Here is a 72,089-nt window from a genome sequence, read left to right as displayed (position 1 = left end):
AGGGAAGTGTTTCTGTTTTATAAATATGCATATATGAGAAAATATGTTGATTACAACGACATGATAAAAAAAATTCAGCATAAGTGTTTCTTGGTGAATGCTATATAGATGATGAGTGTAAGGTGTCAAAATATCCAATAAACAATTTCAAATAATCTTGTGATAAGGTTAATGAATGAATCTCAGCAAACTGCAACCGTGCATATCACAATGTGTGGTTATGCATTTTTTGTCTTCATTACGGTACCAGTTCAGATCGTTGTTTTACGAGCATCGCCAAACGGCACGAGATGATGGCGTCATAGGTAACACGTGACATGAAATAAACAAACTCACGTGGAATCGTGTTGTGGAAGTGATTCACACCATATCGGGAAGACCCAATCTCGGACGGTGTAACAAATTGAAGCCTGATGGTGACATGAACAATGGTCGTTACGTCATCGGTGACCACATGTTGAGGAAGACGTCGAGTTTGTGTTTGTCCCTCGGGACAGAGAGGAAGTGATAAATATGAAACATACAGCGTGATGTTAAAAATAAATAACCGAAAATCTCCAGAGGAAGGCTTGAATTTAGAATGGAAGGTTTGAATTTAGAAGGCAAGCGGTGTTTAATGACACAGCCCACAGGACCGGAAGCGTGGGTAGTGGGTGACCATTATGTTACTCATATATGTATGTATTGGGTAACGAGAAAAGAAAGTCGTATGTGAAGTTTCGCATGATAAATCTGTTTTAATTCAGAGTAGGAGAATTAATTCAGTGAAGTGTCATTTCTAGCCAGGTTTCACCAGAATGTCAGAATGTCAGTAATCATGAAATAAGCAATGCGAGTTCATTCATCGATGACATCAGATGACAAGCGCATCGTGCGTCATCACAACAGCGCTTCTTCTTTGGGTAGTACATATGTATAGTACTTATGATGTGAAACCACTTTATTTGTTTAATTAACGGGACATATACACAAAATGAACAAAGGCGAAACATTTTCAACGACATATTAGAAACAGCGCAACAGGTAGAGCTAATGATTAAACTGTGATTCTTTTAGAGGTGACACATGCATATTGAGAGGGAATATATTCCAGTCAAACTCATGTAAATTCACCTTAGTTCTTACTTTGATTTGTTAATGCGCGAAAGAGAATCTGATCAGCTAAAGATGCACTTGATTTTTTTTCGGGGATATAAAAGCAGAAACTATGTATATTGCCTTCTGTGTTTTATGCTTTTCTCATGTTCATGCATGTTTAATTTTATACATTCAAAAAATGCAAAATACACTTTTATACATTATATTTCTTATATGTTAAATATCTACGACCCTGTACGAGAGTATTACTACATAACACTGTTATATACAAATACCCTGACCACACTGCAACGATTTAAAAAAAAAAAAACTTCATTGACAAACTATATAATGTAATATAACCTGGGTTATTTAGGAAAGGGGTGAAACAGACCTAAAGTGTCAAATTTTACATCAACTTCTAATAAAGAATTCTTGTACGAGGCCATGGAACGGGCCATGTTAGAGCAACTGGAAACATGATGTCGCGTGACTCTTCTCCACGAACAAGGGTCCGGGTGATGACAGCGTAAACAGACGCGTCCTCGGGTTATAAAACTTGCGCCTGATTGGACAAAACTGAAAACACAACATTGTATTCGATTTTCTCAATGTGCGTGATTTTGTTTAGCCTAATTTCATCTGCGATATCTGGGTTTTGCAACATCATAGAAATAAAAAGTTCTGCTTTTTAAACTTCCTGTGGCATACTTTATCTGTGCATATATACATCTAGCGTTTCTACAAGGATTTCTACAAGGCTTGACGCAATATATTTTATGGTGGGCTGTAGTGTTTGTATATACAGGAACCTTGAAGTCATCTTTTTTCTCAGTAATTAGCCTGAACGAATTACTGGCTGTAAGAAAGTTGAAAATTATTGAGGTAGATAAAACAAGGGACGTCAGCTGGTTGGCAGTGAGAATGAAGACAAATGAGTGGAATCTGTTAGGGCTGTGTAACGATGTATATCTTTGTCGACCTAATTGCGAAATCAATCTGGGCGGCGGAGATAACTGAGATATGGTTACGAGCCAAGTCTCACCTTATCTCGCGGAGACACGTAAGGGGCGGGATTTCTGTATCTGCAATGCGCTATCCACTTAGACCCGCTTATCTCCTCAATTCGTCTTCCGTTGAAGAAAACATGTGTGGCCGTCAGAGAGAAACATATTTCTACGACTGTGGGTTTTTTCTCTTTCTTTTTTTCATCTTTGTTTGCCGCAATTTTCTTTTCACTCCTCGCCTTGTCTAGCTCAAATTCACAAGAAAGGCTACGACAACTCAGGGCACAAGGGGTAATTTGGCTTCTTGAACAGTGACAATATTTTAAGTTGTACGTCATCGGTTTGAAGATGGAAGGAGATTGTACAAATTTATATCGCCATTAGCGAAGGCTTCGGAGTTGCTGGAGCACGTCCAAACGTTTAGAGAAAACAATTTCATACCAACGACAGCCGAGCAGACATGAAACTAGGAGCATTTACTAAGGCTTTATCAGCCCACAGAATCGTAAAGCAAACAAAAGTAATTTCTTTGCGGTCACACACTAAAAATAATTTAAATGGCCATGTAAATCACCCATACCTACGATGGAAATCGTAACCCCTCCTTTTATGGTGTATGGGGAATTTCCAGTAACAATGATCTTCCACAGTAAATCTGGCTCCATGCAGTCCTCTCAGTCAACAACCATGCAGCTCATGGAGGCTGATGCTTGCACATACATGCATCAACAGCTTCATCCGTCACCAGGCGATTGCCTCTTCAAACCAATGTGATTTATTCGTTAATAAATTTAAGTCTTTCGGTGCTGATGTTTCTTTGCAGAAAGATAATTATCTTACCAAGGCAAGGTAATTAACTACATAAGCTGTAAATCATCCCGCTATACTGTATACGTGTGTCGATGTATAACTGAGCATGGTACATTACCTGGACAGAAATGATATACTTAAGCGCTGTGTATTTCATTTAGTCCTGTTCCTTCCTTTGGGGTGCAGTGGGAATTGTTTTAAGAGGAAAGATACAGACCTACATACTGATTGGCAACACCCAGAAGTTATGCGGTTACCTTTACATAAATTGGTAAATTGATGATCCTAAAGGCATGCGGAAAACCCGGCTTCGATTTCCAGTTGTGTTATGTTGTACAAAGACACTAATAATGGCTATAAGAAGAAAGTGCCGGTCTGCCTTAAGAGGGCATTACTCAGTACTTGCCATACAGAGACACAACGGCTGTAGTCACAATTATTCTCAAAACAATCAACAAGTAAGCATGCATGATGGAAAACGAGATTGTTCATCAACTCATAGTCTCATGGAACGTTAGGTGTTCCCAACGGATTAATTTGACATTCAAAAGATCCAATATCCTGGCTTTGTCCGGTATGTCAATTTTACTCCTTACGTATTTGTGGTTCCTCTGGGCTTTTTCCAGTTTGTAAAGTTTCTTCCTGACGCTCATTTTTGTGTGTTCCTGTGGATTTTATCCAAGTTGTCCACTTCCCTCCTGGCATGTTATACTTTCCTCCATTCTTGTCCAGGTTGTCCAGTTTCCTCAGGATCGCTCTTATACAAAATATTCATGAGTAAAATAAATAAAAACTGAAATTTTCCTAAAATTTACTTTGTAAAATAACGGAATGAGAAACAATACACCAGTATATACACGGAAAGTCATCTGTTTCATGCCAAAGATTAATAGCATTCTGACACTGTACATTCAAAAATTTTATATATTCCGCCACAAATGTGTCGGCAAAACACCATTTTCCTTCCCTTCAAGAATGTAGGCTGCAAACGTGGAAAATAATATTATTAGGCACATGCTTTCAACACCATCACATTCTCAACCGTGTGAGCCGCGTGCGTCAACGTTCCTCCAGTGCATTTATGACCTCGGGTGATGACACGTCATAAATGACGTCAGACGTTTGTTTTAAACGTCATCATCACCTTCAAAAATGGGAAATTTTACGTACTCTGTAGCTGAATCCAGGCGACAAAAAATTCTCTGCAACTTTTTAAATCAACATGCCGTTACTCAGTGAGTATGTATTTCACATTGAAAGATGTAGGCCTATTTCGTACTGTTTTCTTGAAACAGTTTGTCTAGGAATGCAATTAGTTCCTAAATAGTTCTATAAGTGAACACGGAGGTGAAGAAAGACAATCAAATTTTAAAATGGAGTGTACACTTTATGAGTAACTTACTTTTATGTAACAAATATAAGTTATGTGACAGTTAGTTTACCATGCAATCATTGTCAGTTAAACAACTACTTCCTAATGTTACACTAGTTGAATATGAGCTCTAGGCCTATAAGTTTCAACTTCTTCTCTTGCAGAACATGATGATTATATTTGACAATAGTGATGCTCCGTGTGAGCCCATCTACCGTACGATGTGGCGTTCAATTGAAATTCATTCCTGGTTCCCTGGAACCTTCATCACCGATCCTACAAGAAAGTGGAAAACTGGAAAAGAAACTCTACTTCCCTGATACCGAAGAACGACAGATAAAGAAGCGAGCATTTGATGTCATCTTGCGTGGTTTAGCCCAGTAGCAAGAATCAATTGCCAGAAAATGCCTGTCACACAACGGCCAATCACAGCTGGCCTTCCTGAATACATCACAGAATGCCACAACAGAGCTTCCGGTTTATACGAATGACAAAGACATTGCCCGTTATGCGGATATTCCGACAAAACAAGGGAAAAGATTCCACACTAGTGTCAAGGGGAAACTGACTGCCTCCTGGGAGAAGATTAGCAAATGCTTTATGAGACGTGTACATATCTAACTGTACTGACTTTAACCATTTCCACAATCTGTGATATCCATGAACAGAAAATTTCCATCATTAAGTTGAAAACCAGCTATATATAGTATGATTTGTAATAAGTGTGACATTTTCAATCATCGGCTTTATAAATATAACAGACTGACTGAAGAAAATCTTTTTTGTATTCATAGGTTTGTTACTAAGTTTGATGGTTATGTCTTAGCAAATAGAAACTTTACCAATTTTATGCGTAAGCACTTTGTTTTGTGGCATCACTGGGACGAGATGGCGGCTGCACTATCTAAATGTGTAATTTTATTTATTCATTTACTCATTCATTCATTTATTTATTTGAGTGTTGTTAATAACGACCCTCAAGAATATTTCACTTACACGATGGCAGTCAGTATTATGGATAGAGAAACCCCGGCGTAAACACCCAACCTTTGGCAAGTTATTGATGATCTTTCCCACCTGTGATACAGAGATATGCGGACCTTAGTGGTGGAAGAGAAGTGGTCATCAACGAACGTTAGACATTGTAAATTGTCACACAAAACAGCCCATTGCCACCAATAAAAAGTGAGAGTGTACAAGTTCCCTGTACAAAGTGGGGACTAAACCCGACTCCATACCTCGTGCGTCTATACAAATGAAACACAAGCACCTTTAAAAACGGGGGCAGCATTTTGGTGCTTATATATTACCAACAGCTACAATAGCTTTAGCCCTGTTGGTATAGATTGCTGGGTTTCGAATCAGGGATTCAAATCAAGATGTCGCCCGTGAAATTGCCGTGTTATACACGTGATTAAAAATTAGCAACATACACATATAAGCTTGTGTAACCTGTATATACCTGCAATAAGAAACTATGCTCTTTGCGAATGTAACACAAAATATCTCCCACAATCAAGCTGAACCAGCAGCCTCTAACTTATTCACACACGTAATCAATTCGTCACCCAGTTCATGTTCAAACTGATTGCATCTCGCTGACAGAATCCAGACGCCGATTTTGTTTTACACTGAGCTTGAAGATTATTTCACAGTCGGTGACATATATAATATTGAATAAAACGATACTTTATAGACGAAGAAACGGCTGCCATTTAAATTCTCTGTAGAATAAAACGGCAGCAATTATACATACAATGTGATTGCATGTTAACTGTGATGACAACACAGCATTCTGAGTAATTCTAGACCAGTGACATCTAATAAATTGCAAACAACATCACTGCATTTTATGTTTTACCTACTTCTGCTTAAGCCATGGTGCTAGGGGCGTGTAAATGGCTACTTTTTATGTATATAGTTAGAGTAAATCCCTGACTGAGGTAAGATTTCACCAGTTATGTGTGAAAATTTGTCAGCTATTTCACTGTTGTCGCTGCTTTGGTTTTATACCCTCTATGCTGCGTCTTTAATAATACTGAATTCATCACACTAAAAATGTGAGTCTTCAATTATAAACACGTTAAATTGTTCTCTTTTTAATGTAAACTCTTTTTTCACACGTTAATGTGTGAATAAAGCGTAGCTAGGGCTTTAACATATTATTGTGTTTTTACTTTTAACGCATTAACATGTAACAAATGTGTTAAAATGTCAATGTGCGTGTAAAATAATGAACCCATATACATGTTTAAGACGTAACTTTCACATTAGTAATGTTAATACCGGTGTTAAATATCAACATGTACTATGTTGAAATATTAACACCTATGTTAATGTTAGTGTTTTAATGGGTGTTAATGAGTTAACGTGGGTATCTCCATATTAATGCTTTAGGTTTAAGTTTATACTATTAACAGTGCATATACAGGCGGCATTTCGAAATAATGCAGTCAATATCTTGTGCCACAGACATGGTTGTATCGCTTCGATCGGAATCACGTATTCCAACGTTTGAGAGAGACACTAATTTCACCATGACGATTGTCGTACCTACATGGTAGGCCTACTTTTGGTGGAGACGGCGTGAATGGAAGCTCATCGTGGTAGTACAAGGGAGACAACCATCTCTGAATATGTTCAATGGGTTGAGTTACTAACCTTGAACACCCTTATCTTTCATCAATACAATGACAGCAACTCACATATGAAACAGTCTTTAAACAGACCTAAAGTTTCGTATTCTTGAAAAATATGTCAGACTAAATGGAAAGAATTGTACAATAAACAAGGGAGATGTTCATTATGAGCATTATTATTATACTTGATCAGCAATTTTGCGTAGGGAAACATACCACATTGCAAAAAAAAAAAAAAAACACGACTGCACAGAATAGAATATACACGGCTGTCGTTTTTGATCATTCGAGTACCGGTATATAACTATAGTGTTTTAACATTACAAATCGTCATTTTTGGTCATTAATGTCTAGGCACTATACCGTATACACCCAAACATTTACACACTTCATCTAAAAATATATCATCGAAAGCGTACAGTTAGAAGTAAAGCTTTCAACAGGTTATGGTCACCCTTCCACAACAAATAATAATATGCTTTCAACAGTTTATGGTCACCCTTCCACAACAAATAATAATATGCTTTCAACAGTTTATGGTTACCCTTCCACAACAAATAATAATATGCTTTAAACAGTATATGGTCATCCTTCCACAACAAATAATAATATGCTTTCAACAGTTTATGGTCACCCTTCCACAACAAATAATAATATACTTTCAACAGTTTATGGTCATCCTTCCACAACAAATAATAATATGCTTTCAACAGTTTATGGTCATCCTGCCACAACAAATAATAATGTGCTTTCAACAGTTCATGGTCATCCTTCCACAACAAATAATAATATGCTTTAAACAGTTCATGGTCATCCTTCCACAACAAATAATAATATGCTTTCAACAGTTTATGGTCATCCTTCCACAACAAATAATAATATGCTTTAAACAGTTTATGGTCATCCTTCCACAACAAATAATAATATGCTTTCAACAGTTTATGGTCATCCTTCCACAACAAATAATAATATGCTTTCAACAGTTTATGGTCATCCTTCCACAACAAATAATAATATGCTTTAAACAGTTCATGGTCATCCTTCCACAACAAATAATAATATGCTTTAAACAGTTCATGGTCATCCTTCCACAACAAATAATAATATGCTTTAAACAGTATATGGTCATCCTTCCACAACAAATAATAATATGCTTTCAACAGTTTATGGTCATCCTTCCACAACAAATAATAATATGCTTTCAACAGGTCATGGTCATCCTTCCACAACAAATAATAATGGGCTTTCAACAGTTTATGGTCATCCTTCCACAACAAATAATAATGTGCTTTCAACAGTTTATGGTTACCCTTCCACAACAAATAATAATATACTTTAAACAGTTCATGGTCATCCTTCCACAACAAATAATAATATGCTTTCACCAGTATATGGTCATCCTTCCACAACAAATAATAATATGCTTTAAACAGTTTATGGTCATCCTTCCACAACAAATAATAATATGCTTTCAACAGGTCATGGTCATCCTTCCACAACAAATAATAATGTGCTTTCAACAGTTTATGGTCATCCTTCCACAACAAATAATAATGTGCTTTCAACAGTTTATGGTTACCCTTCCACAACAAATAATAATATGCTTTCAACAGTTTATGGTTACCCTTCCACAACAAATAATAATATGCTTTCAACAGTTTATGGTTACCCTTCCACAACAAATAATAATATACTTTCAACAGTTTATGGTTACCCTTCCACAACAAAAAATAATATGCTTTCAACTGGTGCCAGATGTTCATAAGTGTGTTAAAGTTCATCCAGACTTAAATCTTAATACCAATCTCAACCCAATACAAAGTAAATGGTACTTTAGTTTGGACTAAACACTTTTGAATAAGTCAGTAGCTCAGTTGTTCAAAAATAAGCAGTTAAGCCCTGTATTAACTTTAGCCTGGACTAAAGTGCCATTAACTTTGTATTATGCCTAGACTAGTATTAAGATTTAAGCCTGGCTTAACTTTGAATACACTTTTGAACAACCAGGCTGGGCCAGGGGACTGTTTCTCAAAAGGGTCGTAACGTTATGCAGGTCGTAAATACCAAGGCGGCATATGCCGTCAGTATGCGGCGTCATGGTGGTTAGGCCGGCGTAACGACCTCTTTGAAAAACAGCCCCCTGAATCACAACGTCCGAACATAACTCTGAGGTCTTCGTGGATTTCCGTGTTTGTTGACCTTTCTTCATTGCATTTATGACGCCGAGTTATGACACGTCACGAATGACGTTAAACTATTGTTCAGACGCGTCATAATCATCCACACGGAGAAGAGATTCTACATAGCTGAATATAATTCAGGCGACAACCAATTTTCTGCAATTTGTTCTCAAAAGACAGTCAACAAGTGAGTTTATGGACGTGTATGCATTTCAAATTATAATACTATACGTAGATATAGTACTCTTTTTCCTCAAACTGTTTATTGACTACGCAATGCAATTAGTTCGTGACAAGTTTCACAAATGCCTAAATACACGGGGAGAAGAAAGAGGACAAGTTTAAAATGGACTGAGTATTTTATGAGTAGTTTACTTTCGCGTATAAAATATAAATGGTGTGACAGTTTCTTATGCAATCATTGTCAGTTAAACAACTATTTCCTAATGTTACACTTGTCGAATATGAGCTGTAGGCCTATAAGTTTTAACTTTTTCTCTTGCAGAACATGGTGATTATATCTGACAATAGTGATGCTCCGTGTGAGCCCATCTACCGTAGGATGCGGTGTCCGGTTGAAATTCAGTCCTGTTTTCCAGGAACCTTCATCACCGAGCCTTCAAGAAAGGTGCATTTTGGTGCAAAACCGGAGAAGCAACTCTACTTCCTCGATAGGGAAGAACGACAGATGAAGAAGCGAGCATTTGATGCCACTTTGCAGGGTGCAGTACACAGTCAAGAAATAATGGCAAAGAAAAGGCTTTCACACACTGGCCAGTCTCAACTGGCGTCCCTCAGTACGTCTCAGAATACCACAGCAGAGCTTCCGGTTTATACGAATGACAAAGACATTGCCCGTTATGCGGATGTCAATGGAAGCCAAGAGATTTCACACGGGAGTGATCGGGAAGCTGACTGCCTCCTGGAAGAAGATTGGCAAATGTTTTATGGGACGAGTACATGTCTGACTGTATTGACTTTAACCATTTCCACAATCTGTGATATGTACAGAGCATCAATTCGAACCCAGGCATATTGATTTTATAGTTACTGTGATATGATCAGTTATCATCTTTATAAATATATCTAAAAATTAACTGTAACGATCTTTTGTGTTCATTCAGTTATTGATTCAGAAATTCCATTGATGTGTTGTGGAGCAGGAGTTCAAATCCCGACATTGCCCACTGAGTAAAGTTACGTCTCAGTTAAGGTCGGTTCGCTGACGTAATAATGAGGACTTGGCTAATCGCTCTGTTACACCGTGTTATGCAATAGTACACAAAGTAATATAACACCCACTGTGTAATGTAATGCGAAACCATGACCTTGAACCCTTATATCTGCATTAATGTTGGCTCGTTACCATCATATAAGACCATATTTCTAATTGCTCCATCGATTCATGAAGAAAATACTACCAGAACAGAAACACAGCTCATCTATATTTACGAATATCAAAACGGTGGGTACATTCATGGAATCGAATCTGCTGAAACGAAATTTCAACTACAAGTTTACATTTCCCCAACAAAAATATTCGCGTGATTTTGTTCCAGTTCCAGCTTTTCTCTAAAGGGAAATTTAGAGCATTATATGAATGATTTTAGACATAACAGATTGTCTTGAATGCACGCCCCGTCACTTGTATACCCTTGTATAAAGGTTTATGGGTGGACAAAGTATCGCAAATGTATCGCAAAATATCGCCTGTGGTGTATTTTCCAAACGTCTGGCTTACGACACCACATGGAAATATGGTATTTTAAAAGACCTCTCGGATATGGGCCTTAAAGGCCGATTACCAATATTTACATCAGAATTTTTATCTGATCGTCAATTTAAGGTACGGGTGGGGTCCACTCTTTAGGACTCTCATGAGCAAGAAATGGGTGTACCCAAGGGCAGTATACTTTCACCAACTCCATTCAGTATCAAAAAATATGACTGTGTTTTCAATCCATTACATGTGGACAAATGTAGTAAATCACCTAATAAGATCCCTTTGTCCGATCTCCGTGTTCGGGACCATGTTGTTGCAGCTGACATCAAGCGAGAGGGTATATAGCTCCGGTGTCTTTTCCGGAGTCTCCTCCCTGGCTTCTTCCACGACCTAAACTAATATTTGAGGTACGTAAATATAAAACATCACATACAAATCCTCTTATAATACAGCAAAGTTTCGCTGAAATTAAGGCTAATTATGCGAATTATAAATATTTGTACTGATGGGTCAAAGACTGGCGACCGAGTTGCGTCTGCAGCTGTCCTAAAACAGCAAGTCACTTGTCTGCGTCTTTCATGTATACATCGTCAATCTTTCCGGCCGAGGCCAGAGCTATTCCCTGACCTGATCATATGTTTCTTCTGGGCGTATCCGGAAAGCTGTGATACGTACTGACTCTCTTTCCTGCCTTTTGGCACTAGCGAATAAAAAAACTTAAAAATCCATTACTTCTTGATATTTCAGCCTTGCATAGCATATTAATGAAAACAGGTAAAGATACTGTATTCTGTTGGATACCAATTCATATTCGCAGTTGCAGACAGGGAGGTAAAGACTGTCCTATATATACTAGTATGCAAAATCAAAATACCGTAGACGGATTTTCGATCCAACATTTTTATATTCGTCGCCTTTTGCAGGGTGATTGGGATTTACATGTGCATAATACTGCACGCTATTCACCCTGACATTGGCTATAACCTCTTATACGCATGGTATGTCTCGAAGAGACCAAGTAGTTTTAACAAGATGCTGTGTTGGGCATTCTCGTTTAACACATCACAATTATGTTCTCGATTGGAGCTGTGATCCTGAGTGTGTTGGATGTGAGGGTCAATACGGCATTAAACAAATCCTCTTTGACTATGTAGACTTTGCTCATATTCTCCACAGTCAAATCATACACAGTCAACACTATATTTGATTTATTCGATAGCATTGGTGACGATGCTATCGTTCAGTATTTTTTAGGCCATTGGCCTATATCATAAAATATAGTTGTAAATATATATTAACAATACAATATATATATATATATATATACACACACATAAATGTACACACACCATTTGCTACTTTGTTATAAGTATATTGTGGCTTTCGAGTTTTAACTAAGGTTTGGTTCTTATGTGTTTTTAAACATATTTGTATTTTTTTGATCCATTTTTGGTGTTATAATCCTATCGAAAACCGTACACTAGCTCCTGAACTCCTGAAGATTGCCGATGCGGTGTTAAGCCATCATCATTCATTCATTCAAAATATCGTCCATGATCAAACCGAATCAACGATGCCAAACCGATTCACCCACGTAATCAACCAATTTATCAACATTATTTATTCATGGTCCCAGTTTGTGGTGGAAATGTTCGCATCAGGGTGTCTATAAGACAGCGTACAGGCGGTCCACATCAGAGTGTATAGAAGACAGCGTGCAGGCGGTTTGCATCAGGGTGTCTATAAGACCGCGTGCAGGCTGTCAGCATCAGAGTGTATAGAAGACAGCGTGCAGGCGGTCCTCATCAGGGTGTCTATAAGACAGCGTACAGGCGGTCCGCAACAGAGTGTATAGAAGACAGCGTGCAGGCGGTTTGCATCAGGGTGTCTATAAGACAGCGTGCAGGCTGTCAGCATCAGAGTGTATAGAAGACAGCGTGCAGGCGGCCGGCATTAGGGTGTCTATAAGACAGCGTGCAGGCGGTCCACATCAGAGTGTTTATAAGACAGCGTACAGGCGACGGGCATCAGGGTGTATAGAAGACAGCGTACAGGCGGTCCGCATCAAGGTGTCTATAAGACAGCGTACAGGCGGTCCGGTTTTTCGAAAGTGTATCAGCTAATACGGGCATTAAACTATAAGAGTATATAAGTATAACAGTAGGAAATTCATTTCACGTTTAATATAATGCTATACCGGGTTTTTAGGTCTACTTACAAAACTTGAAGACTTGGCTTAAAGCTAAATCTGGTATTAAGCCTTTGGACAGTTTTGAAAACCGGGACCAGGACATTGAGCCAAGGGGGATTGTGTTATACGAGGAGCTGAAACTTGTTTTCACTATCAGTAATCTATGAATCTACACGATGTACACGAAAAAGGGGAGAAATTCAAAGGAGAAGAAAACATAAAAATGATGCCAATATCAGATGAAAGAACACCAAAACTTATCTGCAAATATATCTTTTTTTCTACTTTTTTTTTTCTTCAGAAGAAAAGGATATTTGATAATATTTGTATGGTGGGTATTTGGGAACACCCTTTGGTATTTATCGCCATTGCATAATAACGTTCCAAATATGATCATGCTTGTCTTATCAATTTATTTGAATGTAAATTTGTTGATTATATCCAAACATATGCATTTAATTTGAATTGTGATAATATTTATGAATGCAGTAAATATATATATATGAACAAAATCCATGTTGAACACATTTGTCAGCTGAAAAGACCAAATTCTAGTGCAAATATATTTATTAATCATGTGTTACATCCCAATTTATAACATTATTAAACACTGATTATATACCGGTATGCAAAGTGGTGGTCACAAATCGCCATATAAACAATTTTTTCAAGTGCATTTTTCTCGTAAAAAAGACCACATCTATGAATAACTCTTTGCACTCTTTAATTTGAACCTTGTGTAATTTTTTGTTTTCTCCACCTTTAAAATCGCTGGAATCAAACGGCCATGGCCTTCGTCTTATACTAGCGACATTCCAAAATAATCCAGCCAATCAGAATAGGGCGCCATAGACAGAGCCGTATCGCTTGTATTTCAATCGTGCGTTATAAACCAACTATGATGGCCACATGATTTGGGAGAGATTGTACAAATTTACCACAAGGTTAAGCATCCTCGATACATTTCCTGGTGGTGGAGACGTCGTGATCGGAAGCTGACAATGATAGTACAAGGGAGATAACCACCTCCCTTATTTCCAAAGGGATGAATATTTCCAAAGGGATGGATTATTGGCCCTGAACTCCAGTACCCGACAATAAAAAAGTGAAAGCTTCTTACGATTGAAATAGTCTCTTAAAGGATGGGAATTTTCGTATGATAAATATGCCACAAGTATTCATTAACAAAGCTCTTACATTCCAGAGGACAACAAGAACATGTGATCAAAAGAATCACTAACTAGTCTATACTATTCCTCCAACAGGAGAATTGCATCCTTGGACCTTCGTGGCATTTAACCATGCCTTCTGGACCTTCGTGGCGTTTACCCATGCCTTCTGGACCTTCGTGGCGTTTATCCATGCCTTCTGGACCTTTGTGGCGTTTATCCATGCCTTCTGGACCTTCGTGGTGTTTATCCATGCCTTCAGATTCCTCGGTGATGTTTTCCATGGACCTCTTCCCGCTTCCCTCCACCGGAAAAGCGGGATACCGTCATATCAATCAAATATTCCCCAAATAAATTAATATTGAACTTTCGCCCTTAAGCTCTAGCTTATGTGTAATTTGAAACAATACACTACATGCATAAAGGTCGTCGTTTGAGATAATTCATGTATATAATTACAGTGTTTTAACATTACAAATTGTCATATTTGGTCATTAATATCTATACCGTATAGGCCTACATCCAAACATTTGAACATTTCCTCTAAATTATATCATCGAAAACATATAGTCAGAAATATAGCTTTCAACGCTTTATGGTCACCTTTCCACAGCTAATCTGAGATACATATTTTGTGGTCGACAATTGATATTTCCGCATGGTACACGATTTAAATACTGATTTCACTCAATTTCTTAGAACATATATACCGGGCGTCGTCTCAACATAATTTGAAACCGCTGACTGCTTCTCTTTGCATGATTCCAGCCTGTTTTCGTACTTTATATACTTTCTTAGTTCTTCGGTGGTTTGTGTTATACGTCGTTTTGGGAATTGGCCTTGCGATTATTGACCTGGAACATCTTTATTGGTTGACGGCTGGTATATATACGAATGTATGTTTCCACGCATGGATTCAACAGAATCTCAACGTTAACGTCACTCGGAACTCTTCGGGGATTTCCGCGTGCGTTGGGTTTTTTTTCATTGTATTTATGACGCCGAGTGATAACACGTCACGAATGACGTCAGCCTATTGTTCCGACATGTCATAATCACCTTTCAGGAGAAGAAATTCTACATAGCTGAATATCATTCAGGCGACAACCAATTTTCTGCAATTTGTTCTCAAAAGACAGTCAACAAGTGAGTTTATGGACGTGTATGCATTTCAAATTATAATACTATACGTAGATATAGTACTCTTTTCCTCAAACTGTTTATTGACTACGCGATGCAATTAATTCGTGACAAATGCCTAAATACACGGGGAGAAGAAAGACGACAAGTTTAAAATGGACTGAGTATTTTATGAGTAGTTTACTTTCGCGTATAAAATATAAATGGTGTGACAGTTTCTTATGCAATCATTGTCAGTTAAACAGCTATTTCCTAATGTTACACTTGTCGAATATGAGCTGTAGGCCTATAAGTTTTAACTTTTTCTCTTGCAGAACATGATTATTATATCTGACAATAGTGATGCTCCGTGTGAGCCCATCTACCGTAGGAGGCGGTGTCCGGTTGAAATTCAGTCCTGTTTTCCAGGAACCTTCATCACCGAGCCTTCAAGAGAGCTGCATTTTGGTGCAAAATCGGAGAAGCAACTCTACTTCCTCGATAGGGAAGAACGACAGATGAAGAAGCGAGCATTTGAGGCCATCCTACGAGGTGTAGCACATCGACAAGAAACAATGACAAGAAAAGGGGCTTTACACATTGGCCAATCTCAGCTTGCAGCCCTCAATATGTCTCAGAATGCCACAGCAGAGATTCCTGTTTGTGTGAATGGCAAAGACATTGCCCGTTATGCGGATGTCCCGACAAAACAAGCCAAGAGATACCACACTGGTGTCAAGGGGAAGCTCACTGCCTCCTTGAAGAAGATTGGCAAATGTTTTATGGGACGAGTACATGTCTGACTGTATTGACTTTAATCATTTCCACAATTTGTGATATGAACAGAGCATTTGCATCATTTCAAACCCATGTATATTTATTTATAGCCACTATGAAACTGTCAGTCATCCTCATTATAAATATAACGACATCTACAGAAAAGTGCTTTGTGTGGGTGTTTTATTTTTTATTTTATTTTTTTGCTTTTTTGTTTTTTTTTAAAATTTATTTATTTATTTATTTACTGATAGGCCTACAAAGACTGGATGAGTGTTATCGTGATAAAAAAATATTAATAGACTTGAAGCAAAATTGAATATACGTCTCTTTTAAAAGATTCAAATGATATCATGTTGTTCTATTCCCAATAATTCTCTAAACGAAAGTTAGACGTTGATTGCTTTTAATAGCTGTAAAGACACGGAAAGAAAAAAATTAATTTTCAAAATTCCCACGGTTCATGTAGCATAAATATATAAAGATTCTGGTGATATGCATGGTTCTGCTCTGGAAGAATATCACGATACATCGCAACCCGAGTGAGATTGATTTTCAAATGAAATCCAGTTAAACATTGCTTTCGAATGTTGTTTGAGACGCGACGGACTGGATTAATACTAGAGGCTTCTGTCCCCTACATTTATAATGCTACTGCGCCCTATACATATGCCAATGACATCACTGCGTGTGACACAGATATCACACATTTGACAAAGTCACACGTTCTATTCATCTATTTTTAACGCCATACTAAAAAGATTATCCACTTATACGATGGCGATGGAGGAAACAGAATGCCCCGTTAAACCGTCGACATTCGGGAAGTTACTCACCAACTTGTTCACGTGTGACATACAGATTTGCACACCATGGGCCGGTTTCATGAACTTCAGCAAAATCTGCATTTAACTACCAAGAAGACGTATGTTGTAGAGATATAAAGTGCACTTAGCTAAGGGCAACTGATCACTAAGTATGCTTCATGAAACCGGCCCCACATTTGTAGACTACAAGTTGTCTTCAACGAACGTTAGACCAGGCCATATGTTCACAATAGAGCTGTCGACCGTCGTAAGAACAACGAACAAGAAGAGTGACGGGGCCCACAAATTCCCTGCTAAAGGTAGTATTTGCATCCGTCTGTATCGTTTATTTCAGATAAATACGTCTGTGATAGAGTTTATGTGAAGAGACAACTCTACCTTGTAACAGATGCATATCGCTAATTTACCAATCAAAATTAGCCAAAGCTTCAAAACAACGTCACAAGTTTTTAAAATGTTACCTCGTGTAGAGATTGTGGACAAAATTTAACGTTTCGATTCTTTTCCCCTGTACATGATCATGACATGATGATTATATCTGACAATGACGGTGCTCCATGCGAGTCCATCTCCAGTAGAATGCAGTGTTCTGATGAAATTCAGTCCCACTTTCCAGAAACCTTCATTCCCGATCCTTCAAGAAAGGCACACTGCAATACGGCATAAAACTATATACATCTAGACAAAAGCTACCCACGTCACTTTAATGAAACTGTTAAAAAGCTGTGAAAAATTTGTGAAATTCCGACTTCATTTAGTAAATTGTGATCGAACCCAGTGCTTCCATGTTTTACAGCAATGGAAGGGAGATAACCATAACGACTCTCGTCAGGTGAATGATTGCCCCTTAGTTTTCCAACTTAACCATGATTTAAAAGAAAAGCCACGCCATGGCTGGAAGATTGCCGATGCAGTGTTAAGCCATCATCATTCATTCATTCAATCATTCATTCATTCATTCATTCAAAATGTCGTCCATGATCAAACTGAATCAACGGTGCCTCACTGATTCACAAACGTAATCAACCAATTTATCAACATTATTTATTCATGATCCCAGTTTATGGTGGAAATGTTCGCATCAGGGTGTCTATAAGACAGCGTACAGGCGGTCCACATCAGGGTGTCTATAAGACAGCGTGCAGGCAGTCCGCATCAAGGTGTCTATAAGACAGTGTGCAGGCGGTCCGCATCAGAGTGTCTATAAGACAGCGTGCAGGCGGTAAGCATCAAGGTGGATATAAGACAGTGTGCAGGCGGTCGGTATCAGAGTGTCTATAAGACAGGGTGCAGGCGGTCCGTATCAGAGTGTCTATAAGACAGCGTGCAGGCAGTTCGCATCAGAGTGTCTATAAGACAGCGTGCAGGCGGTACGCATCAGAGTGTATAGAAGACAGCGTGCAGACGGTCCGCATCAGAATGTATAGAAGACAGCGTGCAGGAGGTCCGCATCAGAGTGTATAGAAGACAGCGTGCAGGCAGTCCGCATCAGAGAGTATAGAAGACAGCGTGCAGGTGGCCGGCATCAGGGTGTCTATAAGACAGCATCCAGGCAGTCCGCATCAAGGTGTCTATCAGACAGCATGCAGGTGGTCCGCACCACAGTGTATAGAAGACAGCGTGCAGGCGGTCCGCATCAGAGTGTATAGAAGACAGAGTACAGCGGTCCGCATCAAAGTGTCTATAAGACAGCGTGCAGGCGGTTCGCATCAGGGTGTCTATAAGACAGTGTGCAGGCGGTCCGCATCAAGGTGTCTATAAGACAGCGTGCAGGAGGTCAGCATCAGAGTGTATAGAAGACAGCATACAGGCGGTCCGCATCAACATGTCTATAAGACAGCATGTAGGCGGTTCACATCAGAGTGTATAGAAGACAGCGTGCAGGCGGTCCGCATCAGAATGTATAGAAGACAGCGTGCAGGCGGTCCGCATCAGGGTGTCTATAAAACAGCATGCAGGCGGTCAGTATCAGAGTGTATAGAAGACAGCGTGCAGGCGGCCGGAATCAGGGTGTCTATAAGACAGCATCCAGGCAGTCCGCATCAAGGTGTCTATAAGACAGCGTGCAGGTGGTCCGCATCACAGTGTATAGAAGACAGCGTGGAGGCGGTCCGCATCAGAGTGTATAGAAGACAGCGTGCAGGCGGTCCGCATCAGGGTGTCTATAAAACAGCATGCAGGCGGTCAGTATCAGAGTGTATAGAAGACAGCGTGCAGGCGGCCGCCATCAGGGTGTCTATAAGACAGCATCCAGGCAGTCCGCATCAAGGTGTCTATAAGACAGCGTGCAGGTGGTCCGCATCACAGTGTATAGAAGACAGCGTGGAGGCGGTCCGCATCAGAGTGTATAGAAGACAGCGTACAGGCGGTCCGCATCAAGGTGTCTATAAAACAGGGTGCAGGCGGTCCGCATCAAGGTGGTTATAAGACAGCGTGCAGGCGATCCGCATCAGATTTTCTATAAGACAGCGTGCAGTCGGACCGCATTCGGGTGTCTATAAGACAGTGTGCAGGCGGTCCGCATCAGAGTTTCTATAAGACAGCGTGCAGGCAATACGCATCAGAGTGTATAGAAGACAGCGTGAAGGGGGCCGGCATCAGGGTGTCTAAAAGACAGCGTGCAGACGGCCGGCATCAGAGTGTATAGAAGACAGCGTGCAGGCAGCCGGCATCAGGGTGTCTAAAAGACAGCGTGCAGGCGGCCGGCATCAGGGTGTCTTTAAGACAGCGTACAGGGGGTCCGCATCAGAGTGTATAGAAGACAGCGTGCAGTCGGCCGGCATCAGAGTGTCTATAAGACAACGTGCAGGCGGTTCGCATGAGGGTGTCTATAAGACAGTGTGCAGGTGGTCCGCATCAGAGTGTCCATAAGACAGCGTGCAGGCGGTCCTTATCAGAGTGTATAGAAGACAGCGTGCAGGCGGCCGGCATCAAGGTGTCTATAAGACAGCGTGCAGGCGGTCCGTATCAAAGTGTTTATAAGACAGCGTGCAGTTGGTCCGCATCACAGTGTCTATAAGACAGCGTACAGGCGGTCCGTATCAAGGTGTCTATAAGACAGCATGCAGGCGGTCAGCATCAGAGTGTATAGAAGACAGCGTGCAGGCGGTCCGCATCAGAGTGTATAGAAGACAGCGTGCAGGGGGGTCCGCATCAAGGTGTCTATAAGACAGCCTGCAGGCGTTCCGCATCAGAGTGTATAAAAAGACAGCGTGCAGGCGGTCCGCATCTGGGTGTCTATAAGACAGCGTACAGGCGGTCTGCATCAGGGTGTCTATAAGACAGCGTACAGGCGGTCCGCATCAGGGTGTCTATAAGACAGCGTGCAGGCGGACCGCATCAGGGTGTCTATAAGACAGCGTACAGGCGGTCCGCATCAAGGTGTCTATAAGACAGCGTGCAGGCGGTCCGCATCAGGGTGTCTATAAGACAGCGTACAGGCGGTCCGCATCAGGGTGTCTATAAGACAGCGTACAGGCGGTCCGCATCAGGGTGTCTAAAAGACAGTGTGCAGGCGGTCCGCATCAGGGTTTCTATAAGACAGTGTGCAGGCGGTCCGCATCAGGATGTCTATAAGACAGCGTGCAGGCGGTCCGCATCAGGATGTCTATAAGACAGCGTACAGGCGGTCCGCATCAATGTGTCTATAAGACAGCGTGCAGGCGGTCCGCATGAGAGTGTATAGAAGACAGCATGCAGGCGGTCTGCATCAAGGTGTCTATAGGACAGCGTGCACACGGTCCATATCAGAGTGTCTATAAGACAGCGTGAAGGCGGTCCGCATTAGAGTGTATAGAAGACAGCGTGCACACGGTTCGCATCAGAATGTATAGAAGACAGCGTGCAGGCGGTCCGCATCAGGGTGTCTATAAGACAGCGTGCAGGCAGGCAGTCCGCTTCAGAGTGTATAAAAGACAGTGTACAGGCGGTCCGCATCAACGTGTCTATAAGACAGCGTGCAGGCGGTCCGCATCAGGGTGTCTAAAAGACAGCGTGCAGGTGGTCCGCATCAACGTGTCTGTAAGACAGCGTGCAGGCGGTCCGCATCAGGGTGTCTATAAGACAGGGTGCAGGCGGTCCGCATCATGGTGTCTATAAGACAGAGTACAGGCGGTCCGCATCAGGGTGTCTATAAGACAGCATGCAGGCGGTCCGCATCAGAGTGTATAGGTGACAGTGTGCAGGCGGCCGGCATCAGGGTGTCTATAAGACAGGGTGCAGGCGGTTCGCCCCAGAGTGTTTATAAGACAGCGTGCAGGCGGTCCGCATCAGAGTGTCTATAAACTAATACGGGCATTAAGCTATAAGAGCATATAAGTATAACAGTAGGAAATTTATTTCACGTTTAATATAATGCTATACCTGGTTTTTAGGGCTACTTACAAAACTTGAAGACTTGGCTTAAAGCTAAATCTGGTATTAAGCCTTTTGACAGTTTTGAAAACCGGGACCAGGACATTGAGCCGAGGCAGTTTGTGTTATATGAGGAGCTGAAGCTTGTTTCACTATCGCTGCCATACATAGTAATCTATGAATCTACAAGATGTACACGAAAAAGGGGAGAAATTCAAAGGAGAAGAAAACATAAAAATGATGCCAATATCAGATGAAAGAACACCAAAACTTATTTGCAAATATATCTTTTTTTCTTCTTTTTTTTCTTCAGAAGAAAAGGATATTTGATAATATTTGTATGGTGGGTATTTGGGAACACCCTTTGGTATTTATCGCCATTGCATAAACGTTCCAGTAAGGATGATGCTTGTCTTATCAATTTATTTGAATGTAAATTTGTTGATTATATCCAAACATATGCATTTAATCTGAATTGTGATAATATTTATGAATGTAGTAAAAATATATATATGAACAAAATTCCATGTTGAACACATTTGTCAGCTGACGAATTTCTAGTGCAAATATATTAAAATTTTATTTAACATGTGTTACATCCCAATTTATAACATTATTACACACTGACTACATACCGGTATGCAAAGTGGTGGTCACAAATCGCCATATAAACAAGTTTTTCAAGTGTATTTTTCTCGTAAAAAGAAAAGACCACATCTATGAATAACTCCTCGCACTCTTTTATTTGAACCTTGTGTAATTTTTTTTGTTTTCTCCACCTTTAAAATCGCTGGAATCAAACGGCCATGGCCTTCGTCTTATACTAGCGACATTCCAAAATAATCCAGCCAATCAGAATAGGGTGCCATAGACAGAGCCGTATCGCTTGAATTTCAATCGTGCGTTATAAACCGACTATGATGGCCACATGATTTGGGAGAGATTGTACAAATTTACCACAAGGTTAAGCATCCTCGATACATTTCCTGGTGGTGGAGACGTCGTGATCGGAAGCTGACAATGATAGTACAAGGGAGATAACCACCTCCCTTATTTCCAAAGGGATGAATATTTCCAAAGGGATGGATTATTGGCCCTGAACTCCAGTACCCTACAATAATAAAGCGAAAGCTTCTCACGATTGAAATAGTCTCTTAAAGGATGGGAATTTTCGTATTATAAATATGCCATATGTATTCCTTAACAAAGCTCTTACATTCCAGAGGACAACAAGAACATGTGATCAAAAGAATCACTAACTAGTCTATACTATTCCTCCAACAGGAGAATTGCATCCTTGGACCTTCGTGGCATTTAACCATGCCTTCTGGACCTTCGTGGCGTTTATCCATGCCTTCTGGACCTTCGTGGCGTTTATCCATGCCTTCTGGACCTTTGTGGCGTTTATCCATGCCTTCTGGACCTTCGTGGTGTTTATCCATGCCTTCAGATTCCTCGGTGATGTTTTCCATGGACCTCTTCCCGCTTCCCTCCACCAGAAAAGCGGGCCACCGTCATATCAATCAAACATTCCTCAACAAAATAAATTAATATTGAACTTTTGCCCTTACGCTCTAGCTTATGTGTAATTGGTAACAATACACTACATGCATAAAGGTGGTCGTTTGAGATCATTCAATGATATAATTACAGTGTTATAACATTACAAATTGTCATATTTGGTCATTAATATCTGTACCGTATAGGCCTACATCCAAACATTTGAACACTTTCTCTAAATTATATCATCGAAAACATATATTCAGAAATATAGCTTTCAACGGTTTATGGTCACCTTTCCACAGCTAATCTGAGATACATATTTTGTGGTCGACAATTGATATTTCAGCATGGTACACGATTTAAATACTGATTTCACTCAATCGCTTAGAACATGTATACCTGGCGTCGTCCCAACATAATTTGAAACCGTTGACTGCTTCTCTTTGCATGATTCCAGCCTGTTTTCGTACTTTATATACTTTCTTAGTTCTTCGGTTGTTTGTGTTATATGTCGTTTTGGGAATTGGTCTTGCGATTATTGACCTGGAACGTCTTTATTGGTTGACGGCTGGTATATATACGAATGTATGTTTCCACGCATGGATTCAACAGAATCGCAACGTCAATGTCACTCGGAACTCTTCGGGGATTTCCGCGTGCGTTGGGTTTTTTTCATTGTATTTATGACGCCGAGTGATAGCACGTCACGAATGACGTCAGCCTATTGTTTCGACATGTCACAATCACCTTTCAGGAGAAGAAATTCTACATAGCTGAATATCATTCAGGCGACAACCAACTTTCTGCAATTTGTTCTCAAAAGACAGTCAACAAGTGAGTTTATGGACGTGTATGCATTTCAAATTATAATACTATATGTAGATATAGTACTCTTTTCCCCAAACTGTTTATTGACTACGCAATGCAATTAGTTCGTGACAAGTTTCACAAATGCCTAAATACACGGAGAGAAGAAAGACGACAAGTTTAAAATGGACTGAGTATTTTATGAGTAGTTTACTTTCGCGTATAAAATATAAATGGTGTGACAGTTTCTTATGCAATCATTGTCAGTTAAACAGCTATTTCCTAATGTTACACTAGTCGAATATGAGCTGTAGGCCTATAAGTTTTAACTTTTTCTCTTGCAGAACATGATGATTATATCTGACAATTGTGATGCTCCGTGTGAGCCCATCTACCGTAGGATGCGGTGTCCGGTTGAAATTCAGTCCTGTTTTCCAGGAACCTTCATCACCGATCCTTCAAGAAAGGTGCATTTTGGTGCAAAACCGGAGAAACAACTCTACTTCCTCGATAGGGAAGAACGACAGATGAAGAAGCGAGCATTTCAGGCCATCCTACGAGGTGTAGCACATCGACAAGAAACAATGACCAGAAAAGGGGTTTTACACATTGGCCAATCTCAGCTTGCAGCCCTCAATATGTCTCAGAATGCCACAGCAGAGCTTCCGGTTTGTGTGAATGACAAAGACATTGCCCGTTATGCGGATGTCCCGACAAAACAAGCCAAGAGATACCACACTGGTGTCAAGGGGAAGCTCACTGCCTCCTTGAAGAAGATTGGCAAATGTTTTATGGGACGAGTACATGTCTGACTGTATTGACTTTAATCATTTCCACAATTTGTGATATGAACAGAGCATTTACATCATTTCAAACCCATGTATATTTATTTACACTATGAAACTGTCAGTCATCCTCATTATAAATATAACGACATATACAGAAAAGTGCTTTGTGTGGGTGTTTTTTAGTTTTTATTTATTTATTTATTCACTGATTTATTTATTTATTTACTGATAGGCCTACAAAGACTGGATGAGTGTTATCGTGATAAAAAAATACTTATAGATTTAGGCACTTGAAGCAAGATTGAATATACGTCTCTCTTAAAATTTAATATAAAGATTCAAATGATATCATGTTGTTCTATTCCCAATAATTCTCCAAACGAAAGTTAGACGTTGATTGCTTTTAATAGCTGTAAAGGCACGGAAAGAAAAAAATTAATTTTCAAAATTCCCACGGTTCATGTAGCATAAATATATAAAGATTCTGGTGATAAGCATGGTTCCGCTCTGGAAGAATATCACGATACATCGCAACCCGAATGAGATTGATTTTCAAATGAAATCCAGTTAAACATTTTTTTCGAATGTTGTTTGAGACGCGACGGACTGGATTAATACTAGAGGCTTTATAATGCTACTGCGCCCTATACATATGCCAATGACATCACTGCGTGTGACACAGATATCACACATTTGACAAAGCCACACGTTCTATTCATCTGTTTTTAACGCCATACTGAAAAGATTATCCACTGATACGATGGCGATGGAGGAAACAGAATGCCCCGTTAAACTGTCGACATTCGGGAAGTTACTCACCAACTTGTTCACGTGTGACATACAGATTTGCAGATCACGGGCTGGTTTCATGAACTTCAGCAAAATTTGCATTTAACTACCAAGAAGACGTATGTAGTAGAGATATAAAGTGTGCTTAGCTAAGGGCAACTTATCACTAAGTATGCTTCATGAAACCGGCCCCACATTTGTAGACTACAAGTTGTCTTCAACGAACGTTAGAGCGGGCCATATGTTCACATTAGCGCTGTCGACCGTCGTAAGAACAACGAACAAGAAGAGTGACGGGACCCACAAATTCCCTGCTAAAGGTAATATTTGCATTCGTCTGTATCGTTGATTTCAGATAAATACGTCTGTGATAGAGTTTATGTGAAGAGACAACGCTACCTTGTAACATATGCATATCGATAATTTACCAATCAAAATTAGTCAAAGCTTCAAAACAACGTCACACGTTTTTAAAATGTTACCTCGTGTAGAGATTGTGGACAAAATTTAAGGTTTCGATTTTTTTCTCCTGTACATGATCATGAAATGATGATTATATCTGACAATGACGGTGCTCCATGCGAGTTCATCTCCAGTAGAATGCAGTGTTCTGATGAAATTCAGTCCCACTTTCCAGAAACCTTCATTCCCGATCCTTCAAGAAAGGCACACTGCAATACAGCATAAAACTATATACATCTAGACAAGAGCTACACACGTCACTTTAATGAAACTGTTAAAAAGCTGTGAAAAATTTGTGAAATTCCGACTTCATTTAGTAAATTGTGATCGAAACCACTGCTTGGATGTTTCACAGCAATGGAAGGGAGATAACCATAACGGCTCTCGTCAGGTGAAGTATAACCCCTTAGTTTCCAACTTAACTACGATTTAAAAGAAAAGACACGACATGGTTGGAAGATTGTCGATGCGGTGTTAAGCCATCATCATTCATTCATTCAATCATTCATTCATTCATTCAAAATGTCGTCCATGATCAAACTGAATCAACGGTGCCTGACTGATTCACACACGTAATCAACCAATTTATCAACATTATTTATTCATGATCCCAGTTTATGGTGGAAATGTTCGCATCAGGGCGTCTATAAGACAGCGTGCAGGCGGTCCGCATCAAGGTGTCTATAAGACTGCGTGCAGGCGGTCCGCATCAAAGTGTATACAAGACAGCGTACAGGCGGACCGCATCAAGGTATCTATAAGACAGCGTGCAGGCGCTCCGCATCAGAGTGTATACAGGACAGCGTGCAGGCGGTCTGCATCAAGGTGTCTAAAAGACAGCGTGCACACGGTCCGCATCAGAGTGTCTATAAGACAGCGTGCAGGCGGTCAGTATCAGAGTGTAAAGAAAACAGCGTGCAGGCTGCCGGCATCAAGGTGTCTATAAGACAGCCTCCAGGCAGTCCGCATCAAGGTGTCTATAAGACAGGGTGCAGGCGGTCGGCATCAGAGTGTATAGAAGACAGGGTACAGGCGGTCTGCATCAGGGTGTCTATAAGACAGCGTGCAGGCGGTCTGCATCAGAGTGTATAGAAGATAGCGTGCAGGCGGTCCACATCAGAGTGTATAGAAGACAGCGTGCAGGCGGTCCGCATCAAGGTGTCTATAAGACAGCGTGCAGCTGGTCCGCATCAGAGTGTCTATAAGACAACGTGCAGGCGGTCCGCATCAAGGTGTCTATAAGACAGCGTGCAGGCGGTCCGCATCAGAGTGTCTATAAGACAGTGTGCAGGCGGTCCGCATCAGAGTTTCTATAAGACAGCGTGCAGGCGGTCAGTATCAGAGTGTATCGAAGACAGCATGCAGGCGGCCGGCATCAGGGTGTCTATAAGACAACCTGCAGGCGGTCCACAACAAGGTGTCTATAAGACAGCGTGCAGGCAGTCCGCATCAGAGTGTATAGAAGACAGCGTGCAGGCGGTGCGCATCAGAGTGTATAGAAGACAGGGTACAGGCGGTCCGCATCAGGGTGTCTATAAGACAGCGTGCAGGCGGTCTGCATCAGAGTGTATAGAAGACAGCGTGCAGGCGGTGCGCATCAGAGTGTATAGAAGACAGCGTGCGGGCGGTCCGCATCAAGGTGTCTATAAGACAGGGTGCAGCTGGTCCGCATCAGAGTGTATAGAAGACAGGGGGCAGGTGGTCCGCATCAGGGTGTATATAAGACAGCGTGCAGGCGGTTCGCATCAGAGTGTCTAAAAGACAGCGAACAGGCGGTCCGCATCAAGGTGTTTATAAGACAGCATGTAGGTGGTCCGCATCAGTGTTTCTATAAGACAGCGTGAAGGCGGTGCGCATCAGGGTGTCTATAAGACAGTGTGCAGGCTGTCCGCATCAGAGTTTCTATAAGACAGCATGCAGGCGGTCTGCATCAGAATGTATAGAAGACAGCATGCAGGCGGCCGGCATCAGGGTGTCTAAAAGACAGCGTGCAGGCGGCCGGCATCAGGGTGTCTTTAAGACAGCATACAGGTGGTCCACATCACAGTGTATAGAAGACAGCGTGCAGGCGGCCGGCATCAGAGTGTCTATAAGACAGCGTGCAGGCGGTTTGCATCAGAGTGTTTATAAGACAGCGTGCAGGTGGTCCGCATCAGAGTGTATAGAAGACAGTATGCAGGCAATCCCCATCAGAGTGTATAGAAGACAGTGTGCAGGCGCCCGGCATCAGGGTGTCTAAAAGACAGCGTGCAGGCGGCCGGCATCAGGGTGTCTATAAGACAGCGTACAGGCGGTCCGCATCAGAGTGTATAGAAGACAGTGTGCAGGCGGCCGGCATCAGGATGTCTATAAGACAGCGTGCAGGCGGTTCGCACCAGAGTGTTTATAAGACAGCGTGTAGGTGGTCCACATCAGTGTCTATAAGCTAATTCGGGCATTAAGCTATAAGAGTATATAAGTATAACAGTAGGAAATTTATTTCACGTTTAATATAATGCTATACCGGGTTTTTAGGGCTACTTACAAAACTTGAAGACTTGGCTTAAAGCTAAATCTGGTATTAAGCCTTTTGACAGTTTTGAAAACCGGGACCAGGACAATGAGCCGAGGCAGTTGGTGTTACACGCGGAGCTGAAGCTTGTTTCACTATCGATGCCATACATAGTAATCTATGAATCTACATGATATACACGAAAAAGGGGAGAAATTTAAAGGAGAAGAAAACGTAAAAATGATTCCAATATCAGATGAAAGAACACCAAAACTTGTTTGCAAATATATCTTTTTTTCTTCTTTTTTTTATTCAGAAGAAAAGGATATTTGATAATATTTGTATGGTGGGTATCTGCAAACACCCTTTGGTATTTATCGCCATTGCATAATAACGTTCCAATAAGGATGATGCTTGTCTTATCAATTTATTTGAATGTAAATTTGTTGATTATATCCAAACATATGCATTTAATCTGAATTGTGATAATATTTATGAATGTAGTAAAAATATATATATAAACAAAATCCATGTTGAACACATTTGTCAGCTGAAAAGACCAAATTCTAGTGCAAATATATTTATTAAACATGTGTTACATCCCAATTTATAACATTATTACACACTGACTATATACCGGTATGCAAAGTGGTGGTCACAAATCGCCATATAAACAATTTTTTCAAGTGTATTTTTCTCGTAAAAAAAAAAGACCACATCTATGAATAACTCCTCGCACTCTTTTATTTGAACCTTGTGTAATTTTTTTGTTTTCTCCACTTTTAAAATCGCTGGAATCAAACGGCCATGGCCTTCGTCTTATACTAGCGACATTCCAAAATAATCCAGCCAATCAGAACAGGGTGCCATAGACAGAGCCGTATCTCTTGAATTTCAATCGTGCGTTATAAACCAACTATAATGGCCACATGATTTGGGAGAGATTGTACAAATTTACCACAAGGTTAAGCATCCTCGATACATTTCTTGATGGTGGATACTTCGTGATCGGAAGCTGATAATGATAGTACAAGGGAGATAACCACCTCCCTTATTTCCAAAGGGATGATTATTTCCAAAGGGATGGATTATGAGCCCTGAACTCCAGTACCCGACAATAATAAAGTGAAAACTTCTCACGATTGAAATAGTCTCTTAAAAGATGGGAATTTTCGTATGATAAATATGCCATATGTATTCTTTAACAAAGCTCTTACATTCCAGAGGACAACAAGAACATGTAATCAAAAGAATCACTAACTAGTCTATATTATTTCTCCAGCAGGAGAATTGTATCCTGGGACCTTCGTGGCGTTTGTCCATGCCTTCTGGACCTTGGTGGCATTTATCCATGCCTTCTGGACCTTCGTGGCGTTTATCCATGCCTTCTGGACCTTCGTGGCGTTTATCCATGCCTTCTGGACCTTCGTGGCTTTTATCCATGCCTTCTGGACTTTCGTGGTGTTTATCCATGCCTTCAGATTCCTCGGTGATGTTTTCCAAGGACCTCTTCCCGCTTCCCTCCACCGGAAAAACGCGCCACCGACATATCAAACAAACATTCCCCAACAAAATAAATTAACATTGAACTTTCGTCCTTACGCTCTAGCTTATGTGTAATTGGTAACAATACACTACATGCATAAAGGTCGTCATTTGAGATCATTCAATGATATAATTACAGTGTTTTAACATTACAAATTGTCATATTTGGTCATTAATATCTATACCGTATAGGCCTACATCCAAACATTTGAACACTTCCTCTAAATTATATCATTAAACATATAGTCTTTCTATAGCTTTCAACGCTTTGTGGTCACCTTTCCACAGCTAATCTGAGATACATATTTTGTGGTCGACAATTGATATTTCAGCATGGTACACGATTTAAATACTGATTTCACTCAATTGCTTAGAACATATATACCTGGCGTCGTCCCAACATAATTAAAAACCGTTGACTGCTTCTCTTTGCATGATTCCAGCCTGTTTTCGTACTTTATATACTTTCTTAGTTCTTCGGTGGTTTGTGTTATACGTCGTTTTGGGAATTGGCCTTGCGATTATTGACCTGGAACGTCTTTATTGGTTGACGGCTGGTATATATACGAATGTATGTTTCCACGCATGGATTCAACAGAATCGCAACGTCAACGTCACTCGGAACTCTTCGGGGATTTCCGCGTGCGTTGGGTTTTTTTCATTGTATTTATGACGCCGAGTGATAACACGTCACGAATGACGTCAGCCTATTGTTTCGACATGTCATAATCACCTTTCAGGAGAAGAAATTCTACATAGTTGAATATCATTCAGGCGACAACCAATTTTCTGCAATTTGTTCTCAAAAGACAGTCAACAAGTGAGTTTATGGACGTGTATGCATTTCAAATTATAATACTATACGTAGATATAGTACTCTTTTCCTCAAACTGTTTATTGACTACGCAATGCAATTAGTTCGTGACAAGTTTCACAAATGCCTAAATACACGGGGAGAAGAAAGACGACAAGTTTAAAATGGACTGAGTATTTTATGAGTAGTTTACTTTCGCGTATAAAATATAAATGGTGTGACAGTTTCTTATGCAATCATTGTCAGTTAAACAACTATTTCCTAATGTTACACTTGTCGAATATGAGCTGTAGGCCTATAAGTTTTAACTTTTTCTCTTGCAGAACATGAGGATTATATCTGACAATAGTGAAGCTCCGTGTGAGCCCATCTACCGTAGGATGCGGTGTCCGGTTGAAATTCAGTCCTGTTTTTCAGGAATATTCATCACCGATCCTTCAAGAAAGGTGCAGTTTGGTGCAAAACCGGAGAAACAACTCTACTTCCTCGATAGGGAAGAACGACAGATGAAGAAGCGAGCATTTGAGGCCATCCTACGAGGTGTAGCACATCGACAAGAAACAATGACCAGAAAAGGGGTTTTACACATTGGCCAATCTCAGCTTGCAGCCCTCAATATGTCTCAGAATGCCACAGCAGAGCTTCCGGTTTGTGTGAATGACAAAGACATTGCCCGTTATGCGGATGTCCCGACAAAACAAGCCAAGAGATACCACGCTGGTGTCAAGGGGAAGCTCACTGCCTCCTTGAAGAAGATTGGCAAATGTTTTATGGGACGAGTACATGTCTGACTGTATTGACTTTAATCATTTCCACAATTTGTGATATAAACACAGCATTTGCATCATTTCAAACCCATGTATATTTATTTATAGCCACTATGAAACTGTCATTCATCCTCATTTTAAATATAACGACATCTACAGAAAAGTGCTTTGTGTGAGTGTTTTATTTTATTTTTTGTTTTATTTTTTAAAATTTATTTATTTATTTATTTACTGATAGGCCTACAAAGACTGGATGAGTGTTATCGTGATAAAAAATATTAATTAGACTTAGGCACTTGAAGCAAAATTGAATACGTCTCTCTTAAAATTTAATATAAAGATTCAAATGATATCATGTTGTTCTATTCCCAATAATTCTCCAAACGAAAGTTAGACGTTGATTGCTTTTAACAGCTGTAAAGACACGAAAAAAATAGACGGACGGGACCCACAAATTCCCTGCTAAAGGTAGTATTTGCATCCGTCTGTATGGTTTATTTCAGATAAATGCGTCTGTGATAGAGTTTATGTGAAGAGAAAACTCACTTGATACAGATGCATATCGCTAATTTACCAATCAAAATTAGCTAAAGCTTCAAAACAACGTCACAAGTTTTTAAAATGTTACCTTGTGGAAAAATTGTGGACAAAATTTAACGTTTTGATTTTTTGCCCCCTGTACATGATCATGGCATGATGATTATATCTGGTAATGACTGTGCTCCATGTGAGTCAACAGTATGATGCAGTGTTCTGATGAAATTCAGTCCCACTTTCCAGAAACCTTCATTCCCGATCCTTCAAGAAAGGTACACTGCAATACAGCATAAAACTATATACATCTAGACAAGAGCTACCCACGTCACTTTAATGAAACTGTTAAAAAGCTTACATTTGTGAAATTCCGACTCATTTAGTAAATTTTGATGGAATCCTCTGCTGGCATGTTTCACGGCAATGGATGGGAGATAACCATAACGGCTCTCTTCAGGGGAATTATTGCCCCTTAGTTTTCCAACTTAACCACGATTTGTTTGGAAAGACACTACACCAAATGTATATATGTAACGATAAAGTATCCCAGTGGAAGTTTATAAAGTAAACCTTTTTATTTCTGTCATGTTGCATTACCGACAAAGTAGCTCAAAATAATGCACATTGAAAAAATTAATTTGAACCAATAAGGCACGAGTTCTTTCTATAAGCGGAGAATGCATCTGTTACTGCTGCCATCACCCATACGCTGACTTGCCTTTTGTCCATATAAGCCTTGGGTTTGTATGATGTGACATCAGGTTTCTGGTTTCTCGGGTTTTTTTGGCGTCTGCCACGGCTTTGTAAAACATCTAGATAGGAAGTTGATTTAGAGTTAACAAGCTTGTATGAACAAAATTTCTGTATCCGTTTCCCCTCTTCCGAAATAACTAAGGTTAAATTACTTGTTGTCTCTCCTTTTAATGTAAAGGACATACATTTCATAGCCATCACAAATATATCACACAACCACATATGACGATTTAGACAGACTTTAATAGATCTTTCATACTGTTGAAATATATTAGTCTCTTCAATGAGCTTATTTATGGTTCCCAAACCATATGCGTTCAGTGTACATGAAAGATTTATTAACCCAACTCTTCCAGAATTCGAACAGCAATGAACCATAATGTGGGAATAAGCACAGCTGTTACATTCAAGTGGATAACAAGAACATGTAAAGAAATGGTTATCCAGAAACTGCTAATTACTAATATACAATTCTTCATTCTTGAAATGTTAGCTTTACAGAGATACAATTTAAATTTCTGTTTTCCAATACTGCTGAAAAGTCTGAGAACTTCAAAATTGCCTTATACAATTTGATATTCACTTAATTCAGCTAAAAAAATCCCTAGATACATCATGTAAGTTATACTGTAAAGCTACATGTAGCATGCATATGAGCCTGCCACAGGCTTTCTTCCAACACATACTGTTTTAACAGTAAACCATCAGATCACCTGGAACACCCAGACATTTTCCGTCTTAAGAATCCTTGCCTGGCCAATATTTCTTCTCTCTATAACATGAACATAGAAACAGTCCCATATGACGTCACATTTCACAGGGACCAGACCATCTCAATGGCTTTACAAACACCCACATCGGCATAGTTAAAGTAGTAGAGTCCACCCAGGGCAAGAACTGTAACAATGTTGGTGAGAATGTTTATTCTGGGAACAAATTTTGTAACGTAGTCTGTGGCGACTCCATGCAGGCCCCTGTAACAAAAGACATATTGTCATGAGCAATGTAAACATAGCACAGGACTAAAACATTAAGCTGTTCTACACCAAAAGCCCTCAGTTTAATTTCTAGTTTGTTATTTTTACAAACATCACATTCTTATCTCAGGGATTTGGTTTACACGTTCTGGACACCATGTGGAAACTGCTACCTACTTGACAAACACTATAACATACAGCTCCAGCAAAATTGCTGTGAACCAGACTTGAACTTGCAACTCTACCTGTCCAAAGCCTGTCATGTGTCAGAAGAACATATAGCACCCCAAATGTAATTGAAAACCTAATAAAAGCAACCCATATATTGTGCACCTGAAATCTTCTAGCTGTATGAAATTCCATGACCAACATGACTTCTAATATGTGAATGAAAAAAAATAGCCTTACCAATAACCATGCAGAACCACAGAGGTGGCCAGCGCATAATCCATGATTGGGCCTTGCACAAAGAGAGCTGCTGGAAGTATGGCCAACAAGCTTACTGTCACAGCTCTCTCTACTGACCAGTGAGTGGCCGCTGTCATCACATGACCTGAGCCTTGTTTCTCAGCTGTAAAAGGAAAACAGTAGTTGTGGACATGGAGTGAATAAAGAATGAACAGGTACTGATCCTTGATCATTTTTATTCAAAGCAGAGCCAATATTGCCAATTTAACATCAAATTCACCTGCTAACTTTGCAGCTGGTCTAATGTGTCTTGTGTAATGAAACAGCCTAAAAGACAATCTTCAAAGAAGGTGTAAATGAGTACAGTACCTGGTGTGTAGGGTCCTCGATGAGCCTTGAACATGGCGAGGACCGGGGAACTAAAGGCCAGCGACTTTCTGCTGACATCTGACATTCCTAATGTAGATAATGTGTTGGGCTTCAATAACAAAAGGCAGCCCTTGCCTGTAAGAAGAAACAAATTTAAATGAGATTTCAACATTATGTTCCCCCATTATAATGCAAATTTTCACAGTGTACCATGCATGGAACTGTTTCTGAAAACAATCAAGCACAAAGTTTTGTTTGCTTTCCACATTATTTTGGACACAGCGTGACATACTCACATGATATCATGAAGCCACCCACTTGTCACCATACAATGACATCAGGCACTCCACTACTTGTCCTGTATCTTTATGCTGAGGGACAATTAAGGCAAGGATGTAGCCAGACGTTTATTTCTTATTTTGGTTGATGTACCATGTAACTTTATCAGTTACCTGACAAATATTGTGATGCATTTTTTTTAATTACTTACTTTAAATCAGACTGCTGTCTTACCCCATACAAACTTAAATGAAGAACAATGCACGACTTCCCAATGAGGGTCATCAACAGGTTATTGTTTAAATCATTCTCTGTCCTGGGTGCCATGTGGGCTCATGTACCTCACCACTGATTATTATTCCACTTTGTGACCCAAACCAGCAGCTGAGCCTGGGTAAGCTATATTTTAGCATGCAACCTCATTAATTAAGGTTAAACAAAAATTATTATACATATGGCTCAGTCAGCGAGGGCATCTTTATGATAATAAGATTAAATAACATCATTAACCCTGTCAGAGATCGATGATTTATATCATCAATTTTGAAACTTAGCCACACTGTATTTAAAAGGTAGAAATAATATCATAAAGGAAATAATAATAACTTTAGCAATTGTTCAATATAAGGATTTGCATACTTTGACTCATTTCATCTCAAAGGTCAAATGTTAGCCTTAACTTAAGCTCAGCATTATCATCTTTCACTCAACCTGACAACACAGGCTTACACTGTAGATACACTGCTAGTGTTGTCCAAAATTTGCATTCACCACTTGAAGATAATTTCTAGACTTTAAAGCTGATATTAAATTTCCTTTTTACAAATTATGTATCCAAATGATGATTACAGTATGTACAGCTTTTTTATCAACGATCCTGTAATCAAAAACAACAAGAGCCGTGGCTTCAACCATTTTTACACCATTAAGCCGTGATTCCTGTGGCTCTAATGATTTATCTGATAAAGTCATGGTGAACTTTACAAACACAAAGTGAATGATGTTGTGCATGGAATACTTGTTTCGAAACAGCGCAGCCGTAGCAGACGAGGTCAACAAAATGAGACATACTGGTTTACATGATAGTACAACAACAACTTCCGCGACAGTGGTGTGACGTGCCGAACTCAACCTGTGAATACAGATAATAATGCCTGCAATCTTGCTTGAAAACGCAACACTTTGCAGTCCATTGATTGAAGATAAAATATAACATGTGAAACTGTTGTAAAAGTCACTTGTAATGCAAATAACACGTTTGTTTACCTCGGCAAGATCGCAACAAGGTGAGAGCAGCCATTTTCCCCAAACAAGGTCACTGTCAACTATGAAGACCTTGCAGTTAACATAACCTCTGCTCTACAGTAGAGTGTGTGTGTTTCAAAATACTTCCTACAGAGACGAAATTTGGAATATTTTGAAAATTAAATTAACTATGCAGGAAAAAGTTTACTGTTATATCCTTGTTAGTGAAGTAAATTATTAAGTTTCTGTGACGGCAGAGGTTTTACATAAGATGGGAGATAACTCTCAAATACTTCTCGTAAAGCCTGCCAGCCTTTATGTGACGAATATAAAAGAAATATTTTACATCGATAAAAGTATACTTTCTTCTAAAGGCTGTAAAATGCACAAACAATTTTTCGCCATTTTTAGTACCACAATGGTTGTTAGTCCACTTAAAATCTCCTCAACCTCATAAATTTTTTGATGTAATTGTAAGGCGCGTGACCTAGCTCTATTCATAAATAAGTAAATAAATAAATAAAAAGGCCTACTGCAATATAGCTCTAATATACCAGTATGTTGGTTTCAGTAGGAGAGCTTTAGCAGGTCCCTACCGGTACTGTTATGTATCTATGGTACACATCTGTAGTCGCTGTATGTGTTACATCAACATTGTCCAATTAATGATCATAGTTGTGTGAGTGTAATTGTCAACAAACTTCAGATCGACGCGTTTTGTAACCATCCGTATGGCTTTGTACACAGTGGCATATAGCCTACACGGATTAAAACATGCAAAGTTTTGGCTTTGGACTCTGCTTGAAAGAGCATATTGGTCCAGCTATAGGCATTTCATAGGCCTTGGCAATGCCTTCAATCTATGTAGGCCTATATACATTTACATTGTACCAATCATTCTTTACAAATAAACACCGTTACATCATGTTCATTAATTCCTGTAATAATTACCATACATGTCAGTGACAATTATCCTCATAGCTGGAAAATAGTGTTTGCTGAACTTTATTGTAAATGTACCGTTTTATTGAGAAAAGAAAACATACTGAGAAAAGGATTGTGGTCTACCCGGTATTTTATTAAACTGTCATACATGAAGCCATAAGCCCAGACCATTTATACCGGTAACATAAAGTGTAAAATTTCTTAATGTCATCTTTTTTTTTTTCATCGATATCTTAATATTGACAGCATGGATCGAAGTGAAAACGGCACTTTATTTATTTAGTCCGTACCGGTTGACCGGACTATACGCATAGGCAAATAAACGTGTGTATGTAGGTATACGTATATATGCATGCCTGTAATACTGTTTACACAGCCTGTCCTCCCGGTATTCTGTTTTATAGCTGGTTTATAAGAGTTTTATTTTAATGATACAGATTATCAAGACTAACTCAGACTATTAATTTATTACTGTTTTACTGTGGCGTAGCTCTATCAATGCCCATGCTGTTTGTTGCATGTACCTGGATTAAATTAAGGCATTCTCAGAATTCTGATAGCCAACAAAATACAGTTTACAAAGCTCTGAACTTGCTGGCCTCACACAATTTCCTTTTGTGTGTGCGCACGTATGTGTGTGCTGTAGTTAATAAACTGTTATATTTGGTTTTAACGTCTTTTGAATGAATGTGTATCAGGCTTTAACCCTCTATTTACCGCTACAGGTATACCGAGCCTGAAAATTGTTTCCTTGTATATAGGATTTCTTACTGAGGAGTAGAAATGATTTTTGGTGCCACCTTTGACCTTGGTGACCTTGTAACAGGAATGTTGCTCATGAGCAACATTGGTCATTGAAGGTTAGCGACGGTTTGAATATGTGTCATGCTTGGGGACAGCAGTTGTCGCCAAATATTTTGATCTTAGAGCGACGCAGATTTAAAACATCGAAAAGAACGAGCCATATCGTGTTCTGATTGTATCAATTTTATTTGAAATGCTTGAAATCAGTCATTTCTTATGGAAGTGTTGAAATAATTCCAATCCAGCTTGTAGGTAAGCATGTTTGTGTTCTGTGTCCAATTGGTACCAAATACATAACAAGAACAATGGAACTTAAACCAGCAATGACGATCTGACAACAAAATAACACCGTAGTATGATTTATGGCAATTTGCTGAAAACGGCACAGTTTACTTATGGTGGTAAGCGAAAAAACAGTTGCGATCAGGGCAAATACACAGATGAACTTTGCATTTGGAGCACTGCCACCAGGAAAATCCAGCAGGACAGAATCTACAACGGTTGCGCTTTCCTGGTTGTACTGGCCAGTGATCAACAAGGTCGTACCTCACATCGGCAACGGGTGCTGGCGTTACCTTCTGTTTCTTTGCTGGAGGTGATGTCAAGAATGTAGCCGATGGTCGCCCACGATTCGGCTTGCCTTTCTTAATAAGTGCATCAGCTGCTGTTGCTTGAAATTTCTTCAGTGCAAGTTTGACGTTAGTGCCAGTGAGCTTGCAATCACGCCGACACAAAAACCAAGCATTTACCATACAGATTGTGAGCGTGTGATAGAAGATGTAGAGATACCAACGCTTGCTTTTGAGCTGTCTTTTGTACAGCGTACACATCATATCGAGTAGATCTACACCTCCCATATTAGAATTATACATTTTCACTACGGCTGGTCTCTCCACCTCAATATGCTTCTTCTGGGCCTTATCATATCGCTTCACTGTATCAATAGGTTCAGTACCAATGTATGTGCTCAACAGAGTGACTGATTTATTATCATTCCACCTAACAACTACCAGATTCCTGTCCTTCTCATAAACGCTATCCATTGAACCTCTACCAGTAAGTGCTAATTGTTTCTCAGTCTTGAGGGGTGCTTTATGACAACGATTAGTCTGAATTGTTCCAAGGAACTGTCCATAGTTGCGTTTTGTAATCTGGACCACCATTTCGAAGTTTGTGAAGTAGTTGTCACTGAAAATTTTGTATTGGTGATTACGAAGCAATGATTCACAAAGCTGCAAAACGACATTCCCACCAAGACCACAATTAGGCGCATACTGTTCGTCCATCCCCGTGCCTTTCCCTTGATAGACTGCAAAGTCGTGACAGAACTCAGAGGAACTACAACGAGCCCACAACTTAAACCCCCACTTTTTCGGCTTTTTTTGCATGTACTGCTTTAGCGCAGAACGTCCTTTGAATGCTACCATAATTTCGTCAATACACTGGTGTTCTTCACTAGAGCTAACAGTTCCGAAATTATCACGGAGTGATGTCAGCCACGGTCGGAGTTTCCACACGCGGTCCTGTTTCCTCTGGTCTTCTGTAACGGCCTCATTGTCCACAAAATGAAGATAGGCCGCTATCTTATAAAATCTGTTCCTGCTCATCTTATCTGCAATCGGCTCATAGCGAACCTCTTCAGTTCAGATGTAGTCAGCTGCAGGTTGATGCCATCCTTTTTCATCGCATACTTGTTTGTTTCTAGAACGGTGGCGTCTAAAATAGCGTCGGTTACGAATATTTTGTAAAATTCATAGGGTGTCAGTTCTGGATTAGGCTCGGGCAGTACTGAGACAGGTATAAAGTCTACATTCTGCGGTGCCACAAACTCTCTACGAGTCTCGAAATTGTAGCTTTCTGGCGTTTTCGTCTTATGCACTGTTTGGGGATTGACGTATGATGCCAGTGGTTCACCATCTGACGAGCTGGAATCGTCATCCACATTACTAGTGCTGGGCCGATTGAGCAAGGTGTGGATATCATGGACACCGCCATCATCACAATCACTGTCAACGTCACCATCTTCATCGGGACACCAATCGTCATCATCACCGTCGGACAACTCCTCAAACTCACTGTCTGAATCCAGAACAGCAGCAAGGACATCATGAACATTTGTTAGTTTTTTCCCAGCCATCTACAAATCAATGGAAACATAAGTTGCAGCGATATGCATTCCAAATTTACTGACACTTTAAGGCAATAGAATATTGTTGTAAGACGAAAACATATTTTTATTGTTTTAAAAATATTAGTTTGTTTGTCTTACAGTAGCACGTAAACCACATAGTAAACACACAGCATAGAGATGGAGTCTATACTTACCAATGTTGCTCGAGAGCTACATAAATTTGTGGGGCTTCTTCAGGCTATGTTGCAACAACTCTTGTTAACAACTTATTGCCCCAGTTATTCTCTTTCTCAAACAGATTAATTGCAACAATAACTTTTTTGTATACATACCTTTACCCCTGGGTCGCGGACAAACTTTCCCAATCAAAACACGCGGCCTCGTGACGCCCGCAATCGGTACACGTTGCCTTCCGGCGGGAAGTATGAATAGTTGACAGTGCTGCCCTCTGTGTTGCTATTTCGAAACTACAGTTTGTAGCTGTTACACAACATTGGGAAGTAATGGTAAGTTTTAGTCGACAGTTTTGTTGGCGGGCTATTAGAGTTTATGTAGCTCCTGAGCTACGTGGGTAAATAGAGGGTTAAAGCGAGGACAAGTCAGAACCAAGAAACAATTTAACTGCAGTGTTGTGTATGTAAAAGACGAAATTAGGTCTTTCAAATTCAAATCATCAGGAATTATCACCCAGGATTCTTGTGTTATTCGATCAGTTGGAGTATAGCCTTCAAGTTTGTCTTTTTGTGCATGAATTCCTTTTGAAATATAAGATTCTATATATAAACATCATAGCGACAAGTGTTCTATTGTTTTACAACTATGTCAGATTAGCTCCCTTGTAACAAATACTACAACACGGTGGTTGGTCAGATTCGACCCACGTGACAAGGTGTGTCAGATTGGCGCTGCGATCGACGACAACAACAACTGAGAGAAGCAATGATTCAGAGAAGATGGGGTGCCTGAGCGCTGGTCAGACTTACGTCAGTCCTGTTGTTAAATACACGCTTTTCTTCTATAACTTATTATTTTGGGTAAGTAAGTAATCCGCTCGTGGTTCCTGATCGTTGGTAGTAATAGTTTTCTCTTGATATTTTCACCTGCTCAGCAATCTTTTGGTGACTCAAGGTTTCACATTTTCGTTGTTTACAAATCAAATCTGATTAATTTTCAAGTATCCGTACGTGGTTTAATTGTGGTGGAACCTGATTTCCAACAAGAACATCTAAGTGTTTTGATTTGATTCAGTGTGGACCAGTGTTGAATATTGAGAGTATTCTTAGTCCATGGCGTACGGTTTTCAAGCTCAAGTTTAACTGTGAACAGTAAATATATTATTATGGGCTATAACTAGCGCTGGGTCAGTTGTGACGCTTTTAATTACTATTGTAACAGACAGCTGAAAAGTAACTTGAGAGATTTAGTGAGATGAAAGCGGATCCTAAATGTATTATTGGTAAAATAAGTGAAAGGAAGAAAAACATACAAACTAAGATCACTCTGTAGATGAAGATCTCACTTTTTTGTTAGTTACTGGTCATTCACTGAGGGCACTTCGAGGTTCTCCAAAGGTATAAGTGAAGCCACAGATGCAACTTCTATTTAATTTGATTAAACATTTTTATGGCATTAAGTCTTAATCATATAAATAAGTAAATAAATAAATAAACATGATGATTTGCAACTGTCTGCTTTTTTTAAATTATTCTGTTGTAATGTCTAAAGACACCCTAAAAAATAAATATGTGAGTATATATGTATATTAAGTCAGCTTGTGCGTGCGTGTCTCTGTGGTAGAAAAAGTATTCGAGCCAGGGTATTTAGATGGTAAAAAATTTAAAGAAGATATTTTTTTAATATACAATACAGTGCATCAGGCCAACCATATACTAAATGTCCTTCTGCATTCTACATTTTTGAAAATTATTTACATGCTCAGTGGTACATAATATGCACTTGCACTCATTTAGATTACACTTTTATTTATGTATACATGTGGAAATTATAGACACTGTTCTTATACAGGTCTCTTTCAACTGAAACTACATTTACCTTTTTTTTTTCATTAAGGAATAAAGATATATGTTAGTTTTGAGACACTATGACAAGAATTCACTGTAGATTGATAAACCTTTCCAAGACCAGGACAAACTAATTAAGCCAAAGATAAGGTTCATATGATAACTGTTAGATCAGGTACAGAAGGTTTTTGTCAGCCTATAGCAGTGGCCAGATGTACATGTACAGTGCAGCGGGAAGTGACAGTATGAGCACTTTTTTTGTGCTGTTCGTGTGTGGGGGTTCCTGTATTCATGACACACTAACGGTACCAGTGCTTCAAAAGAAATTTGTATAGATGCCGCTGTGCGTGCACAACTAGTTTATGTAAAGTGTTAGGAATAGGCACATTGCGTGTGATATCTGGAGGATATAAAGGTTTCTGTAATTGCTTGTGGCTTTACCTTTTGTTGCTGCCCTACATATCTTGTTTTGAGGAGCACAGATACATGTAGTATATGTAGTATATTGCATGTAGACGAACACACTTCCACTCAGACATGTACACGTCTGCTTCTTAAAACCCAAGCCCACTAGGAACTATCCGGTGTCTGTTCTCAGCATGAATGTGTCATTACAATCACTGTTGAGTAAAATTAGCTTCAGGAAACTTCTGTTTCACTTTACACAGCCAAAGAACTACACGGTGGTATAAAATCACAAAATTGGCAATGGCCAGAAAAAAAAATAGATCAGAATCACCCTAGTTATTTTGACACTGTCCTATTGTTTATTTTGTGGATTTTTTTTTTTTACATTGGATATGGTTCATTTAAAAAATTAGCATCTTTTTACATGTAGACACTTTAGAGCATTTACAATGAATGATGAAATATTTCATTAGCAATGTGCCTAAATTGCTGTGAAAGAGAAAATAATAAGTACTTTAACTGCTGGTTAGTTTTTATATTTTGTTCCAGTGTATGTTCTTTATTCTTCTAGTAACACATTAACTCTTTATCAGTAGAGGTTCATGTACTACACATATCCTGTTCCTGATCAGAAATATGAACAGGGCTGTTCTTTGTGGAATAGTGCATCAAGCAGATAGCGACCTATATGTATTACTGTCATGTACCGTGTACACATATCAGTAATAACAGAGTGGAGACGAGTGGTCGGGGGCAGTGGTGTGTGACAACACACAATGGGGTTACAGTGAACTGTACATGTACAAGCACTGCTTATACTTAACTTAGATGCAGGTGTATACATGTATCATGATGTGTTGTTGTCTTGTGTAGACCAAACATTTATAAAACCATATCTTCGACAATAGGCTAAAAGTGCATGAATTCAGTTCATATCTGGACTCCAAAGTTGTACTCAAGATTTTTTCTGGGTAGCAATAACCTGTATTAGTGGGGAAAGGCCATTGGTTAAACATAATATTCGCAATATAACTGCTAAAGCAGTCATGTTGGGGCTCACTAAACGTTGTTGAATTTGGTAAATTAAAAGGTCTTTTTTAATTAAAACGAAATAAAATTTTTAATATTACATTCAGGCATTGTGTATTTTAAAAAAGTGAGCAATACATGTATGAAGTCGTGTAAACTGTCTAAAGACAGGTGTGAAACATTGAGCATGCAGTTTGAACACCAAAAATCAGAATGGCTTTCTTGAGCGAATTCCCAAGCTGTATGCTCTTTTACTTGTCACATGCACATATTGAATGTTGAGTTCTCTACATGTATGTCCTTTTCTATGTTTTGTTAAAGCTCATAGGACTGGTGGCAGTGGGGCTAGGAGTGTGGGCATTTGTGGAAAAGACAAAATATGCTGAAGTGAACATCAATGGGGTGGCTGACCTTCTCTTTGACATCTCCATCATCTTCATTGTTGTCGGCATCATCATTTTTTTCCTAGGCTTCTGCGGCTGCATTGGTGCCCTCCGTGAAACTGTTATTCTGCTCAAAATTGTAAGTTTAATATGTGAATCAAGATTCATGTATCTATGTGTGACTTAAAGTATAATGACGTAAAAGTTTACCCCAAAAGTGCATTTTTGGAGGAAAATGTTACATTTTGTGCTATGTATGGTGTCATCCCACCCGACAAACAAACATAAAAGCACCTTTTATTAAAGGTCAATAGAACTCTCAGATAAAGCCAAATTGAGCGCAACTTACATGTAGCAGTGAGTGAAATTTCAGTTTATTTACTGTGCCTTTGTGTGCCACAAAACTTTCAAGTGGACAGCCTTTTTGTCCAGGGGGGATTAAATTTTCCAGAGAAAACCTAATACAAATTTAGAGACAAAGTTAAATTAAGACATAAGTTTTTTTTTAATCTTGCCTGTGCTTTAAAATCACTAAATCTAAGTCATATAAATAAATGACTAATAGCGTAAATGTGTGTATTGTCTGAATTTGGGTTGTTTCTACTTCAGTATTACATCGCCTTGGTGGTGATATTTCTGGTGTTGGTAGCTGGCTCAGTCATGGCGTTTGCCTTCAAAGATCAGATCATTACAGCCTTAACCGATGAACTGAAGGACACTGTTATAACAAAATACCACGATGACCCAGAGCTGCAGGGCATTGTGGACTGGTTTCAGGAAGAGGTTGGTGCACACACACTTCATTCTCTATCAGCAGCTTCAGTTTTGTGTGTAAAACTTGTAGCTGCTTCATATCTTGTATTCAGCTGGAGACCCAAGTCATATCTAAGATGGACTTTCGATACATTGATCAATTACTGCTTTGGGACCAAGCACAATATGATGGTGAAATGCTTAGGATTATGTTGAGGATGAAGTTAAGCCTCAAAGAAACAAATGCACAAAAATGTAAAACTCGTCTTTACTCATCTCCAAAATTTAATGGCTATAAGACTTTTTTGTTTTTTTGTGTTTGTAAGTCATATTTTCCATTCACCAAAGCTTCCAAGGCGGATAAAGAGAAGTTGAGCTGTGTCAAAAGTATAGATTTGCTTTCTTGAGATAAGTTGTGTATTTAATCTTCAGCACCATCGATTAACATGTCTGCACCCTTTTACTTTAATTTTGGAAGCAAAACTATTGGTTGGGTTGACCAATTTCAGGGCCTCACAAAAAATAGTATTATTTTGTCCGTTGACCCAGAGTAATACCCTCAGAATATGCTTGAACAAATACCTTTCACACATGCGAAAAGTTTGTAGAATTACAGTATATTTTAAACTGCTGACCTCGCCATGATATATCAGAAATATTGCCAATGTGGCGTTAAGGCATAGTCATTCATTCATTCCCTTCTCATCTTCAGTTTCAGTGTTGTGGAGCCAGTGAAGCAGGATATAAAGACTGGAACAAAAACATGTATTTTAACTGTACGAGTGCTGACTCCACAGCAGAGAACGGCTTCAACTCTATCAAATGTGACGTCCCTTATTCCTGTTGTAGGAACCCTGACAGCTTTAATGTAAGTTTATTTGAACCCTTGATGGAGTAATGTGGAGAGTAGAACGATCCCAGATTACCATGTTCTGGGATAAAAATTTCAATTCGGGTATAAAGTTGGATTATTCATCCCAGAATTGTTTGTAAATCTGGAATTTTCTTTCCCATATTAGAATATTTTGTCGGAGTGTTTTTGATTTCATTGCATCAATATCTGTTTACATTTTGCTGTGGAAGAATATTACTTTGAATTTAATCAGAGTGACATATTCAAGACTGCAGTCAAGTGTTTTATCTTATTTTTCTACACAGGGTTATAATATCCCAGTAGATGTATTTCAGCAGTTTTCACAGGATGTTAGAAAGTAGTTGAGAATTGCTATAAAAAAAATTTGGAAATGTGGTTATGAGCCAAAGGTCTGCAGTGGCGTTGAAAGCACTACAGCTGGTATCTTTTCATAAAAAAAACCCAGTAAAAACAAAAAGCGAAGAAAATTAAAACCATTATGTTACTCAAAGCGATACCGGTGTCAAAGCACCAAGGTCCTATTGAACGTCAAATAAGAAAACACTATGAAAGTAATGCACTGAACTAATTTGCCATGATCAGTAAAATGAAGGTCTGGAAAACATTTGTTTACCAACACATCCTAACACACATATCTTTAGCCTTCTTCAACTGCCAAAGTACATAGAGATTGGAAAATTCAACAGATTCAAACTATATGTGCAAATTGTAACAGTATTTACAAAAACAGGCAGCATGGAGAAAATGCATGACAAAAATGAAAAGTATTCAGCTGGGTTTGAACCCCACACTACTAGATATCATATACATTGCATCTAGTACTGAAAACCAGCCTAGAGTCTCGATCAAGTTAGGCCTTAGCGATCACTGCACCTGGCTAAGTATGTTCATTTCATGTTGCTGGACACATGGTTTGCAATCACCACACTCTAGTGTCCCATGTGGTTTGCCTAGGCTCAGTTCAGTTTTAAGCGCAAGTGAGGACAGAGTGCATGTAAGTGACAGAAAATGTTAGGAGACTATAAAGATAAGATTTTTTAGTCTAAATAGGTAGAAGGAATAAACCGTGTTGTGTATTGTTTTCTTTTCAAAAGATCCTCAGTCCAAATCTTTTCTGTGTGGCATCCTAAAGCCTGTCTCTTCCTTTCAGGCATGTAAGGTCTAGACCTGAATATAAACTGGAAACCACGATATTTTTCTTTAACGGTTGAATTTGGCCTAATAAGAGTAATGACTTAAGGTACATGTGTTAATAGTAATTTTTTGCATATTGGCCATGGATTTTTATTGCATGTATATCCTGATGGTATGGGGGAATGCCATCGGGGCTGTTGTGACTTACCCATGATGCATTGCGAACAGGGCTGGCTTACATGCAAACATGCAGCACATGTATAGTAATATATTTATCTCCAAAGTCTAAAAACTGCAATGGATGTATGTGAAAAATAAAAACCCCATAACAGGATTTCAGACCTACTTCAGCTGTCTAACATCCCAAAGCTTCCGTGACCTAGGCAGCCCCTGAACCCTAGGCGACCTCTGAACCCTAGGCGAACCCTGCAACCTTGCCTTTTGTGCTGAGATAATTTACCAATGGCTGTACCACTTTCAAATTGCTGCTGACGCGTCTGCTATTAGAGCAAGACTGACACAATAAAACCGTCACTAATAATGTGAATTATTTTGCTAAAAAATAAAGCAAAACCCTAAGTGTTACATATGTTATGCAGTTTTCCTTTGATGTGGATTGATTGCATAATGACAGTCTTTTATTAAACTCTCTGCATTATAGGATGTCTTTGGACTGACTTATTTGGAAGCTGATTCCAGCATGTTAGAAGGTCAAGTTTTAAATAGGTTGACAAAAAAGGCAAGCAGTGATATAAGAAGATGATCCCTTGTTGTTGTTTGCATTGTCTACAAGAAGTGGAATCTCTGACAAAATCATTTTGGTTGTAGAGGTTTTATTTCATCATATTTAATGGATGAATTACAGCTGTAGTGAGGTTTTATTTTAGAATAAACACCCCATTCAGTATTACATTTCACATGTAGAAACTGACTTGATTATACTACAATACTACTGGATTCGCTGTCCTAAAATTGTGAAGTTGAGTACCTATATCTTCTGCTCTCCCATTTTCAGATTGGTTTGCCAAATTTGCTGTGTGGAGCTGACATGCTGCAGAAATTAGTGAGTTGTATTTCTTGTCAGTAAAAACAAAAAATGGGTTATTCACCGTTTTCGTCATGTGACAAGGATTACTTCCCTTTGTTAGCTTGCTTGTATTTTGTCCTGTACAAAGAACTAGACATGTTATGTATGCAGATAAAGGGGTTCTATACCTAAAGTATGAATGCTCATGATACATACGCATTTTTTGAATATTTGATTGAGTTGATTATTTCATTGGTGTTTTACATACTCAAGAATATTTCACTTGTATGACATCAGCTAGCATTAAATGTGGGAGGAAACCAAGCAGAACCTGGGGGAACCCACAGGATTCTGGCAGACTTTCTCACATACGAATAGAGAGGAAGCCACCATAAGCTGGGGTTGAAATCACAGCAATTGCATTTGTAAGAGGCTCCTGAGTCATTGTGAATCATGATACAAACCTTGATTGTTGTTTTCAGTTGAACACTTTTTGAGGGTGTATATTTACAGATAAGTACAGCCAACAAAGAGATCTACACGGATGGGTGCGTGGACGCTGTGATCAAGTGGGCAGAACAGAATCTACACATAGTGGGGATAATTGCAGTCTGCGTGGCAGTGCCACAGGTCAGTGGTGTACATGGCTTCTGTTTTCATGTAGGCCATCCTTAAAAAGTCCTTAGTTGGGAATAACTAACCTCTGAAGAGCCACTAATCAGAAAAAATTAGGTTATCTTGGTAGGATTTTTTTTTATTGTAGATTTGAATGAAAAAGATAAGGATTTTTAATAAATAAACATGGAAAATAAAGCAAAAAAAATATTTGCATCAAAAAACCAATTAAAAAAACAAGCACGAATTTACAAACGCTGACGCACTGGAGTTTTATTAGTTGACAACCTTAAAAGAATTTAGGCTTCAAATTGTGTATAATCTGATCACATTCTTCTAACAAAGCGCTCCAATAAGGGTCACCGAAAATCACTTACGTTTCACTATATATGACTTGTCTCTGTGACTGTCAAGTGATGAATGTTATATCCTGTGTATTTACAGCTGGTGGGAATATTCCTAGCTCGTGTTCTGGAGGGTCAGGTGCTGGATCAGAAGGCCCAGTGGGAGTACAGTCGTCGCGTGTAACCCTCCCCATCCTCAGCCGCCCACCCATCATCACCACCTCACCACGTCTGCGATTCTTTCGTTTCACCGCTTACACAGCCTAACCTCGCACAGTGAGATCTAACATTGTCAGATCTCACAGTGTTAGGACCTAATTTTATGTGACCTCATTGCATGTTGCCTAAAATTATCAGACGCTGCAGAGTCTGGCCTACTTTTGTCAGACCTCACTGTGTCAGGCCTAAAATTGTCAGACCTCATTCTGTGAAGTCTGACGATTGTTAGGCCTGACACCATGAGGCCTACCATTGTTAGACCTCAGTGTCAAGCCTACATGTAACATTGTCAGTCCTCACGGTGTCATACGTAGATGTAACATTGTCAGACCTCACAATGTCAAGCCCACATGTAACCTGTCAGACCTCACAGTGTCAAGCCTACTTGTAACATTGTCAGTCCTCACAGTATCAGACATACTTGTAGCATTGTCAGACCTGACAGTGTCAAGTCTACATGTAATATTGTCAGACCTGACAGTGTCGGGGCTACCATTGTCGGACATCACAGTATCAGACGGAAAATTGTCAGACCTCACAGTGTTGGGCCTACCATTGTCAGACCTCACAGTGTTGGGCCTACCATTGTCAGACCTCAGTGTTGGGCTTAATACTGCCCATCCCAAACTGTCAGACCTTACAGGGTCAGATTTTTAATTGTCGAATCTCAGGCCTAATGGTAGGCGTTGTGGTGTAAAAACTTACATGTAACTGGTAAAATAGTGTATGAGATATCACTATGTCAGACCTCAGAGTGTCAGACAACATGACACACTATGAGGCCAAGACAGATGACACAGTGACACCCCACAGTGTCAGATACCATGTCTAGCCTCAGTCTGTTAGGTTTCCTGGAGTTTTCCAACGGTGTATGTGGCCTGTTTAGGTTGAAGCCAGAGTTGTTTAAGAACAACCCCTGGAGTTCTTTCTCGTCCTAAGTATTACGTCAGTTAACACGGCCTTATACATTGTACATCTATATTTATTCTACCAACGGATCTACATATAAACTGATATATACGTGATATGTCCAACTGTGACAACTGTTTATCATATTGATGCATGAATATGTGTGTGTGTGAAGTGCTCGTCTGAATGTTGTTACTTCCTAATATGGCTCTTTGTCATTTTCCTGCTTTGGGTACTGGTGTACTTATTCTGTCATCTCCATGCCTTTTCTACTGAATCTAGGGTGCATGAGTTCATTCTGGACCTGTACTGTAAAGAATAGCACAAGCAGAAAGTAAAAGTAATCCTTTATCCTTTAAAACATAACATTGGACACATGTAATACGGTACTTTGATGACACTTAGCCTGATCATCTTGTCTACAATTATAATTCTACACTAAATTTACAATATTTGTGAAAAGCAGAGCATGCAGTATGTTAAAAGCAACTTGTTCATTGTCATATGTGGCTTATCTGATCAAGAGTTCAGGAGCATGTTGTATTTTGCAGTGATTTATTATCAGTTTGGGAAATGTTTGCTTGCTTGCTATTTTACCTGTGCCAAATGGTGTCATGTCAAAGGTCATGTTGCAGGCTTCATACAGGGTTGGGCATCATCCATCTTCCTTGTCACATGCAGTACAGATGTTTCCAAACCAAATTCATACCAGCGATCAATAATCTGATAATAATATCAATAATATACTGATCTTTATCCAAACCCGACATTTATTCTTCCTGCTGAGGCAGTAAACTGAACAAGTCATCTGTTTGTCCGAAGCAGTATTGTCAGGCATGGAACACCCTACACTTAGACATATTGAACCCAGTTATGGCTGTTACATGGAATGGCATTCAGACAGTCATCATATGTCCACCTTCCAGCCATAATAAATACAGGGTATTAGACTACAAACTGGCTGCTGAGTATCTATGGTCCCCCAAGCACATAGACCATTCAGACCCCACATCTTATGCCAACCCTCCAACACATCCGATGTCCCACCACCCCTTCTCATGACAGTGTTACTTTCCATTCCATTCCGGTCCATTCACAGAAAGATTGAACATTGTAACCGATGCGTGGGACATCTGGTTAATCTATTTGCAGCAATACTGCGTATGATTGGCCATTTGTATGTTCCTGATTGACAGTTCCAATAGGTATGTTGGATGAGGGATCGATTGTTCTGTATATATATATATATATATATATATATATATATATATATATATTTATGTATGTGTGACTGCCCAAGGTGTAAGGATATGAAATAATAACCAGTTGTTTTGTCTGTCGGACGCGGCCATGAGCTAACCTGCAACAATCAGCTGTTTGATGTGCACTTGTGAAGAGTGGCTGTTGTGTCTTGTTCATTCTGCCCATAATGTTTATCATTACCCTTAGATGTCAGGATTATGGCTCTGCTCCTTTCTCTTTGTGTGAAATCATTGTCTTTATGGATAATGTATATATATATATATATGTATATACATATATAGAAACTGTTTGTGACCAACTTTTTAGTTGAACACAGTAGAAAACAATCCAAAACAATGGGATCTCAATGCATCTGGGACCTGGGCAGGATTCCACAGAGCTGTTTCTGACTTGTGTCGGAATTTAAAAACTCTTCGTGGTGCTTAGTTTTTAATATTTAAACCTGTTGAGATAACGTTCATGAGGGGGACAAAATTTCACTTTCCAAAGCCCAAAAATAAGCTTTAAGATCGTATTTCAAATTTGGACTTAAATCAGAAATGGTTTTCAGGGAATTGGCCACTGTTTGGCAAGGAGTAGGAAGAATGTGCTGCGTGTATTTGGAGCTTTTCTCTCTGTGGTTTATGATGATTTTATTCAGGGATATTGTATATGTTATTGTGAGGGTATGTAAACTTGGAGAAATTTGTCAATAATATATACCCATGTCTGTGAACACACTAATATATTGGATGTCAGTATTCTTTTCTGATATAAATGTAGGCTATTGCCTTGGGCTGAATACAACATGACAATCTAGGTTATACATACATTATACATGCGGACATACATTATACATGCATTAGACCAAAGTTTTTCACAAACAGTTTTGTATATTTTTCAAGCATTGTACTAGTAAGTTTTCTTCACAGTTGAGTGAAATACCAGCTCATTTTTTTTTTCGATGTGACAAGTGACTTTACCTTAAATACTGGGGAAGAGTTTCATGAAAATCAACTAATAAGAAAACTTGCTACATGGCACATGTTAGTAATGTATTGTCAGAATGTTGTAAGCTAGCTTTGGGTTATTAACAGCATTATTCTCACCAAATATGTATAAAACATAATGAACCAAACTGATTTCCTTTTCCAAACTAGTTTCCCCCATGTCAAGAAATTTTTCCAAAACATTTTAATCAATATACGTATATATATATATATATATACATGGACACCTAATGCCTTCCAAAGATAGGATACAGTGACTTCCATACCTATTTAGACTTTTAATAATTGAAATTGAAGAAAACGCAACTTGTACATTTTCCATGGAGAGACAATTTGGTGTATTTTTTTCTGGTGAAATCTGCTGAATATTGTGTGTTTTAATATGGAGTGATTGAGACTTGTTTTTCTCCCTTATCACACTACCCTCTTCACAATATTACTGCCAAACTGTCTATGCATGTATAAACCATGAATACCAACCCTTCCTATCCATTGTACAGTTAGTGTAACCTGGGTATAGATTTAGATATAGAAAGTTTAAACCAGCATAATACATGTACATTGATGTATTCCATTCTCTGGTGTTGGCTTATGTTTACCTGTGGTTTTTATGTTTTTGTTCTTCAGTTAGCTTTGATGTACCTTAATATTTTGTAGTTTTCATGCATTTATGATTTCTGCTAACACCCTCTATAAGCTAATGCTTCAAACTACCGTGTGTCTGATCCTTCTTAAAATATAACTGTCCTAGCATAGGCTTCAGCTGATATTGTTGAATCATTAAATCATTATGTCTGGAAAGAGTTATCCCAGTTGCAAAAGGAATTCATGCACTTTATGAATTGAATGTGAATTTTAGACTCATCTGAAATCAATTTTCTGTTTGCTTTAGCACTCGTATCTTCATCCAGAATTCCTGCATGTTATTGGCATTGTGGTTAGCATATTTATGCTCTTCTATTGTGTATTGCCCAATATACTCACCTAACTGTACTCCTCAGTTTTACTGATTTGATATTTTGTCTATTATATTTACACAGTTGCCATATGGCTTGTATTTGGCTTTTTTTGATATTTGTTTGTTCTGGTCAGCAAATCTTTTGTTGTTTGTCTTGCCCCACTTTATCAGTTGATATAGTGATATGAAAGTGAACATACTGCCTGTTTGTATTAACATATAACAGGCCTGTGATGCACAAAAATGTATTTATTTTTTAATTTGGTATATCTCGTATGGCTGCTATGCTATTTGTAATCCTTTGTGTTGACAATGGAACTTTTGTGCTAAGTGCTGGGCTTCCACAAACACAGCCTGATTAGCTGCATTCCATACCTGACTTGTCTCCCTTTATTGCAACTGGTGGAAAGTGAGAAATTTGAGATCTTTATACACTCTTGCTCTGGTAATGTGTGTATAATGTACTAATAAGAAGCAGAGTTCCTGGGAAAAGCTCATAAGGATGTATATAGACTTGTATAGTGAAACAGATTTTTGCCAGATTAACATTCCGAAGTGCTACAGAATGCAAACTGATAGCTCTATGGTTAAAATAAAAGTAGATGGGGTAGACTTTTGGCACATTTTTATGTTTCATTATTATTTTTTTTTTTTTTTCTTTTAAAGGAATTCCAGATTAGGTTTTCCAGTATGGAGCAGTATAGGTTTTCTCCATTTATTTTACTAATTTTCTCTCTTTTCAAAAGAAAAAGAAAATACTCAAATCGCAAATGTTTTTTGTTAAGGTTTGACTCGCATACTCAAACATGGTGTTTTCTGTACCAGAACACAACAAAACTTGCCAGGATAAAATGTTTGGCTGTGGTGTTTGATTGCACTCTCGCCTGTGAAACAGATCTCGTGGAACCAAGACAATAGTTCTCAAACAGAACTCCAAATTATTTGGAGTGCAGAAAAAAAATGAAGTGCAGATAAAAAATACTTCTCTTAATAAATACCATGCAATTTTCAATGTCTTGATGTGGATTTGGAACAAATTTTGTGGAATACTGACATTCTGTTGTTGATAAATGGGAGCTGAAGGTTTATGATCATTTAAATTTGATTCATAAAAATCTGTTCAGCATGGTCAGTATAACTCATTTTAAAGTGCACAACCTTGGAATTTAATTCTGTTTTTTGAGCTATCAGTTTTTATGTTATACTGTGTGTTATGTTGTATACATGTACTTAACAATTAACGGGGCGCACTCACTGTAGTTGTTTTGACAAAGGTGGTTTCAATATCCATTGAGTAACCTTTCAAATTATATTCAGTGCATTCATGATTAATAAAATATTGTATTACATATGTACCATTGTAGGACGTCAATGCACAGATATACATATGCCATAGGATGTGACAATGGACGTTTTGTCAGCTGCTGTGTTTACTTTGTATAAGAAATGTATCTCAATAGTGTAAGGCAGGAAACCATGTGTGTAATATTTTTTTATGTATGTAATGCAAGAGTATAATGTGGGATGTTCCCCAGAATGAGTTGCTTGACTTCTCACATGAGCATTTTAAATTAGAATGAGTTCAGCATGCAATTGGTCTCCCAACCAGCTTGCCTGAATCTTTTCCATTTCACCCCTTGTTTTAAAAACCTCTGAATTTTCAAGGTTGGGCCTCACTTGCTTAATGAAGCAGATTTTGTGTCCAATACTTTTGGTGGATAAAGACAATTTCTAAATCCTAAAGGAAACACTGAAATACATGTAGGTTCATTTCGTGTGTGTTTAAGGAATGTGTGCAAATTGAAGGGAATGTCCTTTTGAAAAATACACTGAAATACTGGGATCCTCATCATAGGTGTTTATGGTTGTACCCTTGAAGTAGGTGTTTATGATGCACCTGATGGGAATGTTTGTTTAAAAAAATACCATGATATACTGTCTGTAGCCCAAAAAACAGGTGTTCATTATGCACCTGATGGAAACGTTTGTGTGAAAAATACCCTGATATACTGTTTGTAACCTAAAATTGGTGTTTACCGTGCACCTGATGGGAATGTTTGTGCGAAAAATACCCTGATATACTGTTTGTAGCCTAAACCTGGTGTTTATGGTGCACCTAATACTGAACGTTCATGTGAGATATACCGTGAAAAACTGTTTGAATACTCAGCATATTACAGCTGAAAAGAAGGTCGTCTGGTTTGTAAATAAAGATTTCTATATATGTTTATTCATAGTTTTGGCTCAGTTTTTGTTCAATCTGGAGTGTTGTAGGTCAAGCGAAAGTAAGTTTTAAAGAACTACTTGATATCTTGCACACCCACAGGAAATAGCCGAACTCTCGCCAGTCCGTGCGAGATTACTGTGATTAACGTTATCTAACTGGTGCAATGTCGTTTCTGACTATCAGGGACCACTTTCCAGAGGATGCTTAACATTGCAAACATGACTGTCATGAAACTGGTACTGAAATGATAAGTTGCCATAACAGCTAAGTTGCGCACGTTTTGTCTTGAGGGGTAATGCGTGTTCTAAGTCTATCGATCAGCTAACTCCTATGTGTATTGTGGGAGGCCTGTTGGTCGCATGGTCTAGACGGTTGACATGTTGCGCTGAAAATTAGGTTCCTGCAGCCACCTTCACAAAGATGTCGTACTTGTACCATATAGCACATATATGACAATGGTACGTTAATAGGGACGTACAAAATATCGTACGACAAATGTACGATAGAAAATGTAGTACGCCGCTTTGTGAAAGTGGCCCCTGACTCTTAATTCGCTGGCTCAAACCCTGGAATGGCCTCAGCCAATTTTCAGCTGTATTCTGATATTTAAAATAAATAAATGGCTGTATAATAGTAGAAATTGTGTTTCCTTCCACTGACGCTTATACACAGTTTATTTTAATAAAGAATTCATACAAATGACATTCTTGAGCAATGGCGCAGTGGGTTGAATTTCTGAATAAATTAATTGTCAAGAACAGTTTAATGCTGGAGGAATGATTCAATTACTGATACAGGGTTAGTCTTACAGCCCATCTTCAAAATTCACAACATTCATCGTGACACAGTCATATACATATCCCTCTAAAGACATTGCGCGGGTTTCCACTTCCTTCCCACACGTAGCAGTCGCTCTTCTAGTTCATATCTTACTACGTCATTTTGCGGTTGAATCGTGAATACCGTATTCTTTATTTATTACTTTCATGGATGAAACTATACATAGCACAAATATAAACGCACAAAGCAATTTTATAGTCTTCTCTGCAATATCAAACAACGTGTTAACTCAACAATTAGGGTAAGTATTCTTCATCAATTGTGGGTTCAATTTACACCAGGTTTTCACATTTGAGGGCAATAATCCATGAGCTATGGCAGCGTGAAAACAGAGTGGTCGGTAATCACGTGTCAGTTCACGCTCTTCGTGATGGTAACGGTGGTCACACTCGGTACTGAGTGCTGGGAACTGTGATTACCGACCACTCTTTTTTTTTTTACGCCGCGATAGCTCCTGGATTATTGGCCTAAAATGTTAAAATCTGGTGGAAATTGAAGGCACAATTGATAATGAATACTTACCCTAATTGTTGAGGTAAGATGTTATTTAATACTGAAAGAAATCAATACACATTTGCTTCGTGTGTTTATATTTTTGTTGAGTATATTTAACACGCTGTCTTACCACTCAAAACAGCGACTGACGTAAGTTATATATAAAAGCTCCAATGTTATGTGTATACTTTGTAACACTACAGGTTCAACTTTTAATAGATCTGTGGTAATATTACGTTGATTTTTTCCAATTAATTTTGGCCTCCACGGTGAAAAAAAAAATACATGTTTAAATCGCATTTTGAAGTTAGATTTAAGGCAAAAAAATCTGTGTAGAATCGGCTGTCTTTTTATGCTCAAGGGTATGTACATAGCTATTGAAGAAAATGTATCCATTTTCAGATAAGGCCGTATTTGAAAAAATTTTGAAAATCTTATCATTTCCAAATTTGGCATGTTTCGGTATATTGGTGGTAGAATTATATACGAGTATTTGCGACAGGGATTTTCTAGATTAACATGAGCTCAATGTGTTAATTGCCCTTGTGGCAATTAACAAGATACTGTGCCCTCTCGTCTAATTTGGCATCTGAAGCGCGCAGGTTACCACGGACTGTCCACCACTACCGCATATATACGACACGTGAAAAATGTTTGCCAATATAACTTGTCAATATTCAGTGGTATAATCCTGTCACCTGAGTTTTGTTCCAACCAAAGCATTCTGGCCGTTTTCTTATGAGTGAATAACTCTTAGTTGAATTATGAGGTAAACAGCAATTAAAACGAAAGAAGAAATAAAAAATATTCAGAACGACACTTTCAAGACATCCTTCAAAACAGTTCTTGTTGAATATAAATAACAGAATAAAAATTATTGGAAGTTAGAAAATATGAAATTCCAAACATGTATATTATTCGTCCACACTGTTTGTGTTCAGTCTCCAGCAGATGTCAACGAATCAAGATATCAAGGCATTAGAATAAGGACATAGTGGAAATGCAATTCTCCATCTACTGTTAAACATCCATTCTTGGTAATCAGGTTGAAGCGGGGTGTTTCCTCAAAACTGAATTTTGCGCAAAAAGAATTATTATGTGGTCTTCAAAACTGACCACATTCAATCTCCAATTTAGCTTCAAATATGGTGGAAATACTGCCGAAGTGGGGCAAAGCCATAATCATTCAATCAAAAAGCTAAAGAGATCCCGCAAATTATCAACAATCACCGTCGGAAGAAGGCATAGCTGGGACATACTCTTTGTAAAAATCTTTACAGAAAAAAGACATTGTTGTGGGTGTTAATTTAGCAAAATGAAGACAACAGTACATGATATGCACATGTATTGTACTTATTTCTGATAGATACATATATAGAATCAGACATACATGCATAACTCATTCGGTTTGGTATGAAGATTTTATATGGACAATATTGATCCAGTTATAAATCACGTTTATTATCTATCTACATGTATATGTAGACATAGTCAAAAACGTGCATGACATAGTTTAAATGAAAATCAAACATTGTAAAATTGTAAACCATGCATTAATAAACTTTTACATTATATTTTTGGAACGCTTCGGTGGCCTAATGGTTACAGCGTTCACCTTGAAGTCGGAAGACCTGGGATCGTGTCATACCAAAGACCTTAAATATGGTACCAGTACGTTGCTGCCTTGCTTGCCGCTCAGCACTGAGAGGTAAGAACAAGACCGGCTGACCCGGTGTCGGTATAATGTGACTGGATGGTAGAGTCATGTCAGGTGTCTTCCGTATGATACTTCAGTGGTGGCATACAGGAAGACACAGTATACGCAGAAACACCTAACGACTCTTCGTTGCCATATGACTGAAAAATTACTAAGTGAGGTGTAAAAAACCCCCAAACACATATACATGCACATACACACATTAAGTTTTAATCACAAACCAAATCTATTCATCTGCATTTGGAAGTGTAATACACGGTAAATATCATTTAATCTTCTTTCGTATGCATAATTCTCTACGTTTAGGTCATTTGTGTCGTTTCCGTATTTATCTATACCCAAATTCACACCGAAAACGTGTCCTATGGGGATCCAGTAAAACAAACCCAGATTTGTAAAAATAAGTCGAGTTGTCCGCCACTGAAATTTGCAGATCTCCAGAGAATTACCCCTGGTTTGTTTCCACCAAGTCTGACCATGTATTTCCTGTTTTCGTCAATTAATTCCTTGCTCAAACATTATCTGATTGGGTCCTGATAGGACACGAGTCGCGGACCTCGGGGAGAACAGGCACGTACGTGATATTCCCGAATTCCGGATCTCTTTCCATTATAAACCTTTGCAGAATGGTCGAGTCAGAGAATGGGTTCCAGGTTTTGGTTTAGCAGTAATGAAATGTTTGGATGGAGAAGGACTGGCAATCCGCGCGGAGATTTCTGGACTCTTAAAGGTAAGCTGTCTTGTGCTTTGAGTGCATATTATTATATAATTATAAATCCAGTTTTATACATTTGCTAATCGCGTAAGATATATGTATATCATTAACTTTCATAACAAAATATATACATGAGCTACCACCACGTATTGGCCGTCACCATGTTTGTGGTGAAAATCCGCGCACCGTCATGTTGCCGTCTTTTTTTGATTAACTGTCCTGTATATAAGCTCGATGATCTAAACAGTGTCAAGGGAAACTTTGCATGTCCCAAACTGAACTTTGTCAAAAAGTTTGTCATGTGCATGTCTCCAAAAGTGTTGTCATCTGCCTGCCCCCAAATCTTTCTCATCTGTATGTCCCAAAACCGTTGTCATCTCCGTGTCCCAAAATCCATATCTTCACGCTTTTGACAAACGGCTGAATAGCTTGACACACTTCATACATGTTTGACTCAGGTGGGCAGAAATACTAGACAAAGTTCTACAGTTTTCTGCCACATATCCTTCTCGGGCGGCAAAAATAGTATCACCATGACAGAGGCCCTTCTGCAAAATGAAAGGAACTGAGGGACAGTTCAAACCATCTCCTTCCAGATGTAGATATCCGAAACCGTACCAACAATGCCTCCTTGTAAACTACGTGGCGTATCTAGTGCGCCACCTCTTTTGTCGCTCGGACTGGGGGCGGGAGGGTGGTAGCCGTTGCCCTGCTTGGTTTGCCCTCCCAACACATTTGCGAGCTGAGAGCAAGGAGAACGAAGATATAGTAGGGAAAGTAGGAGGTCTTTACTATTTCTTCTCAATTTTAACTTGAAGGATACAAGAATAAGCGTTCACATGAACTTAGAATTTTAACTGGCTTGTACGACAAAAACCGGGGGCTTGTAGAATCAACTGAGGCGAAATGTTTCGATTTGGACCCGCCATATCTATCCGCATCATTTCCATTCATTAGTTACAGTATCACAGCAACGTGAAGTAAAAGCCACTACTCTGGCGTCATTATGTCTACAATTTACCCAAGAAAGTACCATTGTCAGGGTAAAATCATTTATTTATTGATATGTTTCAGATGGGTTTATTTGAACTTGCAGCTGTTAAAAAGAGTTTATTTTGAAGTAAAACTAGGCTGAATTAATTTTATGCATTCATCAGTGGAAGTGAGGAGATCCTTACAGAGGCAGCTTGCTTTAAGTGGGTCGCAAATGTTAGATATTTTGCTGTTCCCTGACAGATGACGGACATCTTGGAATAATGTAATGTCAAAATGATGTGACGTCAAACATGCGCCAGAATCGGAATCCTCGTGGTCTACTTCCCCCCCCCCCCCCCTCCCCACCTCTCCTCCAAAAAAAATCTATTAGTACACAATTTTAGGAGCTCTTGTTGAAATTATTCAAAATGGTTTACGGCGGCGGCCATCTTCTGGATTCTGGGGGAGAGTAATGTCGTAGCGTCAAAATAATGTCATATACGAAATTCATCGTGGTCGAAGCATCAGAAAAAGTGTATATGTACATGATTATCAGCTATGTGACTCAAACATTAGTTTTCAAGATGGCGGCGATGGCGGTCATTTTGGATTCAGGCCTCTGGAGAAAAGTGCCGTGATTTTTCGAAGGGACATGGGCTTTAAATTATTTATAGAAATATCCATAGAAGTTAAATCTGACGCAGTTTTGTAAAATTGCATCCATGTATATGTTTCCTCAGTGGTACCGGTATATTATACCCTGCATTCTTTGTCTTTTCCTCTAACATTATTTTAATTATGACAATTATTCACCCCCTGACACCACATCACACACGCATACATGGTGTAGTAACACTGGCTCCGGAATGTTTGTCTGTATGCAAACATTAAAAGCCCGTTCATATGTTCACACAGGCTTTTGTTTGCTCAGTTTCGAGCTGTTTGGTCAGGTCCATTTTCCTGATGCCTTTAATATGCAGCAATAAAATAGCTCTCTTTCACTTGAGTCAAACTTACTTTGATTTCCATTACTACTGGTAGATATCATGCACGATTAGATTTGGATAAAAGTGTTGTCAATGAGTTACGATATTTGAAGCGATAAAACCTGTTATTGATTGATCGATCAGTGAGCAGTTTTATGATACGGATTAAAAAGGTGCTTTCTGTTGTAATGTAAATAGTAATTATTAGCTCGACCAGGGATAATGTAGTATTAAGGGCTCCCTTTCCAAGAAGTCAACCGTTATACAAGAGTATTATACTAAAGTGTTGTAAAATGACCAACTTTCATAATTAAAAAAAAAACAGAAAGTCAGATGTGCCACGGTGGCCGAGGTGGTTTAATGTCCTATGTGCATAGTATTAGATGTTTCGTATTACAAGCCATTGTCGTGTATACCTGTTACAGTTTTTTTAAGCAGAGTTAAAAACAACAATAATAATTATCTGAACAAATAAATAAATAATCGATGACAGAGTGAGATAAAAACTAAAAAATCTGAATTGGCTGAGAAAAAATAACCATAAATTACTGCGCCATCCGAGATAAAAATAACTTAATAACTGTAAACCCAATGAGATAAAATATCCGTCACGAGTTTGCATGGTGAAATATATAACGGAGTGACTTGGAAGCAGTCGTTAAAAAAATTCAACCATTGATACAACTGTTATGTAAATTTTCCTCATTTTGATAATGCTATGTGTTTCTGTACGTTGGGAAAATGTCACACGGCAACGAGTCTGCTATAGATGATATTAAGAATCATTTCCTCGCCCTTGCACACTTTTCCCATATCATGTCAAAGACCAAGAAAAGCACTGAAGGGTTTTAAGAGAATTGCTTGAAACAGAATACGTGATAACGGTAAGCCGTGATACTCATTTGTTCCCCCATTCCTGTCCAAAGTTACCCCACGATCGGTACATACACGCTGGGCGAATGTGACGCCAGTGTGCGAATAAGCCAGAAGATGAAACATAACAATGCAAATCCCAGAATGGTGCTTTTTAATCTAGGCACCAATGTCTTAAGACAGATTACAGCACTGCATTTTTTTGCTACTTCACAGATTTAGGGACTGGAAATTAAGACACGGAAGAAGAGGTAACGCTGATCAACTACGATCATGGCGTCGGAGAACGTGGTTGAACAACAGCGCGGCGATGCGAGAGAAGAGAAAAATGAAGACTGCCAAGACACCAAAACAGAAATTTCCAGCGGTACTCCAGAAAATAACTTAGAATCTGGTGAACATTTGTCACAGAAAGTACCTACAGAGATGGCAAGCAGCATTAAAGACGATGTAGACGTTGTAGGAGATGGGTCTTGGGAAAAGGAGCCGGTGTCATCCTGCGGGGAAGCATTAGCCGTGAAAAGAACATCAGTAATGGCGGCATGTTCAGTTGACGCCGATGGAGAAACAATCAGTTCTGTAGAAGCGAACGCTGCGAGAAGTCAGACAGCTCAAATTCAGAAGGACGAAGAACAAGCAAGGATAACAGAATTTTCTCAAGAAACTGGCACTAAGAATACATGCAATTGTGAGAAAACAGAATTGGGAAACTTAAAATTCAATGATCAGGAAGCAGTTGATGAGAAAACAGAGCTAGAAAAGTTAACATGCAATAATCAAGAAACAGGCGCTGAGAAATCGGAACCGGCAAAGTTAACAAGCATTAATACTGAGGAAAAAGACGATGAGAAAACAGAACCGGGAAGCTTACATGTAACATACAGTGACGAAGAAATGGGCGATGAGAAAATAGAACTGGAAAAGTCAACATACAGTAACAAAGAAACAGGCGATGAGAAAACAGAACAGGGAAACTTACATGTAACATACAGTGAAGAAGAAACAGGAGATGAGAAATCAGAGCAGGGAAACTTACATGTAACGTACAGTAACGAAGAAACAGGCCATGAGAAAATAGAGCTGGGAAAGGCAACATGCAATAGTGAAGAAGCCGGCGATAACAAAAAGGGATATACTAATGTAACAAATCATACCAACAATGAGGAAACAGAGCTAGCGAGCGTAACAGGCACTAATGAGGAGACCAAAGAGAAACCAGAGTTGGTAAAAACAACATGCAATACTGAGAAAGCACTTGCAAAGGCACATCCTGATAATGGTGAAGCAAATGTAAACAAAATGAGCTATAGTGTGGAAGCAGATGTTGTGGATAAATCTGGAAACAACGCTGAAATACCAGATACTAAATTCCAAAGACATAACGAGGACACAACCCAGCAAACGGATTGCCATAAAACTTCGGCAAATGCTTCTAAAACTGAAGTGAAGGAGAGCGTAAAGGATACTTCAGTGCTAATAATAAACCCACCTGTCTCTAGCTACCAAGCGCACGATACATTCGTTCTTAAGAAATGTAATAGAACGCACGAAGTGGTGTTAGCCACCCAAGACATCAAAACTAATCCTAGTGTTGAAGATACCCTTCCTGAAGGTTTGGAAACATCTGCTTCCTCAGAAATAAACCACTCAGCACATATTCACTCCCCAACTGAAGAAAACGACAGGGAAAGAGACGGAGTTGTCGTATTGAATTTACTACCGGACGATTTGATCAATGTGCGCCTCTCCCACCTCTCGGACATTTCTGAAGAAAACGACACACAGCTAGACGCGGAGTCAGGTTCTGGGGACACATACCAGGTTCTGGAGAGCGGTGTGGTTCAAGATTGTGAGCGCTCGGTGAGTGCGGGTGACGAGGAGCAGCCGGGTAAATGTCGTGACACCGCGGGTGAAGTGACATATATCACAATGGATCCTCCGAACCTGGACCACGGGACATCCCCAAATGGTAAAGGTGATTGCCTTTCTGAATCTTGCTCGGAGAGAATCTCCACAGAGGCTGTCATCGAGAACACCGGGACGGAGAGCAGCTCTGACAGGATTGATGGCGGGGATCAGGTTACAGTGGAGGACAGGGACAGCCTGCCGGAGGACCTACCCACGGACGAGGAGCAGGGATTACTAGTTCCCAAGGCGGAATGCGACTCCATAGATCTCATGGACGAAGACGGTACCCCTATCCAAAATGAACCTCTTCCTGATCCCAAGAATTGTCAGCCAGACCCCAAGGCGAGCCCCGGGGTACAGAGAGTCACTAAAGCCTTTATCCAGACCCGGTACAAAAATATGAGCAAGAAAAGACGGTTTTATACAACTGTTATCAAATATATTCTCTTCTTCTTCAACTTTAAATGCTGGGTAAGTGGCTTTTCGTTGTTGCAACTAGAAGATAATTATTTAAGATAATTAGACCTGCATTATTTCGAGACATATTTTCAAGTCCGGATTTGTTTTTCATTGAATTTCGTCCTTAAATATGTCAGGCTAAGTTCAGCTAAGGACAACTGCAAAATCTACGTTTTGAAGTCTTTTCCACAGTCATTCGAAGAAAATAGTTTTAAATTTGTAGTCAATGTCTGTATATGTTAGACAACTAAAGAACAGGTCCGAGACCCTTATAACTTAGGATACTAAAGCATCTTTTCCAGGGACTGGAGAGTTGCACGGAATTGTTATGAACCCTGGCATTATGTAAAGTTAAATATGATGCTGTTGTCCTATATGCTTTTGGCGTGATTCATACAAAATTACTTTCTTTTTACGGTTATGTGACTAGTGCAAATTGTACGGAAGCTGACAAATATTTATACAGGGTACTTCAGTTATGTCAACAATGGTGTCATTTAAACATTATAAATCTTTACGAATCACAGTGCCAGTTATGTTCCGTAAAGTTCCATACGTAAATGATCATATAACTTTTAAAAAATCGGTTTGATTCTATAGGAATCTGTTATAGGACAATCTGTTAATTGAGAAGCGCGACTAATATAGAGCTGTCGTGTAATTAGTGACATACAATCACTGATGGTTCATTAGAGCCCAATTCGTCTGTAGTTATGAATTAGTCGTGGGTGTTAATCCCCCAATTACAGCCTTACAGCTGTACAGATCAACCATACAAATACGTGGGCAAGACAATAGGATATGTGTTCATACCATAAAACCAGGTCTTACAGACCACTCACACATGCCACAATAACCAATCCATGTAATGAATTGTTAGCAGTGGTCAGATCCCCATGCTCTCCAGACACTTCAGTGCCAATTCTCTGACCAGAAACCAGAAACCAAACGGTGCCAGAAACTCGCCATATATCATGTGCACACCCTTTACATGTCAGACCGTGCAAATACCATCCTGAGGTGGAAGAGGAATGGTCGGAGCAGGTCTGACTGTGGTGTGGACAAGCCCTTAAAAGTTGACATTGTACCCGGAGAAATAATGAGCGCTGACACTGTGTGCCGTATTGATTACCACGGAAATAAGCTGGCAGTAATTACGCCGCATTTGACGCATGTTTAATAACTGATTCCCAGGTTACATTATAGGCCCAGCTTTGACCTCGTGTCCCAATTACCCAGTCAAATCTCTGCGTCTCTGTTTAGAATTTAGACGACGCACTGTCCATGGCTACTATACTGGCGTATGGACGAACTTGTAAGCTTAACTCCCAGTGTGACTGAATGAATAAATTTAATTGCCTTAACAGCAACTACATCGTACAGAACAACTGTGTTTTGAAAGACTGTTACCGGTACACGCTAAGAAAAACATGTAATTTCTTCGATATGACGCAATGTAAACATTCTAAACAGCTTTAAGTTGCCACGCAAAACTGAGGAATATTGCTTTTGCCCGATCACTATTTGACCAAAACAATACGACAAATGTGTTCATCAAATCCCGGTATTGGAGACTGTGTCTGTTACGCATTAGGGTGCCTAATTATGCTCATTAAAACAATGGTTCCCGTGTGAACAAGTTTGGCTTAATAGTAGTATGCCATAGATACCGTTATCAGATCCGTGGCTGTTTGAATCTGTGTCCTAGAGATATAGTAACACTGGAAATGTTAATCCAGTTACTACAGGTACAAATATAATTTTGGGACATCTTGCAAATTTAGGTTATAAGGAAATGTTGCGTTCATACTTCTTCCATGATCCAAGCAGGCCTACAGTTGACACTGTTTTGCCTTCAAAATATGAAGTTACATACTGAATATGTGAATAACTGGATCTTTCACAGGTTGCTGGAGCATCGGCAACCATCGCTGGATCTTGGATGATTGCGGAGAAACGCAAAATGGTCCGGGATGCCCTCGACTTCTTCCTCGACCCGGCCATTATTCTTTGTGTCTCAGGAACCATTATCTTTATCGTGGCGTTTTTTGGTTTCGTCGGCGCCTTGCGAGAAAATATTCTCCTTCTGAAAATAGTAAGTCATGGAGATATGAAAATTCACAGTTGTCACAAATGTAACGGAAGTAATAAACAGATAAGGGGATTTTGAGACACTGTCTTCTGAGGGAGAAATGTGTCACGCTTTGTATGCATAATATATTTTATGTTGATTTATTCCGACAGGCCAACATGCATGGCCAAGTCATTATTCCTGCTAAAAGAAATGACAACTTTCTGTATACTTCATCACTAATTTATGACCTATTTATAAAATTAATTTTACCATTGTGTTAATCTTGAAGTAAATCACTATTTGCAGTTTTAAAATAATAATGATGTTGTTCAGTTATGAGTGCAGCAGTATTGTTGATGTAACAAGTTTTGCATTGAAAATGCTCTGTTTTTTTTGTAACGCTAATAGATCATAATTTCGTAACAAGCATAAGTGTGTTACGAGGCTGTATGTGAACAGAGCAAAAGTTTCTCCATGTTTTTACCCACAGTGGCACATTTCTCTTTCCCTTTTTCTCGTGGCTGAGTTGATTTTTGGTGCCCTGGTTTTCATCTTCTACTTCTTTCCTGGGATTCGCCGAGACCTTAACCTTGCTCCTGAGGACTGGGGTCTGAAGGAGGCCATCCGGAAGTACAAAGACGACCAGGGCATGCGCGATTGGATCGATATGATCCAGAGAGAGGTATTTAAAGTCCCGGAAATCTGAAATCCGACTTTGAATTGGATGTAATATTTAGATATATTCGACAAATATGACTTATAGTAGACAATGAACTTTTTTTTGGTTGGAAATTTGACGAATTATCAAGCGAAATATTTCCATGAAAACGTAAATTAATCAAAAATCTCCTCAGAGAGAAAAGTTTTTCAATGTATAGAAATATCATGCTCACCGTAAAAGTTCACCTCTTTTATTGCGTTAAGCACACACGGAATTTTGGCAATATTATGCAGTCGGTGTCGTATAGGCTTACTTGTGGCGTGAATTTAAAGTCTTCAGAAAATGTAAAGTTTCTTGCTGGATCTTGAATCTTCACCTGGTAAGTATTGTCACGCCAACAAAATTTCGCGGAAAATGGAAGTAACTTTTGCATCTTTTTTATAAAAAGATATTCAAGCTGCATTTTTAAAAATAAAAATGCTGGTGTATTAATTCTGGCAATAATTCTTGGGGATGACATGGTTTAGTTTTGCAACATGATTAACTATGGCTATAATTTGCATTACTTAATGCATATATATGTTAGGAGTAATTCATTTTTACATCCTGAGAATATTGCAAAAACAAATTACTTCTTCTGGTGCCGCGTAAGTGGTATTGAATGTATTTTGCTCTTTATGGGCGATAGTCGTTAACGTTCGCTTTGGAACTAATCTTGCTGCCACTGATTCAGTCCATTTCAATTCTGGAGTTATCTATTTATTTGATTGGTGTTTTACGCCGTACCCATGGATAAGTTCTGTAGTTTACAGAACTACATTGTATTATATGAATGTATTTGTTTGTAGATGAAATGCTGTGGTGTGACGAACAGCGATGAGGGTTACAAAGACTGGCAGGACAATGTGTATTACAAATGTACAGAGGAAAACCTTAGCCCGGACAAATGTGCAGTCCCGCCTTCCTGCTGTATTATAGAACCTGTAAGTCAATATTCTCAAAGCGCATGTGCGTCCTCCCCATTGGTTTTATGCTATTGATACATTATCGCCTTTATACCAGTGATATATTTTCGCCTTTATATCAGTGATATATTTTCGCCTGTATACCAGTGATACATTTTCGCCTTTACACATGTGATACACTATCGACTTTATACTAGTGATACATTATCGTTTTTGTACCAGTGATACATTTTCGCCTATATACCAGTGATACATTTTCGCCTGTACACCAGTGATACATTATCGCCTTTATACCAGTAATACATTCTCCATCGTTTTTAGATCTGTGTCACATTCTCGCTTTTATACCCGATACATTTTCGCCTTTATTCCATTGTCACATTATCGTATGTATACATATGCGAGTGTCGTATACCGTATACACGACCACATTCAGATCAGATTCTCGTCTTTAGGTCCGCTTCAAGCTCTCATCTTTTGGACAGTATCGCATCCAAGTAACAGATTCTGCATTTTAAACCATTGTATTTTTTTAGGAATTGGCATAAGGTCACGTCATCAGTGGGTCCATTTTTCTAATTTGATTATAATCAGCCAATCTAGTAAATCTTTTTGTACATGTAAATAGGGCCTACACCGTTTTCTGCTTTCCATTCGCAGGGTGACTATTACAATTCAATGTGTGGTTACAACACCAATAATAAAGAAGTAAGTGATTTACTTAATTCCTCACCCCACCCTCAATTTCTAACCATTCAAGCGCTGCAACTGTGTCTCATGTTGATTACAGGGATTCTTTCTGGTCGATGCAATTAAGGCCTGTTACACAAAACACAGGCATTTTCCCTTTAGATCAACTGACAGAATGAGATATCATTGCCTTGTTTCTTTTCCTAAAGAGGCTATTCCGAAGATTTTTGGCAAAAAAATAATCGATTAGCCCAAATCCAGTTTTGCCATTAGTTTTGAACATCCCAAATATGTATGTATACATGCTAGGGGTTTAATATCGTAGTTATCAATTTAGCAGTTAGCAATCAGTCATATGACGACGAGAAGTCACTGGGTGTGTGTACATATATTGTGTCTTCTTGAGGTAGGGCATGCCGCCAAAGTGCTGCCGCCACTGAACATACCGAAAACACCAGACCTGACACCCCACCCAGACACATTATACTGACACCCGGTCAACCAGTCCTGTTTCATTGCTCTAGCACCCTCAGTGCTGAACGCCAAGGAATATACCAAATAATTACCAGGCTATATACCAGTCGGTTTTGTGCACGTCACCATTCAAAATGGGTACTGAAGTTCATGAAATTTATAATTCGGGTACAGCTTTAAAACCTTTTTCAAAATTTAGAATCATGTTAACACTACATAAATAGTACATTTGCAAGTCTGAATGGCAATTTTCTATTTGCAATTTTCTGAATGGGAATAATTTGAGCTATCATTGGTGCACTTAGAAACTTTGATTTGATTATCGAATATGGATCTTTTAGCCTCTCTAAATGAATTTAAAACAATGTTCTCATTTTCAGATTCCTTATATAGCACAGACTTACTGATTCCAGGTCCCTTATATAGCACAGACTTACTGATTCCTGGTCCCTTATATAGCACAGACTTACTGATTCCGGGTCCCTTATATAGCATAGACTTACTGATTCCGGGTCCCTTATATAGTACAAACTTACTGATTCCAGGTCCCTTATATAGCACAGACTTACTGATTCCAGGTCCCTTATATAGCACAGACTTACTGATTCCAGGTCCCTTATATAGCACAGACTTACTGATTCCAGGTCCCTTATATAGCACAGACTTACTGATTCCGGGCCCCTTATATAGCACAGACTTACTGATTCCGGGTCCCTTATATAGCATAGACTTACTGATTCCGGGCCCCTTATATAGCACAGACTTACTGATTCCGGGTCCCTTATATAGCACAGACTTACTGATTCCAGGTCCCTTATATAGCACAGACTTACTGATTCCGGGCCCCTTATATAGCACAGACTTACTGATTCCGGGTCCCTTATATAGCATAGACTTACTGATTCCGGGTCCCTTATATAGTACAAACTGATTCCAGGTCCCTTATATGGCACAGACTTCCTGATTCCGGGTCCTTTTATAGTAAAGACTTACTGATTCCGGGTCCCTTAAACAGCACAGACTTACTGATTCCGGGCCCCTTATATAGAACAGACTTACTGATTCCGGGGCCCTTATATAACACAGACTTACTGATTCCGGGTCCCTTATATAGTACAGACTTCCTGATTCCGGTTCCCTTATATAGCATAGACTTACTGATTCCGGGTCCTTTATACCATAGACAGATTGAATTAGGACTTTCAGCCAATGCCTTTATTTTAATCGACTGATGGCCTCATCTGCAGGTTATATAGTTATATAGTTGTTTGATTAACCACAAACTGGGCCTGTTACTACGATGTTTCTCAGTGAAATGGTCGCCAAATGATATTTATTCTTGAAGAGCCAACATTCTGACTGGATGTTGTGTATATACAGGTATGGGAGGTGGAGAGAGACATTTATACACAAGGCTGTGTTCAGGGATTTGGCATGTGGTTACAGAGGCATGCTGTGCTAATCGGTGCTGTGTTTACCGGAATAGTTGTGCCTCAGGTAAGATTGATTTCTATGTTTCTTCGGAAGGATAGTTTATTAAACAGTACAATCTGATCCCTAAGGAATTGTTCAGCTTGGCAAACCCATTTCTCAGGTTACTGAGTCAAATGTATTTAAAAGTCAATTGTTTAAAAAACAAACAATCATTTGCATGCTGCAGTTCATCCGATAGACAACTTGGTACCTAGTCTACAGATAGACAAACGGAATTAACATTGTATGACGCACGAAACTATCTTTCCTCTTCTTTATAATTTACCTCATGGATTTTTCCACCTGTTCACCTAAATGTTTAAAAGTAGCAATTTAGACACTCCCCTATCACCAGATTTACATGCGTTGAGGTGAACGTATCATTGGCAAGTGCTATTGGCTTTACGACGCTTAAGTCACTTACGCATACATGTACGCAAAGCCCAGCTTGCTTCATCAACGGAGGCTCAAACTTGTTTTCTGACTACTCAACCAGCGAAATACCAGTCAAATTTAACAAGTAAGTAAACTGACAACCTGAAGAATGTTGCCGACTCAATTAACAGGCACCTTCTGTGTACCGCTTAGCAAAAGAATTTCATTGGTCACTCACACGCCCCTCAGCGGCCAGGTCCGAAGCGTATTCGAACCCAGTAGTTGTTGGCAGCATATGTAACTTTATGTTTTCAAGTTTGTCAGTTGTGCAAATATATGTGACTTTGTCGTAAAGCTTGTTATGTATACAGACTAATTATACGTTTCCAGGTTCATACAGGCTCAAATTCAGACCCAGCTGGTACGGTATTGGCTGTTCTAAGTTACAACGTTTATCAGTTACCTGGAAAGAACCAAAGGTTTCTCTTTGGCACACCAGTTTCTTGAACGCCGCTGTAAATCTGAATCTATAATCAAATAAATAAATAAATCATGCATACGGCCGTGAATGCGTGGCTATGTGTATCGAATCAATTCCATTTATTTATTGTTCGTTCTTTTTCTAAGTTTATAGGTATCGTGATGGCACGGGTGTATATCAAACTTACCACCACCAAGCATGTCCAGTCTAGATGGAAAAAGTGGAAAGTGAAAAGTCTGGCACGAGTGACAGGTGATTCGTCTGCAAAGGCCACAGATGTTTAGATTGAACTCAACAAGGTCAACTCATGTATAAGGAGAAATCGATTTCTTCAGCTTCTGCGGGATAGAACTTTTTCATCTGAACCCAGTGATTTGGGATTTCAAAAGTGGCAACATTCCTTATCTCACATTTTAATAGCTCACTGCACATGCACCGAATTCGTGTAGACACAACTCCACAAAGTTTCTTTGTTTGACGCCACCAAACCAACAATACTTAACAAAAACTGTCAACATCATTACCAGGATATTACGACGGTATTTCAGTGCATGGTGTAAGCTGGTGTGAGTATAATTAAAACGTACAACGCCGACGTATTTACAACAGATGGAACGCCACACTTTGTGGGAACCTATCCTCAGGCGATTTCCAACTACTTATATAGTGCCAAGAGCGGAGGCGCCAGATAGAAAATTGCAAATTTGGAAGTCTTGAGCATGGCCAGAGTTGAAATCGAGTCTCCTGCTTGCCAGCAGAGATTTAAGTAACTCTACAGTCGGCCTCCATGTGAATGGCGTGAATCCTAGAAAACCTTCCGCTGCGCAGCAGTATTAAAATGTTATAACTTGGCCATATGTACTTTGTACCTTTGTTACTTGTGTGAAGTATGTGTACATGTAAATATGTTGGCCTTCCATTGATTATATTTCATTACTGGATATATTATACGGGTGCCCTGGCCGTTAAAACGGTGTCAGTTGTCCTGTGAATGAACAGCTGCAATGCTTTTACGCTGGACTACACCGGATCGGTGTTAATAAGGGCTGACAGGCGAGTTTTTTTGTTTTTTTTTTGTTTAATTTTTTTCCCTTTTCACGCTCATTGACCACGTAAAACC

At 39.2% G+C, this 72,089-nt stretch overlaps 3 protein-coding genes across 3 annotated transcripts; 1 reads left to right on the top strand and 2 right to left on the bottom strand.

Moving 5' to 3' along the window:
• Positions 1-32,722: 32,722 nt before the first annotated feature.
• LOC135468226 (succinate dehydrogenase [ubiquinone] cytochrome b small subunit, mitochondrial-like) lies at positions 32,723-35,930 on the bottom strand. Its single transcript, XM_064746351.1, has 4 exons — positions 35,797-35,930; positions 34,252-34,386; positions 33,883-34,045; positions 32,723-33,471 (listed from the first exon to the last, which is right to left on the bottom strand). Exons 1-4 carry the CDS (start codon positions 35,828-35,830, stop codon positions 33,312-33,314), a joined length of 492 nt encoding a protein of 163 aa, XP_064602421.1. The 5' UTR covers positions 35,831-35,930; the 3' UTR covers positions 32,723-33,311.
• A 1,983-nt stretch (positions 35,931-37,913) lies between these two features.
• On the bottom strand, positions 37,914-39,131 carry LOC135467321 (piggyBac transposable element-derived protein 3-like). Its single transcript, XM_064745089.1, has one exon. It carries the CDS (start codon positions 39,129-39,131, stop codon positions 37,914-37,916), a length of 1,218 nt encoding a protein of 405 aa, XP_064601159.1.
• A 1,459-nt stretch (positions 39,132-40,590) lies between these two features.
• Positions 40,591-50,587, top strand: LOC135468491 (tetraspanin-33-like). The gene is made up of 7 exons (XM_064746774.1): positions 40,591-40,689; positions 43,435-43,635; positions 44,106-44,279; positions 44,962-45,117; positions 47,273-47,320; positions 47,798-47,914; positions 48,344-50,587. Exons 1-7 carry the CDS (start codon positions 40,609-40,611, stop codon positions 48,425-48,427), a joined length of 861 nt encoding a protein of 286 aa, XP_064602844.1. The 5' UTR covers positions 40,591-40,608; the 3' UTR covers positions 48,428-50,587.
• Positions 50,588-72,089: the final 21,502 nt, after the last annotated feature.

This window comes from Liolophura sinensis, chromosome 6 (assembly GCF_032854445.1).
Source record: "Liolophura sinensis isolate JHLJ2023 chromosome 6, CUHK_Ljap_v2, whole genome shotgun sequence".
In the NCBI taxonomy this organism is placed as follows: domain Eukaryota; kingdom Metazoa; phylum Mollusca; class Polyplacophora; order Chitonida; family Chitonidae; genus Liolophura; species Liolophura sinensis.
The sequence above is the reverse complement of the archived record's forward strand: the minus strand, read 5'-3'. Positions and strand labels throughout refer to the sequence as shown.

Excerpts from the sequence above, each read along its gene's own strand:
- LOC135467321 (XM_064745089.1), bottom strand. The coding sequence starts at position 39,131 with ATGAGCAGGAACAGATTTTATAAGATAGCGGCCTATCTTCATTTTGTG.
- LOC135468491 (XM_064746774.1), top strand. The coding sequence starts at position 40,609 with ATGGGGTGCCTGAGCGCTGGTCAGACTTACGTCAGTCCTGTTGTTAAA. Across the intron at positions 44,280-44,961 it reads TGGACTGGTTTCAGGAAGAG|TTTCAGTGTTGTGGAGCCAG; the intron begins GTTGGTGCACAC and ends TCTCATCTTCAG. Across the intron at positions 47,321-47,797 it reads CTGACATGCTGCAGAAATTA|ATAAGTACAGCCAACAAAGA; the intron begins GTGAGTTGTATT and ends GTATATTTACAG.
- LOC135468226 (XM_064746351.1), bottom strand. The coding sequence starts at position 35,830 with ATGGCTGCTCTCACCTTGTTGCGATCTTGCCGAG. Across the intron at positions 34,387-35,796 it reads CTTGTTGCGATCTTGCCGAG|GCAAGGGCTGCCTTTTGTTA; the intron begins GTAAACAAACGT and ends TTCTTCTTACAG. Across the intron at positions 34,046-34,251 it reads TCGAGGACCCTACACACCAG|CTGAGAAACAAGGCTCAGGT; the intron begins GTACTGTACTCA and ends TTCCTTTTACAG.